At 32.7% G+C, this 72,089-nt stretch overlaps 3 protein-coding genes, 1 non-coding gene and 1 pseudogene across 4 annotated transcripts; 2 read left to right on the top strand and 3 right to left on the bottom strand.

The window, feature by feature from the left end:
• Window positions 1-5,416: 5,416 nt before the first annotated feature.
• LOC130964578 (small nucleolar RNA R71) lies at window positions 5,417-5,523 on the top strand. Its single transcript, XR_009080666.1, has one exon. It is a non-coding gene; the product is annotated as a small nucleolar RNA R71 (small nucleolar RNA).
• Window positions 5,524-18,706: 13,183 nt separating this feature from the next.
• LOC130962619 (pentatricopeptide repeat-containing protein At2g15690, mitochondrial-like) lies at window positions 18,707-19,537 on the bottom strand. Its single transcript, XM_057888806.1, has one exon. It carries the CDS (start codon window positions 19,535-19,537, stop codon window positions 18,707-18,709), a length of 831 nt encoding a protein of 276 aa, XP_057744789.1.
• Window positions 19,538-24,952: 5,415 nt separating this feature from the next.
• Window positions 24,953-25,852, top strand: LOC130962618 (RING-H2 finger protein ATL51-like). The gene has a single exon (XM_057888805.1). The coding sequence runs from the start codon at window positions 24,953-24,955 to the stop codon at window positions 25,850-25,852; it is 900 nt and encodes a 299-aa protein (XP_057744788.1).
• Window positions 25,853-41,291: 15,439 nt separating this feature from the next.
• LOC130962617 (uncharacterized) lies at window positions 41,292-41,980 on the bottom strand. Its single transcript, XM_057888804.1, has 2 exons — window positions 41,873-41,980; window positions 41,292-41,813 (listed from the first exon to the last, which is right to left on the bottom strand). Exons 1-2 carry the CDS (start codon window positions 41,978-41,980, stop codon window positions 41,292-41,294), a joined length of 630 nt encoding a protein of 209 aa, XP_057744787.1.
• A 4,617-nt stretch (window positions 41,981-46,597) lies between these two features.
• Window positions 46,598-58,676, bottom strand: LOC130962616 (myosin-9-like; annotated as a pseudogene).
• Between the last annotated feature and the right edge of the window lie 13,413 nt (window positions 58,677-72,089).

The raw sequence follows: 72,089 nt of genomic DNA, 5'->3' as shown, positions 1-72,089 counted from the left end.
CGAACAATATGCCGCTGTTTAGATACCAAAATGCTTTGCAACCTTTTGACCACACTAATTACCACTTTACTTTGTGAACACCTATCTTGATTTGTGCCCTATTTTGGTACCTCAAGTTTTTGTAAAGCCTTGAGATCATGTGACCTTGTGCATTGAGCCTATCTTGTAACATTTGCTTTGCAATCACACTGCTACCTTTGTATTTTTATGCATACGACCATTCAAGTACTTGAAAACCGTATATATGTTTATATTTTGAGATATTTTTGCTTCTTCCTTAAATGTGTCTAAGGGTGAACTGATATGAAATTTTATTCGTTTTGTAACAATTTTCGAGGGCGAAAATTTTTATAAGGTGGGTAGAATGTAAGACCCAGAACCTTTGAAAAATCTTTTTATGATCAAGTCTCAAATCATATGGTTATTTATAGCCTTAATTTCAAAAGTTATTTTATTAAAGATAATTAAGGCATGTTTTGATTTATTGAATTTGAGATGAGTTATGATTGTTATCCAATTTTACAATTATTAGATTATTTTCTATAATTGAATTATAAAGTTGATAGTTATGAAAAAATAAAGATTTTATATGATTTGGATTAGATAAGTAATATTTTAAATATTACTATTGCTATTTTGGAAAAATGAAGAAATTAAGTATATTATTTCTAATTATTTGATTTGGGCATTTTTATTGAAAATAATTTGTAAAATTGATGAGCAAATAGTATTTTCTATATACAATTAGTGTTGGATTTAATTTGGGTTTTAATTACTATATTATTCCCAGTTTTATGTGAAATTACTAAAATGCCCCTAACCCTAGTTTTCAGAAAAAGAAAACCCTAGCCCCCCAAAGGCCCAAACCCATACAGCCGCAGCTGCTGCCCCTCTTCCTTACCCCCATCATCACTCACCCACAAGCAAACCTAACACAGACACAAGTGAAACCCATAGCAGCGCCAAAATCAAAGAAGGAAAGGGAGAAGAGGGCTGACGAGAAGGGAGAAAAAGGGGACAGAGGCCGCTGCCCAATCCGCGCCGCCGTTGCCCTCGTCGTGCCGTGCCGCAGGTGTCACGTCGCCGTGCTCCCAGTGTCACGTCGCCGTGCTCCCGCCACAGTCCGACGCGTCTTGCCTGCGCCATCACTCGCGCCCATCGCCGTCGCAGGAGGAGCTAGCGTCGCTGTCGAACGGTGCTGAGCCACCGGAGCCGTCACCTTGCCGTCGTGCCTTGTACTTATTGCCGCGCGAACAGAGGAGAGTGAGGGACCTAGAGAGAAGAGGCGAAGAACAGAGCCATCACGGGGGCCCTGGCCGCTGCTGCCAGAGGCGTGGAGAAAATGAGAGCAGTTGCACATCCAGCTGCGTCGCCACCACGCCTTGCCTCACCGCCATTGATCTCTCCGCAGTCCACTTCTGCCGGAGCTCATGCCATCACCGATCGAGCACCACGAAGAACAGAGGGTGCGCTCGATGAGTGAGAAGGGATGGAGGCTGGGTTTTTGTCGCTGTACTACTCCATTTCTACCTCTACCATGCCCTATTGAGGTTGTCGGAGCCTCTGCCATCATCGGGGTGGCTGTTTAGTTGATGCTGATGCCTGGGTCGCTGCGGTACGAGCTGCCGTCAATGGAGCTGCTCTTTGCAGTGGTTTCGGTGAGTTTCGACACTGAGGTAAGGGTTTTAATTGAGATTTCTCTTCTTTTGAGTTTCGGAAAGATTGTTGATACTGCAAAATTGTACAGTTTCTATTATCAAAAATTTGGGCCGCCGTTATTGCTCGGAATTTAACGGAGCCGCTGCCGGGTTGATATGGAGCTACGGCCATTTTGTTTTGTTAATTCAGTGAGTATTCCGATTTTTGAAATCCCTGCGTTAGTGTTTTATTCCGTGTAATAAAGTGTTTATGATGTTGACGGTTCTAGGGGTTAGAATCCGAGTTTACTTGTGGTGTTGAGGCTGTTTCTTCTATTGAGGAAAACATACGTAGTCGGGATTTTGATTGTTGATTTCGGGTTGAAGCGGAAAGGACTTTGTGACGTGTTTGGGTTATGGAATTTGCGTTTTGAGGTAGGGGCACTTTCCAAAAACTATGTTTTATGTATTGGAATTATTACATATGGATACTGATGTGAGATATTGTGTATTTGGTGATTGTATCTGCCTTATGTATTATTTGATTGACTCGAATGATTATGGATGTTGGTTTGGCTGAATTGTTGTGTGGTTTTGTGAAACAGAATGCTTTTCAAGTTGATTCTTTAAATATTTGAAATATGAGTTTAATCCGTTGAGGATTGGTTTGAATTGAGTCAATTATTTTGATAATGTGAAAGATAGAATACTCTTGAAATTCAGCCTGGGTTGCTTTAATTAATTTGGTTTTGATAAATGATTTATTGCTGAACCGATTCTTTTAAACTTTGGAAATAAGTTAAATCGGTTGATATTGAGTTGATTTTGAAATGGTTTCCTTGAGATATGCCACTGAGGCGACTGTTGGTTTTAGCTTGCTTTTGAATTGATTTCTGGTTTTGAGCTGTTGAAAAGGAATGAAAAACGGTTTAGTTGGGACCCGAACCGGGTGGCAAAAGTCCAAGTTTTAGGGGAGGTGCTGCCGAAATTTCTATAAAATCCGAGTCTTTATTGAATGTTGTATGGAAAAATGACGGGTTAAAGACTTATACTATTTTATTTGAATTATCAAGAAAAAGATGATTCATGCTTTTGAAATGAATTATTAAAGAGGAAATTGTGATTTAGTCTTGCTTCTTAAGAAAGGCATTGTCTCTCTTTCAGGAGATAGTTACTTAGATGAAACTTATGTTTTTAAGCTGTTTTTAATGTGACAAGGGCAATGCCTTTGAATTTGACTTGAGGGTTTCAATTAGAGGAGTTTTAATGACTTTGAAAGAACTTGAATGTCTCTTGACATGTTTCATTTTGAAATGTTTTGAGAAAAGTTTTAAGTACTCTTTGAATTCTGAATTATTGCAAGACTAAAACAATTTTGAACAGTTGAAACATTCTAGAATTTATCATGGGGGTTGAAGTTGGTTTTTGCCTAAGTAGAGTAAACAGATTTGAAAGAAGTGAATGATTACGTGTCTCGGTTTGGCTTAGATCCTATTTTATTACTCAAAATGGAAAGCCAAGGTTTTAATGATTTTAAATGAATTTGGCAAACTGAGTTTTATTATTCTCCCCTAAAGACTTGGGACTCTGCCGAGAAGCTTTTGTTATAAAATCCCATTGTTGGATGGGTGGTTTTGAATACTTTGAAATAAATCCTTAACTTGCCATGGTTTTGGAAGTTTTGGAAAGAGAATGCCGAGAGTGTCTTTGTTTTAAAAAGGGAACTCACTTTGAGTAAATTTGGCTTATGAGCCTAAGATGATTTGAGAAATGAGATCTTTAAAGCCAAGGCTGAAAAGAGTTGAAATTTGATTTCAAAGTGAAATGGCTTGAGAAAAGTGATTTATTGCTTAAATGCCGGTTTTATGAATTTGATGAGGTTGAATGGGGAAGTGCTATTTTGTTATGGGCCGGAATGGCTGTGTATGATTATGTATATTGGCTGGTTTTGGATTGAACTGTGAGCTGGAATGACTGTGTGATATTGATTTATGGCTGATTGCCGAATGAGTTATGGGCCGTATGGCTGATTATGAATTATGATTTTAAGCCGAAGGACTGTATTTATTGATAAATTGGCTGGTTCTGGATTGAACCGTGAGCCGGATGGCTGAGATGAATGTTGTATGTGAATATGCTTGTGTTTTCTCTCTGGTTGTAAGGGTGACAGGGCACCGATACCCTCTAATGGTGACAGGGCGCAGATACCCTCTAATGGCGACAGGGCGCAGATACCCTCTAATGATAATAATGCACAACAGAGAGACTGTGCCTGGGTTAGCTACCGGACACATCGGGTTGGCTTGATAACCGACAGATGATATCATCAGCCACTAGGATAGGCATGCATCATATGCATCTATATGACATTGTTTGGGTGTGCATATTGTACTTGGTTTGCCTTTGTGATTAACTACTAATTGTTCTACTCGCTGTAACTGCTTGTTTGTGCTTGAACTTCCTATCTGTGTTTGCATCTGGGACTCTGTTGGATTGTGGTGATTGGTTTATGGTTGGATTGTTTGGGCCTAGAGCCGTGGTTGGAATGAGATGAACCGATGGTTGATTTCGGTTTTGTATTTCTGGTTTGGAATAAAATATGAAAGGCTATTTTGGTTCAGTTTAGATAAACCTTTTTGAAAGGCTTCTGATGTTTTGAAAATCGAACGGTTCCTCTTTCAGAAAAGATTTCTGACTTTACTTTTATTGTAAACCGTTGTTTTTGAAAAGAGGCATAAGACGGTTATTAATCACTGGTACGGTTTATCTTCACGTATCATATTACAGTAATTCCCAAAAACCTTCTATTGAGAACCCTTTCGAGGATGATGTTCTCACCCCCTTACATTTTTCCCCTTTCAGGATATGGGCGCAGAAGTCACGAAGGGTTTATTTAGTTGTTGTTGAAATGCTCTGTATGCTTTAGATTATTATTTATTGTACCCTCGCCTTTATCTTGAGATATTCTGTAAGAGGGATATGAATTGTATTGGATAATGCTTGTAATATATATATATATATATATATATATATATATATATATATATATATATACATATATGGATGTACTCTTTATGAGTTTTTGTAAGTTGTATGGTATCTATGAATGTATGTTATCAGATCTAAGTATTTTTGGGAGTGGCTTTGCTGTTTAAAGTTTTTAAACAGGCTCATATTTTAATATTAAATAGTATAAGTGTCGCCGTAATGTCCGAGCTATCAGAGTTGCACAGCCGGAAGCGTGAGCTTTGGTAGTTAGGGTGTTACACTCTCTCCACCCAAAATTTGGGTTATTTCTCCACCCCTGATTGTAGGTCTTAGAATAAGGATCATTATTGGGATTTTTAAGAGCACTCCCCATGTAATTGACCTGTTCAGAAGAAGATTAAGCATAATCATAATTTTCATTTTGCATAAAATTACCTGTCATGTCATAAGGGACCTCTTGATGTGCATTCTGAGTGTTGACAGCTGAAACTTGCATTCCACTCAATTATTGAGTAATTAGATTTATTTGCTGAGACAACAACTTGTTCTGAGCAAGAAGGGCATCAAGAGCTTCCACTTCCAAAACACCTTTCCTCTGAGGAGCTTCAGAGTTAACAGGATTCCTGTTAGATGAATATAAATATTGATTGCTAGCAACTAATTCAATAAGCTCAATAGTCTCCTCTGGTGTCTTCTTCATGTGCAATGAACCACCTGCAAAATTATCCAAACACATCTTGGACATTTCACCCAAGCCTTCATAAAAGATATCCAACTGAGTCCATTTAGAGAACATGTCTGGAGGGCATTGCCTAGTTAGTAGTTTGTACCTCTCCCAAGCTTCATAGAGGGTCTCACCATCCTTCTATCTAAAGGTCTGAACCTCCACCCTAAGCTTAGTCAGCTTCTTTGGTGGGAAAAAATTAGTAAAAAACCTAGTAACAACCTTGTCCCAAGTATCCAGACTCTCCTTGGGTTGAGAATCTAGCCACAGCTTTGTTCTATCCCTCAGAGCAAATGGGAAGAGCATGAGTTTGTACACCTCAGGGTTCACTCCATTTGTCTTCACAGTATCACAAATCTGCAGAAAATTAGAAATAAATTGATTTGGGTCTTCTTGGGAAAGGCCATGATAATGATAGTTTTGTTGCACCAGAGTGACCAGTTGTGGCTTCAACTCAAAGTTGTTTGCAGCTATAGGAGGCACCACAATGCTTTTTCCATAAAAATCTGCAGTAGGAGCAGTGTAAGAGCCAAGCACTATCCTAAGTTTCTCATTCCCATTCGGATTTGCCATATTGGCATTAGCAGCATTATTATGATACATAGTGAACTCTGCAGCCTTATAAAGTCTTGCTTGTTGCAAACGCCACTAAAAGTCCTTTCAGGTTCAGGATCAAAATCTAACAGAAGTTTCTTGTCCCTGTTCCTACTCATAAACAGACAAAAAATAAGAAAAGATGGAACTCTCTACGTCAGAGTGCAGAGAATTCCCAGTGAGATAACCTGTGTAAAGAGATAAAATAAAAATACTAATTAAATAAAATAAAAAGAAAATTCAAAAATGATAACTGAAATTAGACAAAAAAAAAATTTGAAAATTAACAGGGAAAATAAACACGAAAGTTAAAATAAAATTAACTAGGTAACACCAAACTTAATTTCAGAAATTAAGGAAAAATATTAGTGCTATTATTTTTTTCGAAAATACTAAAGCAAGATTTAAAAAGAAAATTAAAACTAAAATGCCTAATCTAAGCAATCAAACAACTAATAGTTGTTAATCACTATCAATCCACGACAACGGTGCCAAAAACTTTGTGCGGAATTTAAAACCCACACACTATCCGTCAAGTGTACCGGGTCATACCAATTAATATCTCAGGTGAGTGAGGGTCGATCCCACGAGGATTGATGCATCAAGAAACAATGATTGAGTGGTTTACTTAGTTAGACAAGCAGAAAAGAGTATTTTGAGAATCAATTGCATCAAACAGTAATTTCATATTATCAGAAAGCAAGCAATAAATTGATGTAAATAATATGAGAGAAACAGTTAAGTCTTCAGAGTTATCTATTTTTCGAATTGACTTTTCTTACTAACTATTTTAATCATGCAAGATTTAATTAATGGCAAACTATATGTGACTAAACCCTAATTCCTTAGACCTTTTTAATCTCCTCTAAAATTCATCAACCGCCAATTCCTTGGTCACTTAATTCCAATTAGAGGGTGAAGTTCAATTCTAGTTTATATGCCATAGAAATCCTAATTACCCAAATATAAGAGGATTATATGTCACGTATCCCGTTAAGTCTAGATAATTAGAAATTTAGGAGAATATGTTTTCAAGCTGTTGTTCAAGTAAAGAGCTTTTCCAAGTTATACAAGAACTCAATTAGAACCAAGGTCATACTTTCGTTTTACCCAGATTCATAAAATAAAGAATGAAAACAATTCTTGAATTATAAATCAGTACATGAATTAAAATAGAAAATTAATAATATCAATCCATACAATAGACAGAGCTCCTAACCTTAACAGTGGAGGTTTAGTTGCTCATGGTTCAAAGAGAAAAACTAGGGTTCGTAAAAACTGTAAATTGCGGAATGAGGTCGAAGAAAGGAGAGATTTTAATCCTAATAAATATAAAATATATTTTGTAAAACTAAATAATATCTTTTCCTAATTTTAATAATAAAAGTTAAATAAAAAATTAATTTAATTAATCAAGTGCAGGGCTTGAGGAACGTGGGGACCATTGGACTCATTAAGGTCCACGCTGAACTTGGAAATTCTCATGTTCAGCGTGGATGGGGCAGTGTATTTCGTTGGAATTCCTTGAATCCACGCTGAACTTGGAGATCCTCAAGTTCAGCGTGGAGGAGGCCGAATCAAATGGAAGAAAAGGGTATACTATTATATATCATTGAAAAGCTCTGAAAGTTAGCTTTCTAATGTCACTAGAATCACATCAATTGGACCTTTGTAGCTCAAGTTATTTTTGTTTGAGTGCAAGGTGGTCGGGGTTGACAGCATCATTCGCTTTTTCCTTTTCTGCTACAAAACTCCTTCAAATCTATCCGAGTGCTATCTAAAATAAACAGAAATTGCACACAACTCAAAGTAGCATTCATAGTGGCTAAAATATATTATATCTTGATTAAACTTAGCAATTCAAGTGCAAATTTACTAGGAAAAGACAGAGAAAATGCTCACGCATCACCTACCACACAGAGCTTTATGCTTAAGTTGTAAAATAGAGGTTGTGTGGTATTACAACCTCTAAAATAAAATATATATACGTATAGTAGTCGAAAGATTGTAGTATGCTAGGAGCCTTGAAGAATAGGTAAAATAAAATCGTAAAATTAAAAGCGCAACGCTTAGGATAAAAGGATTATTTGCACACGAAGAAAACTAAGGTTCATAAATATATTTATACAGAAACAATATTAGAGGGTCAAAAGTACAAAATAACAAGCTCCTAACTCAGGCTGCGAAGCTAAGGCTGGCCGGAAAATATTTACAAACATATATATATCAAACCCATAACACAGAGTACATACATAAAATCCTAGTTCTCCGCACACCTCTAAGAGGTACAAAAGTAAAATAAGTTGTTGGGAGAATCCTATCCATATAGTCATATACAAATAGTACACAAAATAAAGTCCCAAAGATCCACTTCGCTGCAGAACTCCAGACGCCTAGCGAGGTGCCTCTCAACCTGCATTTGAAAAACACAAATATCCGCATGGAATGAGAACCGGGTGTTCTCGGCATGGTAATGGTGCCACGTACATAAGATATAAGGTCTTAGAAAAGCCAGATGCAATCCTAGAACTCTGACACTCAAATTATAAAGCTTAAAGAACTAAAACAGAAACCATAAAGTAAGGTGGTTTTCTAAGGGTTTCTATCTCAACTAAAACTTAAACCTAACCTTCAATCCTCCTCCTTTCCTCAAATCCTCCAACACCAGAGAACCGCACAAACAACCAAGCAGGCAATAACAAACACAGGTAGAATATAAGTACTACAGGTAGCAAATATAACAATTAACATGGTAAGTTCACTTAGGCATTCCTAAATAATGCACAAACAAGCAATTCAAACAATATGCATATGATGCATGCCTGTCCTATGGCTGATGAGTCTCATCTTTCGGTTATCAAGCCAACCCGACAAGTCCGGCTGCTAAACCCTGGACTGTCCCTCGATGCGCATCCCTAAGAGTCTATGCATAGCTTTTTGTCATTCATATATATAAATTTTGCTCATTGGGGGATATCCTTCCTGGGAATTTATACGTGCCCAATCACCCTTACGTCGTAGGGTCAACAGAGTATCGAGTCTCAACTTGGAACACGTGGTGGCAAGCCAAAGTACTTTACCTAGGGACACTCATATCTCAGATAACATAAGTGCATAAGCCTCATTTCATTCTTATTCATTCATAATCGTTTCATAATCATTCATTATAGCCATAACATTACTTATATATCGTATATTTGCACCTTTACACATAATCCATCATAACCCATAGCAAGTGGGGCAAACCACAACCTTGCATTTACCCGAGGAGTCTCTATATACTAACCAAACTGGAGCAAGTGGTGCGAAACCACAATCCTTGCGTCCACCCAGGAGGTACGTTCTCATATGCCCAGGAAGAATAAATGAGGGGATCCTAACCTCCCACCATCTCGCTGGGGGTGATTTTACAATACTGGGAGGAACAAGGAAGGGGATCCTCACCTTCCACCATCTCTTGGGGTCGCACTTTCAAGAAAGAGTGTTCAGATGCAATGTTTATTCCTTTATTTAGCCAGTTTCATAATTTAAATAGTATATATATATATATATGCACCCTATCTCCTCATACCTAATTTGTCACTTCTCAATCTTTCTTCATCTCCAAGTTATCACCTATTCTTAGCTTCATCTCATTACTAGGGATCCTACTAAGATCTAGGGTTAAAAAAATGAAAATAGAAGTTTATAGGTTTGAAATTAAGCTTTAAAACACAAAATTTATATTTGCTGAAACAGGGGTCACGCTATGCGTGGGAGTGCAATTTGCCCATTATGCATGTGCATTACCTCGTCCGCGTACGCATGCATTGCAGATTAGTAAAAAATGGTTAAGTCTGCAGAATTTCAATTTTACATACCTAACTTTTGACGCACATAACTTTCTCGTTTTAAAACATTTTTTATCCGTTCTTCGAACGGCGTTGTAAGACCCAAAATTTTTTAGAAAAATCTTATTATGAGCTAAATTCAATTTATTTATTCATTAAATACTTTTATCTCAGAACTTATTTTATTAAAGATAATTAAAGCAAATTTTGGTAAATTGAGTTTAAACTATATTTTATAAAAATGTGATTAATATGCTTATTTTATAATTTAAATTAGAAATAATTAATTCAACTTAGCAATATGTTGATAAATAATGTTCTTAAATATTTTTAAAAGAGTATATTTGGTTTTAAAATTACTCTACCCTCCAGTTTTATCAAAATATCTATTCATATCTATCCATATTCTTTTATAAAATCCTAATTTCTAACCCTAAATCCCAAAATCCCCACATTCACTCAGAAACCCTAATTTCCCCAATTCACAAACCCTAACCCCTTACCTCCCCCCTTTCTCCCAAAACGCAGACACACACACAGAGGAGAGGAGAGCTTCTGAGAGAGCTGAGAGGAAGAAGAGAGAGCTCAGAACTGGAGGGGAAGGAGCCACACTCTACGCCATCCAGTTGCGCTGCCACCGCACCACCGTCGCGCCCAGGTCGCTGCCATCCTCCACGTCGTTGCTGCCACTGTTCGCAGAGAGGAGAGAAGTCGTGCGTTGAGAGCCATCGCGTCTTGCCACCAGGGGTTCCATCGCAGCCAACCCATCGCGGGTGGCGTCGCCGCCGTCAGAAATAGAACCACGAAGAGGAGAGGAAGAATGATGTTAGGAGGAAACTGAGCTGCAAGCCGCTGACCGAGAAGAAGCTTTGTCTTCGTCACCGCGTTGGAGTCGTCGCCGCCAATGCCGCGCACCGCCGTCAGCGCTGCCGTTGAAGGGAGCTCGCTGTCACAGTTCAATCACCATCGAGCTTGAAGGGAAGAACCACTAATATTACCCGACATCAACTTCCCCTGCATTCCCAATTCCATTCTTGAAACTGTAACACTCTTGCTTGTGCTCTGCTTCCCAATTTTATTTCTCTAGATTTTTATTCTGAATAAAATAGTGTATGTTCCTGTTTAGTACTGCCGTCACTGCCGCCTAGGTTCCTGTGGTCCAAGCCGCCATTGATGGAGAAGACGCCACTAGGGAGAAGAAACCTCTATTTCGCGCCAGTCACGACGAAGCCGCCACGGGTGTTGCTGTCTCGCTACCACCGAAGGTCCATTGCCGCCGATCCATACCACTGTTGATGATGGTAAGCCAAATCGTTGTCCTTAATGCCAGAGAAGACCACTGGAGTTGCTGTTCTGGCTCTGCTCTATTCTTTTATTTGATTCTATTCCATTTACAAACTTCTTTTGTCATTGCCATGCTTGTTAACGATTTAATTTAGTATGTTCCTTGTCCTGAATTTTCTAGAGTTGTGTTTGCTCTTGCTTCCTATTTGATTCGAATTCTTTGTCATGTTGCAGCCATCATCGCTGTCTTAGGAAATTGAGACTGTTGCTACTCCGGTTAATGCTTCTATTGCAGTTCGATTGATGTCGTTGCTGCTATCTTGAGTTCGTTATTAATGCATCATTGAGGTAGGGGTTTGTTTTAATAAGAAAATGCTTTGGGCTTTGAATACCTGACAAGTTCAGTAGATTAATGCAATTGGTTAAATTTCTGTGATATGAATAATTTTCTATTGAGATTGATATGTTGTGTTTATTATTGAATTGGTTGATTCCTGAATTTCTGGTAAAATTGATTGAATGCGTTGATTTTGCATTTTTTATAGAAATTGATAGTAAATGGTTTTGAATAACGGATTTGGAATTATTAAATTGAAAGGTTGGTTTTGGTTGTGTTGAGGATTGAAAAGAGGGGACTCGTGATGGGTGGCAAACTCCAATTTTTAGCGGAGGTGCTGCCAAAATTTTTGTAAGAATTTGGAGTTGATTTGGTTATGATTTCAAAAACAATGTTTTAAAGCTAGGATTTCAAGGAGAATAGAATTTTTATGATTTAGTTGCTTTATGATTTTAACTTAATTGATTTTTAATAATATCAAAAAGAGATTTTTGTTAACTCGTAAAGACTTTAAAATAGTAATTTAAGTATAAATTCAAGGGTTCGGGAATAGGAAAGTGTATTTAAGGTTTTTAATGAAATTGAACATAAGAGTTAAGGGGAAGAAGGTTATTTTAAGGAATATGATGAAAACTGTGTTGTATCGATTTAGAGATAAGTTTAGTGAATTATTTGGAGATTATATTTAAAATTGAGATGTGATTTAGTGACAATTGGTTTTGGTTGAGGTCTGATGATGATTTTGAGGTTGAGGGAGGATAACAATTAAGTATAATTGAGGTATGGTGATCATTCTGGTTAACTATAGTGTTGTGGGGTGATGATTGTGATTGATGACAATGGTTATGTTATTGATGACAAGATTTGTAATGAATGAGACATGATTAAGAATGATGCAGATGTCGATGAATGATGATTGAACTATTCATATGGCTTATTTATTTAAATTATCTGAGATACGAGTTTCCCTGGGTAAAGAGTTGTGGCTTGTCACCACGTGTTCTAGGTTGAGACTCGATACTCTGTTGACCCTGCGACATAAGGGTGACCGAGCACTTATAAATTATATATATATATATATATATATATATATATATATATATATATATGAGAAAAAGCTATGCATAGACTCATGGGGATGCGCGTCGGAGGACAGTCCAATGGTTTAGCAAATCGGACTTGTCGAGTTGGCTTGATAATCGACAGATGAGACTCATCAACCATAGGACAGGCATGCATCATTTGCATTTGTGTGTATTGTTTGGGTGTGAATCTTATTTGTGGGTTTGCCTAATTGAATAATTGCATATATCTGCTAATTGACCTAACTCTATTTGTACTCTCTAATTGTATATGCCTTGCTTTGTCTTGTCTGTGTTTGACAACTGAGAGGTCTCTCATGCTGGCGGCGGTGACGCTGAGGGTTGTACTTGATGTTGATGATGAGAAGTTTGTTGAAAGCTGAGTTTAACACTAAATCGTTGAGTTATATGCTGATAGACTGTGGTAATGGAAAGAGATAGGATAAACGGAGTGTTGGATAAAAGCTTGAGAATGTATGTTGTAGTTATACCCGGTTTCAGATTTGAATGGAGTAGGTTATCAGGTAGGAAGCCCTTTTGACACGCTTGTGATCCTTTTCAATTTTAAACTATTCGCCGTACTATTTGTGAACTAAAGAAGTTTTCTTACGGCTTTTCAAAGTAATACTTTCCATAAAGCATTTTTAAAAAGGTTATTTCAAGGATAAACTACTTTTAAAATGAAACTAATTCTATTTGCAAGTATTTCTTTATTTTGATAGTATTCCCGTCCCTACTGAGAATGTGTGGTTTGTTCTCACCCCAATATCTTCCACCCTTTCAGTGACACAGGTTCGAAGACTCAATTTGAAGCTGCGGGCGATTATTGACTTTACTTAAGAGTTAAGTAACTTTCATAGAGTTCCCTCGCTTATTGCTTAAAATTCTTATTTTATATAGAGGGATAGGTGTTGTATCTGAGCTTTGTTTTGATTTACTTGTATAAGATTTATTATTATTAGTAATTATGTGATTATTATTACTTGGTAATGTGTGATATATGATTTTTAATGAGTTGAACCCAATTTTCTGGCATTTTATCCTAAGATCGAAACGCAATATTGAACTAAAGGCTCAATATTAAATGGTAAATAAGGAAAATAGGTTAGTAACGCCTTACTTTTGGTACGATCATGACGTATTGGAAGTTGGGTCGTTACAGCGTAAACTTTACGGACCCAATTTTTTTATGAAATAAGTTTGAAATAATTTGGGAGTCTGGAAGCCAAGTTATGGCTCACCAAAGTTTGACCAAAAATCAAATTTCCACAAAAACTCTCAACCTCTATTTTCAACAAAAAATCAAACTCAAACCTCAACATCCTATATGTATAATTAGCACTACAACACACCATAACACATCAACATAATACTACACCATTTTATCAATCTCCATACCTCACTTTCACAAAACTACCAGACATAAACTTCACAATTATACCAATAACGTTCAACATACCATCATATATACACACTCATTATTACCAACTTATCAATCATCATCAAACCATCATTTATCATTCTATTTCCATCAAAATCAACAAACACCAACAAATGCTCAATGCACATCAACAAATATCATCAAAGGTACTAAACAATTAACATACTCATGCATTCATTCATATCCTATGGTCATCTAGCCTAAGTTTTCACAAGACATTATATATTAAATACGAGAAACCAAAATCATACCTTATCCGATTTCCTTGTATAACCCAAGACAACCCACTTAGGCGAAATTGCAAGCCTTCAACACCAAAATTCCTTAACCAAGATCCAAACCAAGCTTCCAATTTACATATGTACACACCTAATACATAATATATATATATATATATATATATATATATATATATATATATATATATATATATATATATATATATATATATATATATATATATACCCAAAATTCAATACCCAACACACATTCAATCAAGGAATTATCTCGGTTCTAGGATTCTCACCTTACTCAAGTACTAATGAAGAAAGATTAAGCATTTTCCTCAAACTAATTCGAACCTAAGCACTGAAATTTAACAATTTTCAACATCTTTGCTCATAAATTTTGAAATTGAGAATGAGGAAAATGAGAAAGAAAACACGAATTTCTTACTTTACAATGTACTGGCCTTTGTAGAGCTCGAAGCCGCGGTCGCGTGGCCACAAACGGTGCGGCGATTGAAACTCGGAGCGAGAAGTTATGGAGGATTGAATCGGATTCAAGGGTTTGAGCTCTTCTCCCTTGCTCTCCCTCCCAGGAACGTGTTTCCTTGGTTTTGGGATGAAATAAGCTGAAGCTCTTTGAGTTAATGGAGTGTGGGTTGGGCTTGGGCCCATTTTGGGGCCGGTTCGACTGGTCCGGCCTATTTGGTCCAATCTTTGACCAAATTTTTTAAAATTAATATCAAAATTCTTGTTTTAATTAGCTCTATCTTATTAAACTATAAAATTAGAATTCCTAATTTCTTTTATTAAAATTTAATTTATTGACTAATTATTTGCTAATTTTACAGGGTTTACACCCATGAACTGTAGGGTCACTGTTTCCCTTTGTGCCTATATTATGGTATCAAGCTTTGCAACGATTGCCAGTAGTCACGAACTGGTTTTATTCTTATCTACATCGACACATATGCACGAACAGTACACAAAAGAAAACTATATCTGAGATTGGTTCTTAAGTAATGTCGAGTTGTAGGGTGTATACTCACACATGAGCTCATGACTTGCATAAAATAACTCATGTATCATACTTGTTTGTAGCATAATCTATGTGGTTTTATATTATGCTTGAATTTTCTATTATGTGCTATGTAATTTGTTTGTATTATGATTTGTGACTTGTCTATCATTTTCTGTTATTACTGATTGATTGATACGAGGCTAATCCTAAATAATAACATGAAAAAAAAATTGAAAGAAAATATAAGAAACTACAAGGGCTAGAGAAAAAGAGGAATTAAGGTTGAATTAACTGAAAGAAATTAAAATGTCACAAAGTGAAAGTGAGCAACAATTACGTCTATGCTAAAGCTATACCCTAGAATCGATGAATTATTCCTTTTTCTCGTTGATGATATTCTGCTGGGAATCGTAAGTTCTCACTCTCTTCCCTTCACATTTTCTACAGACGGAGTGAACGACAATGCTCGTTAAAGAACTGATGGTGCTGACCTTTTTGTTACGTCCCATACTTTGAAGAGTATTTTTATTTCAAGTCGCCTAATATGATGCAAAGTTATGAAGAGTGTTTACAATTTGTTCTCTTAGTATTTTTATAAGGGTTAGATTTTTGTTGGTCTGGACTCCAAACAAGAACTTTTTTAAATGGACCAAGACTCAGGGTGTCATGTGTAAATTAAATATGAGTTTGTATATATATAGAGAGAGACTTTTTGTCTTATAATTTATTGTGCATGTTGATATCTTTGGTAAAGCGTCTTAAAAAAATTATCGCGATAATATATTTATGCTTTAACAATAATTCATGCTCATATATTAATTAATAGTTATAGTTTAAAGGAAATAAATTAGTAACGCTTAACTTCTAATATGATAATAATATACTGATGTGCTAGAAATGGAATCATTACACATAGCTACAGACTTATTCATTAAGATTTGAGAGCATTTGCCCCTCTTGAGTTTCTAAGGATAAAAAAATATGTATATACATAATATCTTTATTATATATTGTAATGTGTATTTGTCCTCATATTTAAGAAAATTTTATTTATGCATTAAAAAATTTTATATTATTAAATATTAATACAATAATAAAAAACAAACATACAAATAAAATAATAATAATTCTTGCCACACTAGCCAATTAATTAAGTACGCAAAACTAGGCTTAACTTTTCAAATATAAAAGATATTATTCAATAGTTCTCTTAAAATTGATATATATATATATATATATATATATATATATATATATTATTTATTTATTTTTATTTTATTTAATTTAGTTTTAGTGTTACATATAATGATTATTTTCGTTGAAAAAACCTCTACCCTTCATAAATTTTTTTATAGAGTATCAACTGCTCTACAATTAAATGACAAAAATTTATTGAAGGATTAATTTACAAAAAGAAAGACATTTGATTATTTAGACTTAAATATAAAAAAATTGTGATTATTATTTGATTTAAATTTTTTTATTTTTTCACTATTATATTTTTTTATCTTTCTCATAATTATATATGGAGAAGTTTTTTATTTATATTATATGAAAATAATCAATAAAATATAATCTGATAAATACGAAATATTTCACAAGGCACTATAATATTAAACATATTGAACGCAACATTGTCAGAATATTGAAATAAGAAAAAATATTTTTTTAATTAATATGCTTTTTGATATGTTAATTAAATTTATTAGAATTTTATTAATATAATTAATTTTAGATACTAAATTTATTTATATTTAATTTTTTTTATATTTGTGTATTAATTTTGTTCCTACTAATAAAATTTTTTGATTTTGTTACTAATTATACAGTTTACAGTATTTATTGTTGACTAGTTCTTAAAATGCGAATTTATAGTCCAATAATGCAATAATTGACACCAAACCAGTGCAGGAATATAATTTGGTATGTAATTAGTCTTTTGAATACCTAACTCTCTCCTAACTCATCAACTTTCTTAATCGAGCACTCCTTTTAATATCAAAGATTTAACAAATTCTTGTACATATTATATTAAGGATCCCACATACAATATTTTTGTGAAAGATCGAAAATATACATATACAAATAATTACGCACTATGTATAATATCAAAATATATAAAAAAAATGATAATAAATACTTACTTTAAATTCAGTATATCACAAGTTTTGCATTTGAACACTAACATGCTCTCATATAGGTCAACATTCTAATAAATATTTATTTTTAATGGTAGTTGTTACATAACGAACAGTAATATATAGATTAAACATATAAGTAGGTCAAATAATGAGTAATAACATGTATTTACAATAAAAGCAATAAAGACACGTAGTTAAAAACTAAAATGAGTGTTGTACTTACTTATTTTCAAAAGACACTATTTTTAAGAGAAATTTGAATCTTCTAAAATTTAAATTTCACTTTAAAGAGTAAAGTGTGATTTTCTACCCTCGAATAATTTCTCTTTTATATTTATTCTTGGTCCCACCTATAAAATAATTTGAATTTCAGTAAAGTGTGATTTCTCATCATTTATTTCATAGGTGGGACTAAGAATAAATATAAAAGAAAAATTATTTAAAGGTAGAAGATCACACTTTACTCTCTAAAATAAAATTCAAACTTTAGAGGATCCAAATCCTTTCAAGAAGCCTTCTCAAATAACAAGTTCACCTATTTCTTGATTAAGAGATTTACCTTCTTGATCATTTTTATCTAATGAATAAGCATGATGTAATTTTTGTTCAAAATTAGGAACATTATCAAATGATCGAAGTTGGATAGATAAATGCTATAGTAATTCAACTGGTGATGGTGATGGTGATGATAACGTGTATGATGAGCATGGAATAATTGCATTCTCTTCAAGTTTTGTGGTGGCGGTGAAAATAAGGCATGTAATATTGAAGGGTTTTTAGATACATGTGAAAGAACAGAAACTTGTGGTTTTGTAGGTTTAGTACGAAAGCAATGTTTTGTATGCACTAATTACGTTTTTTTTTTAACAAGCACTAATCATATTTTTATTAATATATTTTCGCACTTTAACTGACAAGTGCTTTTTAATTTTGTTAGAACCTAACATTTAAAATAACATAAGGATTCATAAGATTTGTAACATATTGCATTTAATTTCATTAACATATACATTAGGTGAAATATTTAAAATAAGAAAAGAATAAATGACCATTTGTACCCATGAGAGATGAAAACGCTGATATTTGTACCTATGAAAGCTCGAAACTAATCTTGTACCTATGATAGATGCTGTCCGTGTGACAAAAGTGCCCTGCCTTGGATCTGATCTTGGTTCGTGGGTTTCCGAACCTACGTGGCACTCCCAAACCCCCCAATCTGAGCCAACCATTCACCATCATCGTCTTCATCTTCTTCACCATCATCCCCATCCATCACTGTCTCTTCTCAGCCACCATAACCTCCATCACCATCACCTCAGCACCGCCACAGCCACCTCCCTTCACCACAACCTCCGGCGACAACCCACACCGCCGCGCCCCTTTTTCTTCTTCTTCCCCTCTTCTCACCTCCGCTGAGCCCCGAAACCACAGCGCCAGCTCCTCCTCTGGCCACTCAAACCCTTCAATTTCTCATCAACCTCTTTATACAGAACGGCACACCGATTCTCGGCCACTCTATTCTTCTCCTCTAGCATGTTAATTGCAGACTGTTTCTTCCTTGGAGGTGTTGGAAGCTTATCAGCAATGGCCTTTGAAGGATTTAGACATGCCAACAACTCCTCCGCACGATCCTGAAGATCCATATCTCCATGAATCCTAGCAAAATTTTGAAGAGCCTCCCAAATGTCATCTTCAGGCTGAAATGGCTTACTCTCAATGAACTCCTCAGCTTCATTCAACTGATCGGCATTATCCAAAATGTTAATGACCTCCATGCAATGCTCCATGGTGGGAACAATTCCATACTCCTTCGTTGATTCAAAGTGCAATAATCCTTCTTCTACAGCTTCTTTTCTTGCACACGCAGCCAAAACCAATGCAAAAGTTTCACTCTCAGGCCGTATCCCTGCCTCCTTCATCTCCTGAAAAACCAACAAAGCATCATCACCAGCTCCATTTTCAGTGTATCCAATGATCATCAAGTGCCAAGAACTCATGTTTCTCTCTGGCATTCGATCAAACAACTTGCGTGCAATATTCATGTTACCACATTTTTCATACATTCCAATCAACCTATTGTTCAATTCAACCTCCCCTCGAAACCTCGATCTTCTCAAGAACTCATGAACCCTTTTTCCATACTCAAGCGACCTCGTATCCTCGCACAAATTCAACATGGCGAGAAAAACACCATAATCAGCAACAGAACCTACGTTTTCTCCTGTGTCTTCCATCCCCTGCGTTTTTTTCTGAGTTCTGTTTCTTTGCTTTTAGTTCATTTTGCTTAATTTGATTAGTTAGAAATGCATGTTAGTGGATTTAGGTTTGTTTTGATTCATGCTGGTGTTTGAAAATTTTGCTGTTTTGATGGAGAGGAAGAGCTGGCGCTGTGGTTTCTGGGCTCAGCGGAGGTGAGAAGAGGGGAAGAAGAAGAGAAAGGGGCGCGGCGGTGTGGGTTGTTGCCGGAGGTTGTGGTGAAGGGAGGTGGTTGTGGTGGTGCTGAGGTGATGGTGATGGAGGTTATGGAGGTTATGGTGATGGTGATGGTGAAGAAGATGAAGATGATGATGGTGAATGGTTGGCTTAGATTGGGGGTGGAGGGGTTTGGGAGTGCCACGTAGGTTCGGAAACCCACGAACCAAGCTCAGAGGGCACTTTTGTCACACGGACAACATCTATCATGGGTATAAGATTAGTTTCGAACTTTTATGGGTACAAATGTCATTTCTCATGGGTATAAATGGTCATTTATTCATAAGAAAAAGTATGAAAAAACAATGTCATGTATGAACAATGTGAATAATGGTTTAAATTTGAAGAGTAAATTATAATTAAAATTCAGATTTTTTTAATTAATTATCTAATTAAAAATTTTAAAATTTAAAAAATTAAAATTTGCAGTTAAACCTATTTTCACAGTTACTCCTAATAATATCATCGTTTCTTCACAGTCTCTGGTATCTCCTCTTACCACCGCAGTCTCACTTGACCTGTGAAACGACGGCCCCGTTCGAAAGTTTCAACGCCGTCATTTTCTCCTACCAATGCCGCTGTGGTCTGCCGCACACATCTCTGCCACCTCAAATTGTCCCTCTTGATCCTCTGTATCTCGACGATCTCCGATCCCCTTCTTTCCGGCGCGTCTCCTCCGGCACCGTTGCAACTCCCCAGTAGACCATGCACACGCCGTCCTGGGCTCCTCAACAACAACAACCTCCCTTTTTTCAGGCCTCGGCAGAACTACAGCCAGTGTCTTCAACAACAATGGAAATAATGGTAGCAATAATAGAGTTGGTTTCTCGATAGGAAATGACAATCAGCTCCCTGAAGGAATGACATTGGAGAAGCTGATGTTTGGGACAATGACAATATTCGATGATGAATTAACCGAGGGGGAAGAGTTGGGATCAGGTTTAGTGGGGAAAGCACAGGGATTCTATGTGGCAAGTTCATTTGATGGGACCAGCCAGCTGGTAATGGCTTTCACTGCAAAGTTTGGGATGGTCATTTATTTGTATTCGTTCATCTCCTTCTTCTTCTATTTCAATTGTATAGTTATTTTATTATGTAAATGGATGATTATTTTAATTTTTATGTGGATGATTATTTTAATTGAATTGAATTTAGTTATATATAATTAAAATTTGTTGGATGTTCAATTTATTAATATGTGGATGATTATTTTTATCTTTAGATTGATGGTTATTTTTACTAGAAGTGAGTGAACCAAACAGCCACGGACGACAATAAAGTAAAATGATTATTGATGAAGTAAGAAAGAAGAGGGTATTAAAATAACATACTTTTGTAAATTAGGATTTGAAATAGTTATTTTTTTAAAATAACTACATAAATTTTTTTTAATTTAAATAATTTATAGAGTATTTTTTATTTTTACATATATTGAGTTAAATCTGCAGCCTATTATTTACATTGTTTAAATTTTTTATTATCTCTCTAATAAAATGGTTAAAATAATAACCATTTGAAATAGTATTTAACGGCCGAAATAATCAATTGGAATGTAAAATAAACTACTACTGTGTTTTAGTACTAATATATGCACGAGCATTTTGAATCATCGATAGCAAGTTTTATAGATAATACTATATGGACACATATAATAAAACTACAACTCACACCTTAACTTAATTATGAGTGAGGTTTTATAAAACTAACAGATTAACTCTTTTTTTTAAATAATATATATGTTAATATAATAATTTTTTGTTACTTATTCCAACCATATCCTCATCGAACCTTACATCACAATCTATAAAGTACGGATATTTTTTTGATTTATCGTGTATTCAAACATATTTTAGATACGATATATGTCTATATTCATCTAACATACGTGTTTTCTGTATCTAACTGTATCTTAATAAAAAGATAAAAAAAAATTTTCGAACACATTTAAACACATCTAAATACCATTATGTGTCAGCGTGTTTAATATTATTTTTAACATGTATTATTGAAATAAGTTTAGAAATAGTATATATTATTAATTATTAAAACAAAATATATTTTAAATACTTTATATAATTAAAAAAGATATTAAAAATAATTAAAAAGTTCATTTATATATTAATAAAATACTAAAATATTATTACAATTTATCTAAAAAATATTTTATATATATATATATATATATATCGTATCTCCATATCTTATAAAAATTTTAAATTTATGTATTTACATGTTCCGTGTCTATATCAATGTCTATACATTACAACACATACTCCAAATACATTTATACCAAAAGAAAGAAATTTTCAGAGAAATTTTGGTTCACCCATCCATGCACATCCATTTGATCCATGCGACTTATCACAAATATTAAAAAAAAAAGAAGCATGTAAACACTTATTGTAGTGCATATGTTTCACTAAATAGCATGGCATACAAGTCAATCCTATGCTAATAAATTAGTCATAACACCAACAAAGTATTAATAAACCAAAAGTAAAGCTTAGATCATAAATTTGAAAAGCATCGTACATATAAATAAGTTTAGATAGGTTTATAAGTATCTCTTTTTCTCTTAACTTATAAAAAAGATAGTATTAATATTTGGTATAATTTTTAAAATAAAATTATAATTTTTTAAAAAATTATTTAAGTATTTATAAAAAAATTTAAAAAAATATATTTTTTTATAATAATTTTTTTATTATTTTTTTTAAATAAGTACTTTTAAGATTAAAAAATTAAATACAAAATAATTTATTTATAAGTTATTTTTAATATAAATATTTATTATTTATCCAAATTGAACCATAGTGCATATGTTTCAGTGAATAGCATGGCATACCCAAAAAGTTAATCATATGCTAATAAATTAGTCATAACACCAACAAAGTATTAATTTTAACGTTCCTAAAAGCATCATATGGATAGTGCACATGTTTCACTAAATTGCATAGCATATCCAAAAAATCAATCTTATATATGCTAATAAATTAGTCATAACACCAACAAAGTATTAAATCGGAAGCAAAATATTGACCATTAAAAAAAAGGTTCTGTAATAAAAAATAGCCAAAATAAAATTAGACTACTACATCATATGTAATTATACTCTCTGATATATATTAGTGTCTTGTTTTTGAAAAGATATAACTTAAAGTATGAGTTTGTTTGGGTGAACTTTTAAGAAAATATCTTTTTTTGAGTTATATTTTTTCAAAAGATCTTATAAAAAAGTAAAAATAATTTTATGTTTAAATATCTCGTATAAAAATTTTTTTTATTTATCAATTATGTTTGAGTATAATAATATAAAAGTACTTTTTTGTTTATTTATTACATAAAAAATATTTTTTTTTAAAGAAAAAAAATGAAAATTACAGTTTCTCAAAAAAGATTTTTTTTTATTTTTCTAGTGCTTTTATTTTTACTACTAGAAATTTACCAAACACGCTAAAAAATAAAAAAAATCTTTTTTCATTAAAAAATTTTTTTTAACAAAATAATGACGTTCAAACAAGCACTAACTGTAATTAATTATTATATTTAGTTGGTGCTAGTTAGTTAACAAAAATTGTCTTTGGGTGTAGTGTGATACGTACTCAGCCTCCTAATATCTTGTGATATCTACTCAGCTTTCTATATAAAACTAGAATTTGCCTCTAGTAGAACTCTTGAATTCTAAAATACAATGTACTATTTCTCTATTTTTTTGTTACTGCTGCATAATTTTTTCATTACTTATAAGAATCCTTTAGTTTTAAGGAAGGTATTCGTTAATGTTATATTTTAAAAAGTAAATTATGACATACATCAAATATTGATAAAGAGTAATTTAAACCAAAGAAAATCAACAAAAATTAAAAATATAACTGGCCATAAAAATAAAGAACATAAATCTTGTAAATACTCATCTCATCTTGATAATTGAGTATGAGGAGATTATGCCATTTGAGCTATTACTCATTGGCACATTCTAAGTTTATCTTATTATGAAAGGAATATCTTTTTGTATACAAAAAAAAATAGGCAATATCTTTTTGCAAATACTATATTTTTATCTATGATTATTTTTTGTTTTCGTAATCCTAAAACTATGATTGATGTTTACCTGTAACCCTTCATTGACGAGCTAAGGTTACAAATTTTTTTTCCTTCTTATTCTCTTTAACTCAATAAATTTCCCTGGCAATAAAAATTCATTCCTTCTCTGTTCTATTAATTTTCACCTTTCTATTTGGTGCTTTCATTGACATGACAGTAACAGATAACACTCATTTAACAGAACTAGCATAGACCCTCTAGATGCTTTGCGTGATTGCTTCATACTTTTTCCCTTTATTCAAAATCCATTGTAGTTCATTTGATATCTTCACTCTTCAGAGGCAAAATATTATTTCAACGATTGAAACTACCATACCTAAGTCTCATTATCAAGAATATGACTAAATTGGATGACCAATGAATATAATGAGTAACGACAAATAAAAGATTGAAATCTGAACTTATTAATTCGTAGAAGATATTTTAACAAAAAATAAGAGATTAAATATTTATTATTTTACTAATTACACAATCATCGTTAATATATTAATTAGTAAAATATATTTATTTTTGCTTCTGAAACCATGATAAATTAGGTAACTATACTAATGAGATTTATTAGTTCTAATAATTTTTTTTCTGCTGTCTCCTTTGTATGTAAAGAGATAAAGTAAAACTAACCTAGCCTTTCTAACCATTATCTCACATAGAAGCACTTTTTTATTAGAATAATGTTTTATAAATTATAATTAATATAATTTATTATTTTTTATCAATATTTAGTGAATAAAAATTATTTTTATATTAAATTCTAAAAATGATTGTCGAATCGGCTTTCAAGAGTTTACATTAATTGTGATGGTCACGTGATTCAACTTGAATGAAGCAGTCAACCTACAGAACCGATCTTAATGGTATACTGCAACAGAATTCTTTTTTACGAAAAAGAAAGGGTAAAAAAATCTCAAGAAATCAGTTCAAAACAGAATAATACCAAGTCTTCACAACATTCTATTCTATGCGAATATTTCTTTCTTATTTAACCATAAACGGTAAACCCTCGACAAATTGATCCACACATGCATACACCGACCCAACAAGGGACATCTTGAATCAAAGCACATGATATCAAAATGAGCAACACCGGGAACGAAGGTACACCTATTGTAGATACCTACGTCACCCCTCTTGTTCTCTCCGGCATCGGCGTAATAGCCATGGTTCTTATTATTACAACCTTCTTCTTCATCTTTTGGTGGCAATACCTTAGGCCGCATCGGGATCAAACCATTAACAACACAGCTTCTGGAAGTCCTGTAAAGAACAATGGAGTCGACGAGGATATCCTCAAAAGGATCCCTCTTATTACCTACAACAAACAGTGGCAAATAGAACCCGAATGTTCTATTTGCCTCGGCGAGTTGAAGGACGGGGAGGTGCTAAGGTTGTTACCCGCTTGCAACCATGCTTTTCACGTTCCATGCATTGACGAATGGTTCAAGGAGCACACCAATTGTCCCAACTGTCGCTCGCTCATCACCTGCGAAGGTGATAAGCCAGCAGACGTATTATATTCTCAGGAAATCAGTGACGACCATTGGATAAGGGTGGTCACGCATGGTTATGATGACGATCATAATAACAATGATAATAGAGACACCGACAATGGTGACGATGATGTTAGTAAATCTTCCAATTCAACAAACTCGAGATTAGAACGACTTAAACACCCTAGTTCCGTACCATTATGTGACATGAAGAACAAGCAATGTTCCTTTGGGAGGAAGTTGAAGAGGTCCTTCTCTATGGATCAATCATATCTATGCGTTGCTGTTACCATACAACAAAGAGATCATAGTGTTCATCATCAAGAACGAGAGGCTTCTGCCTCTTCTTCTTCATCGAGTAATAGTAAAGGTATTATGATGATGAACCACTATAAATCAAGATCATTATCAATGAAGCATATTGATCAAATGTCTAGGGTGCTCGTAAGACCCCCCTCGCAATTTCGGAATGGTAGCTTTGGGTGATTCAATAATATCATTCTTCCCTATTGAGATAAAATTAAACAAGTGCTAACAAACTTATCAATTATAACAGAGTAACGTAAACAAAACAAAAATCAAAACTCATATAATATAATAATACAATAACCTGGTTAATTATCAAGGGGTATAAGTACTGAGGATGAATGGACTGACTTTAGTCTTGTTTAATTTCAGTATGTTCTTTGCTTTGTTACTCTGTGGCTACATCAGTGTGATAGTTTGAGAGAGCCTTAGGTTCAAATAATTATGTTGAGGACAATATTCTGTTTTGTAGGTTGTTCGTCTATGGTAAATAGACATTGCACTTTGTGGTAGTAGTAGTCTCTATCTATGAATTTGAAATCCAGCAATAATTTTCCTTTTCTTCAAAGACAAAAATTAGAATAGTGATGACATATCATCTTATTTAAAATATTAAATATGAAAAAATAGGTCTCTACAAAAAAATCTGAAATTTACCATGCTTGAAAAGAGTGCCAAAAAGTGAAAAAAATATAGTCATAGCTTCTGGCCATGCTTTTTTAGTGCTTTTGCAGGGGTAACATGTGCAACCTTGGCTGTTGCTCTATCGGCCCGTTTTTATTGAGATATGATCACGCTTACTTTGTTGCCATCGTGTTACCTATTGCCATTGAAATATGTATAACTCTATAACTATGTTTCTAAGCGTGTTCTTCTGTGAATATACAGCCATACTTTTCTAAAATGTATCTAGATGTAAACTATGGTCATACTTTTTAAATTGTGTGTCTAGATGTGAACTTATTACCACAATTTTAAAGTTGTGACTCTATCGTTATTAAATTAAAAAAAATCCTGATATATATATTTTTTCATGTACTCTAATGCGCTCAAAAAACCATAAAAAATCTGGATAATAACTGCATCAAAAATAATAAATTATTGCATCTTTAAGACTCACTATAAAGGGTAAGGAATCACTTGTTACTTTTAAAACCATCTGAAAATTGTTCATTTAGCCGCTAATAAGATATTTGTTTAATATCTTTGGGCAATGGATCTCCAATGCACAGGTATACAGCTTCTTCCGTTATATGCTGAGAAACCAAATGCATTGATTGCAAATATTTAAAAGCAATAGAAACTGTCATATAGGATCCATTGACCTAATGGAAAAATAAAATAACTTCATGTTCTAATAATTGATAATACAATTCACAAGGATAAGAATTGCAATATGGTAGTTGTTCCAACTAGAACTAGAGTAATTTGAGTCGTGAGGTCCAAACACCTTTATGTGAAAGATCTGACATTTTTTCCTGCAGGAATGAAGCCATTCGAGTTTTTCGTGAGGAGATGGGGGTGGTATCTGCAAGGGATTTTGATACTTAAGTTATCAAGGGTTTTAGGCAGATTTTTAATATATTAGGGTGTCAAAATATTTTATAAGTGTAGACGTAGGGTCAATAACCACCTTTTGAATAGTCGCACTTTTGGTAATGGGTTGGTTACTCCCTTTTAGTAGGAATGTTATTGAGATTTTCTTTCTAGATGAATAGGAGATATTATAGGAGTTATGAAGATGGCCTAGAGAATGGGGGCTTGAATCTATGACCTCCTTTTTAAACTTCTTTTGTGTTTGCTTCTGACTAGAATAGGAACTTAGTTGCTGTTAAGTCTGTTAAGTTGAGATTTTAAGAGACAATTTTATTTTGTCTCTTCATGATGCGATCAGGAACAAAGAAACTTTTAGCTTTTGGATAGCTGTGACTTCTGAGAAATAGACAATGCAGGAGTCATTTTTATTTTGTCTCATATCGAAGTAAAATAGAAGAAGAATAGAGAAGAGAGAATCACACAGTCATGTATCCTGGTTCAACTATCATATGCAATGTGACCTACATCTAGTCTCCCCCACAACAGTGGTAAAATTTTCACTATCTTTCAAAATGATTACAAATACCAATTTTCCTAAGATTCAACCCAATCCTATCTGGGACAAACCCAACTTCTACCCAAACTAGATTTGGCTAGGTTCAATCTCTAGACTTTCAACCACTAAGTGCTCACCTAACTTAGTAAGAAAATTCCCTCAGGATCATGTGTACAAAACAAAAAAAATATACAAAAGAATTTGACATAATTTTCTGGCTTTTTCTAATAACTCTCTTTGCCTTTTTCTCTCAATGGATTTTACTGATTCTTCACTTAATGCCTTTTTTCCATTGAAAAGAAACAAAGAAAGATGAACACTGAAGAATAGAAAATTTAATGTAAACTCATGAAGGAGAAGAAGGGATAGCTTGGAAGCTATGAATATCCAAACTTGTGTGCTCACTCCTTACTTCAATTCTTAGTCATTTATCCTTTTGATAGAGGAGTAAAGCTTCTAAAACTTGAACTTGGTTTGAACAGTTTTGACTTTTTCTTTCCCAAATTTTGGCTCCAAGTTTTATTCTTGACTATTGATTTGTAGCAGAGTTTCATAAACTCAATTTTCTTCAAGTTTTTCATTCGTTGCATGTAGGAAGAAAGCATCTTCAACAAGCAATAATAAAGCACAAAGAAAGAAATGATTTTCTGATTCACCTTCGAATTTGATCTTTACTTTTGTGCCTAGCCTTTGACTTTCTTCTTCTTTTTTTTGTTTCTTGATTTTTGTAATCAATTTTTTTCTTTGATTTAAGCCCTAATCAGAGTTTTCTTTTCTTGATCAATTTTATAACTAATTCACGTGGGTTAGAGAAGAGAGGAGAGTATGAGTTCGGTTACTTTGCTTTGGTTCAGAGGAGAATGAGTTGCTTATCTTCATCTTGGATAGTGATTTGCAACTTTTTCTTAGGCTATCAATGAATGGAATGAGCTAAATGCTTTTGGTCAAGAGCCTGATCCATCATTGGGCCTTGCTTGCTGTTCTTTCATTTGAATTTGGCCTACACACTAGCCAAACAAGTTATTCACATAACTTTGAGCTTTTGGTCCAATGTTATAATGTTTTATCATCATCAAATTATTGTTATTATTTCTTCAAACTCAACAAGTTATTTACTTATTTAGATAAGTAGGGCTAGGCTATTGTCGTCGTGTCCAACCTCTATGAGGTCGGGTAGGTGTCGATGTGGATAATATCTGTTGATTGGGCTTTATTCATTTTGGACTTGGCTAAGTTATGGGACAAGGTATGAACAGTACCCCTACTTGAGACCGAGCTTCACTAGGTCAGACTCAAGCATTTCTAAGTCAATCTTTTTGAAGTGGCAGCTTCATGTTGCTTTTTTGTAGGTATAATCTTTTATGTCTTGTTCAGTAGTTCTTAGCATGTCATCTAAAGTATGTTCCGACTTAACCTAGATAGATGCTACTGTTCTTTTTGTTGTTCCCATAGTTAACAACGAGTATGTAGAAAAATTTTGTTTATAGCATAGAGTTTGTAGAACCCAAGAGGATCAGGGGAAGTATATGCTACTAGTGGCTCCTGACCCTGAGGATAGAATTTGTTTTCCCCGACTTAATAACTTGGAAAGTCATTTTCTTTTCATGTATGACTGTTTGTTTACTAGGCTGGAGGTATCCCTTCCTTTTACTAATTTTGAAACCGAGATTCATCGTATCGGTAAAGTGGCTTCTTGATAGAGGCTAAATATCGGTTTAGAATTTTCACAAAAGAATCACGTTGCAAGTATAATTTCAAACCTACAAATGACCCTAATCAAATTTTAAAAGGTTGTCACAATACAAATCAAAATAACCAGAAGTAGAATCTCAGGTCTTTCTTCCTAGAAATTACAATCGAGTGCTCAATTATTGGCTATGGAAAATATCAGGGGGTTTGGATTGCAATTAACAAGAATTTAAATGACAAAAAAAATTAGAGAATCAAGTAATAACTAAATATCAAAACAATTAAACTAAGACAATTAAGGAAATTAGCTAAGAATGATCTTGGCAAGGGTTGATGGTTAAGGATCAATATCCTTGCCACTAACCACGATATGATAATTATAAAGAGCAATCCCACTTCATCATCCCCAACATAGGAGGACAGTCAAATGGGTTTAATTAATCCTAATCCATAAATACTAATCAACTTACTAATTGAATTAGCAAAAGATTAGCGTCAATGGAAACAAGATTAATTAAAATTTTCAAATTATTAATCAATTTGGACATTAGTGACTCAAGGTTATCTAAATTACCAACCCAAGCCAAAAATACAAAATTCTACTCTAAAACTAAAAGAGGCATTTTATCAAACACTTAGAGGATATATAAACAAAACATTATAAATTGCATAAATTATAAAAGCTATAACTACCAAACTCAAGAAAATAATGAAGATAACTCAAGTAGGAATCAATAACATGAAAAAACATCAAAATTGCATTAATAAAAAACCAAAATTCACAAGAATTCATGAAACTAAAATAGCATAAAACAAGAAACTAACAATAAAAGCTAAGTGAACTAAGAGGGTAGAACAAGAAAATATAAAGAAAATTATACTAAAACAAGATTAAAATCTAAATCTAAAGAAAAATTAAACTAAGAAACCCCAAATTCTAGAGAGAAATTGGAGCTTTTATCTCTAGAATTGTTCTAAAACATAATGAAAACCTCTACTATGACTACTTGGTTCATTCTCCTTCAATATTTGATTCAATAGGATCAGAAATGAGTTGGATTGAGTCTAAAAGGCTCTAGAAATTGCCCTTCACGTGTTTCTTTAATGAAGCACATTTTTGGTGTCCCACATACGCGAGATTTGGCTGCATAAGCGGACGGCTTAACTCAATCTTCACTATAGACATATATGCATATCATTTTGAAGTCTTGGATGTTAGTTTTCTAATGCCACTGAAACTGCCTCATTCGGAACTCTATAGCCTAAGTTATGATCACTTTAGTACGAAGAGGTCAGGATTGACAACTCTATAAATCCTTCACTTCTTCATGAATTCTCCAATTTTGCATGCTTTTTCTTCATCCTTCCAAGTCATCCTTGCCTTCTAAAACTTAAATCACTTAAACAAACACATCAATGCATCAAATGGAATAAAGATGAATTAAATTCGACAATTTAAAGACATAAAAAGCATGTTTTTCACAATCAAGTACAATTAGGAGAAATTTACAAAAGCATGCATTTTCCATGAATAAATGCAAGATAAGTTGATAAATTTCACTATTTTCTAACCAAAATTCATCGTAAAATATTGGTTTATCAACCTCTCCATACTTAAACAAAGGCATGTCCTCATGCTATACATCAAGAAAGACATGAGAAAGGGGTATCAACACTTATTATATGCAATCTATCTAAATGCATTTTACCTACTCTATCCTACGTAAACTCACTTAGTTAAAAATAAATCAAAATCCAAGAGAGTATTGATAAGCAAGAAGGGAAAAAATAATAATGATAGTCAAATCAACTCCGCAATTGATTCAAGTCTTAAAAAGTTTAATGAACTTGCAAGATAAAGTTTCAAAAGCAAAGGGAACATAGAATTGAGCAATCGAATCCTCACCGGATGTGTATACGCTCTAGTCGCTCAAGTGCATAGGGTTGATTCACTCAATTCTCTTCTAACCTTGCTTTCTAAGCTTGTTTTTCTTCTAACAATCAACAATTATTCAATGCATGCACACAAATATCATGAGTACTTTTCAAGGATTGTAATGGGATTAGGGTAAAGGTGAGGATGTATAGTTTCACATAATTAGACAGTTTCACACCCAATCAAACCACCATGGCTAGTTTTCTAACTTCTTGTGATCACAATGGGCTAATTTTTTAAGGGAGATCCATTCATGGCTTTGGAATTAAAGCTAGCCAATGTTGAGTGTTTTATACAAACTCTGCAGTTAGACATAAAACCAGATGCAATTGCCTTGATTACTGTCCTTCATGGAGTAAATAACCCTTCTTATTTTGCTATTGGGTGTGCTTTCCATGGTTATACTTTGAAAAGTGAGCTGACCACTGATGTGTGAGCATCTTTCCTATCTTTTCCTAGTGAATTTGCATCTAATTTGTTGAGTTTAATAAAGAATTAATTATCTTTTAGCCAATATGGATGCTACTTTGAGTCTTTTGCAATTTTGTTTATTTTAGGTAGCATTCAGCTGGATTTGATAGAGTTTCTGCAGCACAAGAATCAAAAGAGATGGCAGCGAAGAGCGACGCGTATGCGTGACTGACGCGTACGCGTGATTTGGAGCTTTCCACGGTGACGCGTGTGCGTGACTGACGCGTACGCGTGATTTGAAGAATTGCACAGTGACGCGTGCGCGTGACTTGCGAAAAAGACCATCGACGCGTACGTGTGACTGACGCATACGCGTGACATGCGCCACGTGCAGAAAATGCAGAAAAATGCTATGAGCGATTTCTGGGCTGCTTTTGACCCATTTTTCAGCCCAGAAAGTATAGATTAGAGGCTGCAGAGTGAAGGAATCAAGTGGTCCCCATCCATCAATTGAAGACTTGCTAATTACTATAATTAATTCTGATTTAAATTCAAATTTGAATTTGAAAATAGGAAAAGATATTATCTTAATTTTAAATATTAGATTTTTAAATTAATTAGGATTAGTTATAAAAAGGAGAAACTTTTCTTCTTTAAGGAAGGCCATCAGATTGGAACTCTGTACATTTTACCAGAATCCTTATTTTCTTCTCTGAACCATGAGCAACTAATCCTCCATTGTTAAGGTTAGGAGCTCTGTCTAATTGTATGGATTGATTTTATTGTTTTTTCTATTTTAATTCATGTGTGGATTTATAATTTAAGAATTGTTTTCGCTCTTTATCTTATGAATTTGGGTGGAACGGAAGTATGACCCTCTTTCTATTTGAGTTCTTGTAAAACTTGGAAAAGCTCTTTACTTGAACAATAGCTTGAAAACATATTCTCCTAAATTTTAATTATTTGGATTTAACAGGATACGTGACATATAATCCTCATATTTTTGGGTAATTAGAATTTTTGTGGCATATAAATTGGAATTTGAACTTCACCCTCTAATTGGAATTAATTGACCAAGGCATTGGCAGTCGATGAATTTTAGAGGAGACTAGAAAGGTCTAATGAATTAAAGTCTAGTCACATATAGTTTGCCATAAATTAAATCCTACATGATTAAAATAGTTAGTAAGAAAAGTTGATCCGGAAAAATAGATAACTCTGAAGCCTTAATTGTTTCTCCAATATTTTATTTTCAATTTATTTACTTGCGTGCCTGCCTTCTGATATTTTCAAATTTAAACCTTTTGAATATCTCAAAACCCTTTTCTGCTTGCCTAACTAAGCCAATCAATCAATCATTGTTGCTTGATCCATCAATCTTCGTGGGATCGATCCTTACTCATGTAAGGTATTACTTGGTACGACCCGGTGCACTTGCCAGTTAGTCCGTGGTTGTAAAAACACCGCACCAACCACTGGCTCTTTAGTTACAAATAGCCTGATAAGCCTGTATTCTAGATTTGATGAGATAGAAGTTGCGTTGTCATTGTTTACTGATATGAGTAAAAAATCACTGATCACTTGGATTTCTGTGATATCCGGCTGTGTGCAGGCCGAAAAATCAAGTGAGGCCATGCTGTTGTTCTGCAAAATGAGCGCATGTCGACAAAAATTGGATGCAATTTTTTTTAAGTAAAAGAGCTCAACACAACAAGGTGGAGCAACAAAGTACAAAAAACAAAGACCTCAACCCATAGTCATCTCCGGCACTATCATCAACAACTATTGGATTCAACACCATTCCACTCTGTGTAACTCATAAACAACATTTCAATAACATCCGCTACTCCTTCTTCTTGACTCCTGAATAATCTGTTCTTCCTTTCTATCCATGTATTCCAGATAACTGAAAAAAACAATTAACCACCTTTTTCTTTCTTTCTTTCTTGTAGGCACTCCTGACCAACTCTCAAAATGCTATTTAATTGACCCTGAAAATTTCCATAATCTGTCATAGGCAATCAACCATGCACACCATACTTGCCAAGTAAACTCACAACCAATAAACAAGTGGTAAACAGTTTCAACATCCTCTTTACATAACATACATATATTATCATGCAAATCGATAACGCCTAACCTACATAATCTCTCCTTAGTATTAACCCTACCAACTAATACAAACTAAGTAAATAACTCAACCCGTGGTGGTACTAAACTCCTCCAAATAGAACTAGTGAAATTGTAGCTAGTAATATCATCTGAGAGAGTCGCCCCCTTCTAAACTTGTACAAAGGAGTTAGTAGAATAAACGCATGATTTATCAAATTTTCATACAAGACAGTCCTCTCTCTTAGTCGATAATTTGATTGATTCTAGAACTCCATGAAGTTGGTTAACAAGTTTCAACTCCCATTGGAATAGTTCTCTCCTCTACTGAAAATTCCATATCCACTCTAACTCATCCCAAAATCCACAATCTCTTATAACAGATCTGTTTTGGTTTGAGACTGAAAAAAGCCTTGAAAAGGAGTCTTTCAAAACACTACCTGGTAACCAATTATCCTCTCAGAACCGGATACTTCTACCATTCTCCACCTCCAAAGACAGTCCGTGAATCATTTTGTCTCTCACCTCCTGCTCCTTAATCTGTAACTGACACATATCCTTTCATGGATCTCCTCTTATAGGTAGATTCTGATGAGAAATCAAAACACTAGGATTTAAGCTAATGCAAGAACAAACAATCTTCTTTCGTAATGGACAATCTTCCTTTGAGGACCGCCACCACCACTTGAATAGAAGAGTAGTATTCTGAAGCACTGCATCCCCCACTCCCAACCCTCCTAACCTTTTTGAAGCTTGCACTATATCCCACTTTACTAAGGGGATCCCATGCTTTCCATCCTCATTCCTCCACAAGAACTTCCTTTGCAGAGATATTAACTTCTCTACCATTGCTCTTGGCATTTTGTGCAAGCTTAGATAGTATACTGGCAAACTATTAAGCACTGATTTAATAAGAACCAGCTTACTCACTTTATTGAAGGTTTTCGCTTTCCATAAACTTAGCTTCTCTTCCACTTTATCTATTATCTGCTTCCATATGTTGACAAGTCACGAATTTGCTCCCAGTGAAATTCCAAGATATTTAACCGGCAAAGATACTTCCTTACACCCCAGCAAACTACACATCCTCTGCGTCTACTCTTGCTCACAATTAACTAAAATCAAGCTGGATTTATCAAAATTGATTCTCAGTCCAGACATCATCTCAAAACAACGCAAAAATCTCTTGTAATTTCTGATAGTTTCCTCATCCTATGGACAAAAAAGGATGGTGTCATTCGCAAACTATAAGTGAGACAATTTAATATTATCCCTTCCAACCAATAGTGGAGAAATCATGTTATTCCTCACTGCCTTACCTACCATCCAATGAAGCACATCAACAACCAGAACAAAGAGAAATAGAGAAAGAGGATCACATTGCCTTAAGCTAGTTTACTATCTAGGTGCTGCTAGCTCGGGAATCTTCGAATTGGTAAGAGATTGCATGGCTATGTCTTTTGAAACGATGTGGAGTCGGAAGAGTTTGCAAGGAACTGCTTTGATAGATATGTATACTAAGTGTGGAAGATTAGATTGCGCTGAAAAGGTATTTCATAGCATAAATGAACCATGTTTGGCAACATGAAACTCTATCATATCAAATTATAGTTATATGGACTCAAATATAACACAATCACTAACTTAGTTTCAACAAACCATCAAAAGTTTTTTCAAAAACACTCACTCTGCGAGATGAAAACACTACGAGAAGAAGAAGAACATGGAGGTGCTAGCGAACGAGGGATGGCATGCCTGCCGCATGGAGAACGCATGTCCAACCCCAAGCATCTCGCGATCCACGAGCGTCGCAGGGCACGAGTTGTTGATCGAGGATGCATGGTTGTTCACCGTCATCTCACAGTTGGCATGAATCCAGAGTCAATTTCACATAGAGTGTGAGAAGCACAATATTCTTACACGCGTTCATTCCACTTCTGTTCCACTCACATGCACAGCTCCAACATTATTCCAATATAAAAAATAATTTTTGGTGCTATTAGTGAAATTCAACCTTGAAAAGTGTTTTTAACCTAAATGAGAGTAAATACGAAGAGAAATTAGAATTTTAAAAAAAATTAAAGTGTTTTTGTAACTATAAAAAATATTTACTTAATTCAATCTTTTTTTTCAAGTCACTGAAAATTGAACCTTCAATAATATTTATAATAATAATAATAATAAGTTTTTTTAAATAAAAATAGATTTTTTTAATTTTTTTAATTATTTTTTCAATTATAATCTTTTATTATTTAATATTTTTTATAATTCTTTTAATTCTACTTAAAAGATATATATATATATATATATATATATATATATATATATATATAATATATATATATATATATATAGTTAGATATCATATTTTACAAAATAATTATAAAAAACAAATCGAGAGAATAGGAATGAATTCATTCCCTTTCAAATACATACAACACAATTATCATTACAAAAATAGTAGGCTCATTGTTAAATAGCACAAAAAACAAAACAACAACAACAACAACAAAGTCTTGTCCCACTAGATGGGGTGGACTACATGAATCAAATGACGTTATTGGACTCTATCATGTATCATATCTATAAAGAGACCGTTTACATGTAGATCTCATTTAAGCACCTCATGGATAGTCTTTTTAGGTCTTTCTCTACCTTTCACCCCTTGTCCATCTTCCATCTCATCCTCCCTTCTGACTGGGTGTTCTGTCGATCTTCTTTTCACATGTCCGAACCATCTGAACCGCAATTCTACCATCTTTTCTACAATAGATGCTACTCCAGCCGTCTCTTATATCTTCATTCCTTAGCCTATCTAATCGCATATGACCACTCATCCATCTCAACATCTTCATCTCTGCTATACTTAGCTTATGTTTGTGCTCCCCTTTAGTTGCACAACACTCTGTACCATAAAGCATAGTCGGTTTAATAGTAGTGCGATAGAATTTACCTTTAAATTTTAAAGGCATACATTTGGAGGAAAATTTCCTTTCCATTCCCATTTGTTGACTTCACAGAACGCGTTAAGCGAAGAAAAAGAGATGCAATTATAATGAGAACATAAGAAGCAAAGCAACAAAGTAAGTAGGTACAGAACCAAACTAGCGAAGCTTTTGTCTCTAGATTTGCCTACAGGTACTTCACTATCTCTCTAAGGTACTTTTCAACCTTTTCTACATGTAAATTAAACGATTATTTGATAATATGTATCTGTATATTTTTCCATTATTTCTATCACTGATTTTACAAAACAGAAATTGTTTAAGATATAGGTCAATTTTACGCTGTCTTTCATTTAGTATCTAATTTTTATCTAAATTATCTTTGTAGTAATTTTAAAATATTTAAAAAAATTTTAATTTTTATACTTTTATATTGAAAATTAATTATTTAACTTATTTTAATAATTAGATAATATCTTTTAAACACTATAACAAACAGCTAAGATATATTATATTTATGACAGTGTGAGAGTCCCAATACATCATAATAGAAATAATCTATCACTAATAAGAGCCGTATTATCATTCATCGTGATATAAATCCAAGTAATATTCTTTTGGATAACAATATGATGCTCAAACTTTCAAATTTTGAACTTTCCTTGCCAGAACCACTCTCTACCTGCAAGCCAAAACCAATTATAGATGTTGTTTGGGGTAATTTAATTTATCTTTTTTACATTATTATTATTATTATTATTATTATTATTATTATTATTTTGATGATGATGTATCAAATTTTTATTCCAAATGTTTTGAAGTAAGTATTAATATAATTTTTAATGTTTTTTTTCATTTTTTTTAAGAAACTATTATAAAAGTAACTAAATATTATCGCCACTGTTAATTCGGTAAAAAATAACAAATAGAAAATATAATACAAATTAAAATAACTTAAATCTTATATAATATAAAAACATAAATGAGCGGTGGTGAGTGAAAAAAAAAACATAATATCCTCAATTTTTTTATGACTTATTTTTTTAATTCATCAGCACAAGTCATATGAAAGAATAGGTTTTTAAAACATTTATAACACAAATAATCAAATAGAACAAAAAAATTTTAAAAGTAATATCTATATATTTAGAGTAAATACTCTTTTCGTCTCCTGTGCTTTTTTAAATTTGACTACACGCCCCCTAACGTTTATAAAATATCAGATCGGCTCCTATCCATATACTCTGTGATACCAATAAGCCCTTCCGTTGATTTCTCTATTCATAGTCGTCGGAAAACGTTGAGGTGTAACGTGCAGTCCGTGACATGGTCTTGGCACATCATACGTGGAATGGTATGTGTTCATTAGGACCATTAAGCCCCTATACAGTCAGCAAAGCGACGTCGTTTTGGCCCGAAGCCTTTTTGCGTGTTATTGTGCAATCTCATTCTCCCTCTTTTCTGAACCCTAACACTAGGGGCTCAAGCATGAGTGATCCAGAGTTATCTTCAACCTCTCACACACGTCGTGTCTAGAGGAAGACTATGGTGGGTTCGAGTAGCAATGCAAGTGAGGGGAAGAAGGCCAAGTTCCAGCACCCTAAATGCAAGTGTGGAACGTATGCAATCATGCAAGAATCTGGGACATCGAAGAATCCAGACAGAATCTTCCTCAGTTGTTCCTACTATCGCGTAAGTGTGCCTCCTCTTCCATTTATGTAATCAACTTCTTCTATGGTTTAAAAAGTTGTATTCACTATAATGGCAATTGTAGACGGAGCAACGTCACTGCAACTATTTTGCTTGGCTGGACAAACTGATTTCTAAATGTTTTGGGCATGAAGATGACAATGATGTTGAAGGAAGAATGATGATGCTGGAGAATATATTGGAGCAATTAGAATATAAGATTGAGCATGAATATGAAGGAAAATAAAAAATGTAGTAACCACTATGGTGTATTTGTTATGCTGGCAATGTTAATTTTGTTAACAGCAATTGTGTTTGTAGTGTTTTAGGGTATACTGTGTTGCTGTAAGTGATGCATTGACAAGGTTAAGAGATGGGTTAATTTGCTCTGTAATTGCAAGTTCTATATGAATTGAACGTGAATTTTTTGTATAAGAATGTTAAGTCTGAAACCATGATAAGTCTGCACAATGTTGTATAAGCTAAAAACATAATATTTATATTCATACTGCTAAGCACAAAGGCTTGATTTAGTTTGTTGATATATCAGCCAAAAACATCAGCACATGTCTGAATTCACAAAAATAAAAACATGTTCCAGTAGTCTTAAGTCTATTACATATTATAACTTGACAACCAAAAAACTTGACACCAAAATATTCATAACTATGACTACGAGTATGTCATTTATTAATTCTTGGTGGCCTAAACCCATATGTTTGCTTGAATCTGTAGGGTGCATTTAGGCCTAGTGTGGGATAAACGTGAAGGGAGGTGTGGCAGTCCCTGAGCTAGTTGCTCCTTCAGTTGAAAGTTGCTGCTGAGTTGGTGGTTGTGTGGTTGGGGCTGTTGCCTGCTGTAGAGGGGGCTGAAGTATTGGGGCTGTGGCCTGGTGCATAGGTTGCTGAGCTGTTGGGGTAGTGGCTTGCTATTGAGGGTGGTGAAGTGTAAGTGCTGGTGGCCTAGTTATTGCTTGCTTGGGTCTGAAATTTGGCCCCTGGTTGAGTGCCCAGTGTTGAAGTTCACACCCAAAACCACATGAAAACAACAAAATTCAGGGTCTATGCTCTTGGGCTAAAATATGTTATAGTTGCTGGACATGAATCTGTAAAATAAAATTACCTCTGTTGGTGGTGGGGTAGACTATGAAGATTGGATCTCAACTCTTGCCTCTTCTTTGACTAAAATTGGGGTGGATCTCTTTGGAACCTTTTTCTTTTGCTTTTTTGCTTTAGCTTGTGAAAGACACAAGAGAAGCAAAGTTGTTCAGCCAAATCGAAAAAAAATAACCTAAGTAACTATAGGATGTAAGACAGTGGGCTACCACCGGATCAAGTGGTGTGGCAATAACATTTTGGGAGATATTTGGTTGAACTCCTTCCCCGGTCTGTGCAAATGAAAAATAACATCTAAGCTACTTTCATGCAATCTGGTGGTATAACTATTCTGCTCAATTAATGGAAATAACAATAACTACAATATAACAAAAATATGTAGAACTCCTTAATCTGTGCTTGCTACTGATCTACAAGTGTCTATGATGATTGGTTTCTATTTTGCTGTGGTTTTGCCTTCTTTCGCTTTGGCTGCCAATTTGGATTTGCAGGTGCGCCTTTGCAAGTCCTATGGTAGTGTCCCTTTTGCCCACATTTACTGCATGTTACTTGGAATGACTTCCTCACCTTGTGACCTTGTGGCGGCATTTGAGACTCAGCCACCACATCAACAACCCTTTTTTTTGTTGGTCTCTTAGGAGGTCTCTTAATTATTGGTGCCTCTGGATGCAGCCTGTTGGTTTCCTCCCAAAATTCCTCAGAGTTCACTGACTTTATGGAGTCCCCATAAGTAGCCCTTGCGGCTTCCATTGTAATCCATTTGTGTGCAAAATCCTCTATCCTCAGTTATTATTTCCTTAACCTTGATATAGCAGCTATTGCATGTTTGCATGGCAACCCTGGTAGGATAGATACATGAATCAACATTTACTGAATTCACATAACTACATTTCCGGACATTGCAAGCACGTGTTTGTCACAGCCACTCTTGTTTGGTATCTCTGGACTTCAAATAATACCCTGGCTTCATCTCCAGCCCACTCTGTCGTCCATTTGTTGCTCTCAGGGATGATGTACTCATCCAGTCTTAATTGTTGAACTAGAGCCAATTTACCCTTGCACTTGCTTAACCTATGCTTGTGCCCTGCCATCTTTCGCATAATGTAGCTTCGAAGCTCCTCGCACATAGTTAAAATTGGTTTGTCCCTGTACTCTACGATATTGGCATTCCAAACTTCGCACATGTTGTTGGTTATATTGTCACACTTGGGGCTATGGCTAAAGTAAGCCTTGGTCCATGCACCAGGATCAAATTTTCGTAGATACTCCCAAGCATCCTTATTCACCTTCTTCACAAGCTCTATTGAGTCCTTGAATTCTCTCATTGTTGTGCTTTTAGCAGCCTTCCAAACTAGTCCTTTTGTGTGCTTGTCCTTGAAGTGTTTGATGAAGTATTTTCATATGTGTAGGACACAATTTCTATGATGGGCTTGTGGCATTTCCTCATGCAAAGCCTTAGCCAGCCCCTACAATAACAAGTCAACCGCAAATTGAATTAACAAGTCAAAACAACACACAAATCATAACACAAAAACAAATGAATGCATGTTACCTTCTACTGATCGAACATGAAGTTCCACCCATTAGCAACCACTGGACCAAGATCATCGTGCAGGATTGAAAGAAACCATTTTCAGGAATCAGTGTTCTCAGCTCCAACTATAGCAAATGCTATTACAAAGAAACTGTTATTGGCATCCTGCCTCACAGCCGACAAAAGATGACCACCGAAGTACCCTTTTAGGAAGCATCCATCCAATTCGATCAGAGTACAGCCAGCCTTGAAGCCCTTCTTGCAAGCATCCAGGAAAATGTACAACCTATTGAACAGTGGACGACCCTCTGGTTGAGGAGTTACGTCAGTCATCCCAGTGGAACCTGGATTGCTTCTGTGAATTTCATTTAGGTAGTAATAGAGCTTTCCATATTGTTCTCGCTCCTTTCCAATTGTTTGCTCTCTAGCAGCTTTTAAAGCTCTGTAAATCATCATGTAATGTATATGGACATTATAGTCTTGTTTCATGTGATCGAGTGCCTCTTTGGGAGTCATTAGAGGTTGAGCTAGCAACCTTTTCACCAATTTACTTGTTGCCCAAGCTCTATTAGCCATGTTACTGCTCAAATTCTTGTCATAGTTGTGCTCTCCAATGAATGTCTTGATTTGGAAACACAGACTCTGACTATTATGAGAACAAAACACCAACCATGAACAACCCTCTTCAGCACACCTGCTCTAATTCTCTTCGACTCATTCTTCAAATACATCAGCTCTTTACCCTCATAGACAAAGTAGTCCTTAAGTGCTTGCTTGAACATTGCCATGGTCTCAAATTATTGTCCTACCTGAAACTGAACCTCACTATACTCGGCATCCTCACTAAAGTCAGGATATCTTGCCTTATGCTCCTCATCTGAACTGGATATTGGAGAGTTAAATGTCTCAGACTCATATTGATATGGCTTATCCAGGTCTGAGTCCAATTCCTCACCCACTGGATCTGAATTGGCCTTATCCCTTGCCTCATTAGTTGGGTCAACCTCACCTGGCCCATTACCTTGTTGTCCACTAGGCCCACTGTTTAGCACATTGTCTCCTTCTTGTTGGGATAGAACATGTTTTCTTTTTCTTCGAACATACCTTTTTGCCTTCTTCTTCTTAGTCCTAGGAGACATGTCCTTATCATCACCTCTACCAGGTGGCACGTTCTTCTTCTGCTTAGGTGTTTGTTGTCTAACACAACTCTTCTTCTTAGTACACTTTTGTCCAGCATCCATTGCCTCTTTCATCCTCACACTAGGCTGCTTCTTCCTCACACTATTCCTCTTTACATTAACTTCCTCATCACTACTACTTTTATTAGATTCGAATATAGGTGGGTGGTTGTAAGGTTCGTCTTCAGTGGTCTCATATCCATCATCGGAAGAAGAAGAATCAACATCAAAAACATCTGGCCCATATACTGGTTGACTAACATCATGCTCAAAATAAATAACCAGCAAATCTGACTCCACATTCTCCATCTTTTTATCACACATTTCATTGATCTCCTTATCTCCCTTGAGAATATGTAACCCAGACTCTAAATCAGGGGCACTGCCATCATACCAATACATCTGTTTGTAGCTTGTATACCCTAAACCCTTGAATATTTTCTCCAAATCCTTGAAATTAACATAATCTATGTCTAATGGAGGAAATGTCTCAATACTTCTGTCGTGGTAGTATAATACACCATCTTCATCCCGTTCAAACCAACCCCCATGGTCAAAAAGAGGAACTATTTCATACAACATCTATTAGAACAACAATGTGCAATAATTAGAACTTAATTAACTACTTCCATCATATTTCAATCGTTAACACAATAATTTTTAGAACATGCATAGGATGATCACTAAGCGAAATCATCATTAACAAAAATCACATTCAGCAAAAAAAATTTGGAGTAACACCAACTAATGAAGCTGCAAGATCAGATAGCGACATTAACTTTAGTAGCGCCGTCAGTTCCTCCGTCTGCAACACCGTCACCACCTCCCCGTTAGAAGTCTCTGTCAGCTTGCATTGGAGGGAAACATTTCATTTTCTCAGGTTTTCTTCGTAATTTTGAGTAGAGAACAAGGGTGATGTATGGTTGCTGAAGTGTGCACAAGGGGGAGAATGGAATTTCACCCTAAACATGCAAAAAGGATTCCAAGCAAAACGATGTCATTTTGCTGACTGTACAGAGGCTTAATGGTCCCAATGAACATATACCATTCCACGTATGATGTGCCAAGACCATGTCACAGATTGCACGTTACACCTCAGCATTTTTCGACGACTATGAACGAAGAAACCAACGGAAAGGCTTATTGATATCACGGAATATATGGATAGGGGCCGATCTGATATTTTATAAACGTTAAGGGGCGTGTAGTCAAATTTTAAAAAGGACAGGGATTAAAAAGGGTATTTACTCATATATTTATATCTATTTATATATCAACTTTTTGATACATTGAATTTAAGTCATGTTTCTTTCTCTAATGATGTCATATCATTAGTTTTGATTATTTGACAAAACTTAAAAATTAACTAATGAATCTTTTAGTAAAATATTTAAAAAATAAAATAAAACTAAAGTTGTAACTCCTATAATTAATTAAATTATTATACATTATTATTCAATAAAAATATAAAATATTAATTAAATATAATAAATATCTACATTAAAAATGTCATAATAATAATATTATCATGATAAATTTTAAGTTATAAAATATTCAAATTCTATATTATTTAATCTACTTATATATCATATGTAAGACTCTTATCACTATTATTTTATTTCACAAATTCATAGTTCATCAATAAAAAATATTTACACTAACGAATGAAGAGGAGACTATATACTTAGAAATGATTCTATTAGATGATTATGTAATATTTTTATTATATTTTTAAAGCAAATTTACAGAAAAAAAACTCTTATTACTTTTATTATTTATACTTTTTTATTATTTTATAATATTTTTCATATAATTATATTTTAAAATTCTTATCATTATACTTATTTTAATATACTATTGGTTGTTGCATCTGTAATAACTAAACAAATTAAATATTAATAATTTTGTTTACTAATTTTTAACTATGATTTATTAACATTATAAGGAATATCTCTTCATATAATTGGAAAAAAAATATGAAAAAAAATTAATGTTACCAATTTTGTTTACTAATTTTTAACTATGATTTATTAACACCACAAAGAACACCTCTTTATATAATTGTAAGAAAAAATATAATGAACAAATTCAAACATTTAATTTTGTTATAAAAAAAAGTCTATACTATAAAATTTTAAAAACAAAAAATGTAAATAATTTGTATAGACCAATTAAAGGTACAATAAAATTATATCTTTTACCCACAATAGTTGGGAATGAAATCAAATAATCAATTTTGATCATTTTATTTTTAACATTATTTTGAATTTATATCACTTGAGACGTTACTCATAGAGTGGGTTAAAAAAGTATTACATGTATTTTTGTTTTATGCTATTTAAATTATTCTTATTAAAAATAACTTATTCAAAACATATACATATATATATATATATATATATATATATATATACAAAATAAATCATCTAAAATTTTTTTATTATAGATGTTATTAAAAAAGTTGTATGTGCTAGAAGAAGAAAAATAAGTAAATATAAAAAAAATTTCACAAAAAATAAAATTTTTATGCAATAACATAAAAAATTATTATATATTCAAATTATAAAAAATTTTATCAAATTATACTTATCATAGAAAATTTGATCAATAAATTATTAACTCAATAATTATTATAAATCCAAAATTAAATTAAAAGTTTTAGATCAAAAGACTACCACAAACTTTTGTGCTATTTGAAAGAGAAACAAAAAAAAACTATTTGGTACAATTGCCTTAAATCTAATGACACTGAAGTAATAATTGAAAAATTTATACGAGTTCACACTTATATTTGAAATTAAAATAATAATTTTAACTTTAAAGAAGGCTCTCAACAATACACATTTATCCCAACAAAAGATATAAAACTCAATCCCTATTATAACAAATAAAACAATACTACAAAAATTTTAATTATTCAAAATATCATTTATATTGCTCATTTATATTCTTTATTGATTATAAGAACCAAGTTCACTAACACTAATATATAGCAATCAAGAAATTAAGGAGAAATAAATAAATCTAAAATACATCTTTAGATAAAGAACATACATATAAGGATAGAATAAAAAAAAATAAAAAAAATATACAAATAAACAGTTCAAAAAAGAATATGTATGTCTTTACAAAAACGTATAACAAGAAAAAAATAACTTCAACAACAATCAAAAACAAAAGAGAAAGACACACACTAAAATAAATACAAAAATAAAAATAACAAATAAAAATTAGTTATTTTTCAAACTGGAAGGATTTTGAATTAGATAAGTTCAAATAAAATAAAGAGTTTGAAAGTTGTATTTAATTTTTTTTTATTTTTCTTAATTTTAATTATTATTATATATATTATCTATTTAATATATTTATTTCATTTAATTTTATTAAATATACTGATAATTTAATATATTAAATATTATATATTCATAAAAAATAATATTTTTATTTTAATAATTCTAATATTATATTTTATTAATATGTTATAATATATATTTTATATGTACAAAAATATACCATAAAAATTTTGACAATAAATAATGATTGTATAAATTTTAAAGAACAAAATGTTTGTTATTGTTCAATTTTAATATCAAATTTTTTTTATTACGAAATATTTTAAATAAAAAATACATCAAATTTAATATTAATTTGTATATATTTTAATTTATTTTTAAATAATATAAAACTTATTAAAATATACTATATACTTTCATTAATTTATCACTTTGCTTATCATTCAGGTCTCACTCTAGTCGGTAACAATTTTAAACTCAATGCTGGTAGGCAGTAGCCTCTGCCATGTAAGCAACATAAATTCATAGAAAATCATTATAAACCAGAATACAGCCTTAGATATCTCCCTTTTTTTTTTTTTTTTGACTTAGATATCTCCTAATTTGTTAGTAGTATATGTAAAGAATACAACACGCATAAATCTTATATATATAATTTCACTTTATTCTTAATTGCATCCTATAATTTTTAAAAGATTTTTACCGAGATATAAACAATTTTAATCAAGTCGTTAATTTCATCGACCAATATCAAAAAACGTTAAATGAAATGAAATACTTTACGAATATTCTTTAACTGACTACTCCTGTACTAACACATACTAATTGATGTTTGGAATATGAATTATAATAATATATACAAAATTGTTACTCTAATATTCTATTTGTTTCACATTAAATAAGAGTCAAAAGGGTGAAACACTAATCAACGAGCTCTTACGCTACCTTCTTCTCTACCTGAGTGATCTACATGATGCTAATATAAACTGTGTATCTACAAATTGATGTGTGGGATATGTTACATATGGAGTAAACATCCATAACCAATGGAGTGAACATGCCTAAACAATGGTAATGGTATTCCCCCACATGCTATCTCTTCTTTTCCAGGCTTTTTCACTGTCTTAACACCTTGTTTCTACATATAAAGAGATGAGAGGAAATGAAAATTTAAGCCATATTGAAGAAATACAATTGTTACTAGCTAGAAGTAATCATCAAATGAACCCTCCCTTTCACTTTCAGATCCTGAAAATGCAGCAATAAGGAAAAGAAAAAATATGTTACAGTTAGACACTATTATCCTTGACTTTCATTTGTAAATAACAGATGGATAATGATAAAATTTATAACAAGTACATCCAATGTAAACCGTTTATAGTAATAATCATTACCAACATGTTAGATAGTAAAGGCTTTTAGGAGTAGCTAATGTCTCTTGTATATAAAGAAAGGTATGATGATCAAATAAATAACTAGTTCATAACATACCTCTATGGGCCCTCTCTTATTATTCTACACTCTTAATCTAGATTCTAAGGACGATGGTGACAAATGTTTCATAGTTTATAAGATCTGCCACCATTTCCATTCAAATTGCACTCCAGTAACTCCATTCAAAATGTCTATAATAGAATAACTGGTGAATTTTGTTGCTCAAGGAAGTCTGGTTTAGCCAATTACCTCTGATGGCCACATCACGGTTTAAAACAGTCCCTAATCCTTAAAACGCACAGTTTCAACGATTCGATATTGTAGTTTAGTAGTTTGACGTGATTTAAAGTGAGGCAGATTACTCAATGTTCTATTGTCGTTCTTCACATGGTATTTATTTGGTGATATATGTTATATGTGAATGCTGTTGTCAGTAGTGGTGATGATAAATAAGCCTAAGCAGAATTTTCTATCATTTCCAAACCAAGGTCCAAGGATTTAGGGTGTCTCAAATATTTTTGGGCAATTGAAGTAGATTAATTATATTCGTGTATTAAAGTGAATGGTTTATCATATTGATCTGTTGACACTTAGATTTGGACATCAATTTGTTAGTCGCACAGGGATAGGTAGAGCTCATAATTCGTAACCAATCATGAGAGATATCAGAGGTTGTTGGAAAATTGAACTACCTTACCATCACTTGGCCTGTCATATCCTTTGCAATTAGTGTAGTTAGCCAACTCCTACAGCCTGGTTAATTGCTAGTGTTTGGTTCCTATCCTGGGACAGAAAAGATGGAGACAATGTGACGATGAGACGCGTTTCATGTGTATCTTCTTTTTAGAAGTACATAAATTGTCTTAAATATTGTCCCTGTAACTTGCCTTTGTATCTCTCGATTTTGGAATTATAGAAATTATACTAAAAATTCTCTTAAAAATAGGACAGTTTTAAGGTCTTTATTCTTTCCCATGTAAGGTTGCAATCCAAATCCTGTGATACATCAAAAGAACTCCTATGTGAAGACAGGGTAACTCTCAAGAGTTGGATTTATAATAGACAGATGATAGGGGACAACTTGATATATTGGAAAAGTAACAAAAGTGATATTCTGATTAGAACAAGTGCAGAAGCATAATACATAAGGCGATATTCTAGAAAAGTGTGAACTCATGGCTTAACTGTGAACCATAGGGAGAAACTAAATCCTATTAATTAGTCCAGTGCCTTGAGATATTCAATAGTACACCCCAGGTTGAAAAGGGTACCTCTACTCTTAATTTGAAAATTCCATTTTTGATAGCCTAATGCAGCAAGTGAAATGCTAACATAACTAGGACATTGACATTTGTGAAGAAAGTTAAGAAGTTCTAGCTCATGTAAAAGAGCAAAGACTCTATGTCGGTATGCAGATTTTGCAATGCGATAGTGGTTGGAAAGGAATTCTCAGATTTTTAATAGTTTATTTTCAAATGTGAATTTCCATTTAGATTAGGATTATTGTTTTGATTTCTGTTTGGTGATCAGCACATGGTCTATTTAATAGGCTTTCTTGAAGTGATATTCAAAGGGATTGCCATACCTTATTGCATAGCTAAAGTTTTTATGTCAACTATATACTTTTCTTTTTGCACATGTCCTAATTATACCTTTTGTATTTGTGCAAGGGTGGCTTATCCTTTTTATATTCAGTATTATCTTCTATTCTAATAATAAACTTTATCTTTCTATGAAAACAAGGTGGAGAAAGTTAGACTGACCTGACCCATCCTCTCCAGTGACATCCTGAACAACAAGTGGATAATGGCCTGGCTTAGAGGAAGCATCTGAATTTGGACCAGAGGCAGGAAATGTGAAATCAGAGTCTGTAGATGAAGTATCGGAGTTACTGGAAGCAACATCAACTCTAGCAATAGGTCGAAAAGTTGAACTCAATCTTGATGAAGTACTTAAAATCATCTTCAAATCGGCAACTTGACTTGACATGGAAGATATCATCCTGATACACACTAAATCAGATCTAGCATTAATTAAATAGTATTCAGTTTTGAAACTCAAAACTCAAGCAATTTTAATATCCATATAAGGCAGACAATGTAAGCAATATTTACAATAGTCAATGCCATCTTCAATGGGGGTTATATTCTTCAAACCATAATGGCCCTATTGGTCTACAGTAAATTAAGAGTTTCCATTATCCTTTTTCCTTCTTTGGTTTATTGAGAATTTTCCTCTAAACATAATGAAATATGCAAGTTTTAGTGGAAGGTAACCCCATTTTTATGGAAGCAAATCCTTTAAAAGTAAAATGATATCATTTCCTCATAATGTAAGACTAACTGAAAATCTTCCTTCAAACGACATGTCCTTAGAAATAAAGTTGCTCACATATTTATTGATCGATTGATATGGTGAAGGACTACAACAGCAGCCTCTGGAGATGATAAAGGACTAACGGCATTTTCATCTCTCAAGCTTCAGTTTGCCCCATGTTTGCTTATGAAGATACTTTTGAGTATATCAATTTGGACAATAACTATTAGTAATTTAATTCAAGAGCATCAAAACTCTAATTAATTATTCCTTAGTTCAACCTAAAAACTCTGATCCTGGTATCACAGCTTTGCGTATCTTATTCAAGATGACAGAACTGTTTGATCGTAAATATTTCAAAGATCACAACAAGCCATCAGTGAATTACTGGATTAAATAAAATCAGTGATGGAAAAAAGTATCATGAATCAATATTGAACTCTAAACAACCAAGTCATCATAAAGCTGGGTTGTTCCCTTTCGGAACTCATGTTTGGTTTTCTATGACTGCTTACACAAGTTCTATACACAGTTGAAAGATACCACCACAGTCAAGTAAAAGTACGTAAAATATAGAGAAGAGATGGGGAAGGGGGAAGAGGAAGGGGGGAGGGAGAAAATATAATAGCAGGACTCATGAATCCTCCAGGTAATAATATTAATATTACCTGTTCAATGACTCTTGAAGTTGATAAACTCTTTTTTCAGTTTCTGCTAACTTTTTCCGTAACTCTTCACTTGATCCTTGAGCTTCTACATATTTCCTTTCGCATTCGTCTGCTCTTACTTTTTCTGCCTGCAACATGACCTGTGAAAAGTGATATCACATAAAAAATTGTGAATTTTAAAATCATAATAGTATGCCTAGAAAGGTTATGTGCACAGAAATTGTTCAACATGCAAAACAAAGGCACTAATTTTTTAAATAAATACCATATGATTCTTTAAATAATGCATTGATGAACACAATTCATCCTTGTCTTATATCACATATTCTGTTAATATATACTGCAGACATACAAATTACCTTGTCAATGGGTTATCAGTCATGCTTCTATCTGCATTTCTAGGTTGTTTGCACATATTTCATCCTTGACTTACCATAATCTTTATTTAACATCAAACTAACTAATTATCAATATCATCTTGCGTCTAAAAAGAAAGTAACAGAAAAAACAATACTTTTGCTCGCTTATTTCTTCATAGTTTATACAGTTAATTTGTGGTATAATTCAACAAAAAATAAACTGGAACTCTATTATATATCTATTTAACACATATTTTAGAAAATGTGAAGATAAAACGGTATAGAACCAAAGTTTCTTTATGTTTCAAGGCTTAGAAAATAACAGTTATACTACTCATTTTACCTTTAACTTTTTTATTTCTTCAGTAAGAACTTCAACCGTTTCACTTCCTTGTAAAGGACAAGGACTATGGGATTCCCTAATAGCTTCAGTTCTTTCAACATGTTCGGAAGTAATTGTGAGTTCTTCTTGGACAGCATTTAACATTTCTTCTTCGATAGTACATGAGGGTTCTTCTTGGCTAGCATTTGAGGGTTCCTCTTGGAAAGTACTTGAGTGTTCTTCTTGGACAACATTTGAAACTGCTTCAACTGAAATAGTTTTGTTATCCACTAAATTCCCCAAACCCTGGCATTCCATGATAGCAAACCATTTGTTAAGTCAACAACAAGGACTTCAATAGAATCATGCAGACAGAGGGTTCTTCAGTTTTTTGCTATTGTCATTATCATTAGTGCCTTTTCCTATAATCACTATACAAATAGTAGATGAAAAATGATGAAGAGGCACATATGTAGATCTAAGGTGTAATAGTAAATTGTGACACATCAACATATTGTGTCTTGTTTCAACAGTGGGAGCAAATTGAAATAACTTGACATAAATAGACTGAATTGATTAAAAGAAAAAGCCAAGGGACCAAATAAAAAAATAGGTAAGAGACAAAAATTGTATTTTGAAGTTTTCCTTACCCAGTGTAAGACTTGGTAGTACATCTAAAAGCTTTAAGCTATTAGGACTAGGCTCCGAAATAGTTTTGAACAGAACAACTATATATTCCCATACTGTAAAGATTCTATATATTATTACGTTTGCTAATTGCTACTAATATCTATAACTACAACGAATATTACAAAGAAAAAGGAAACATTTGAGAATTTTAACAACACAACAAAAAATTTATATATACAAACCTTGTCTTCGTCTTTCTCCACGGAATCATTGACACTTTGTGAAATGATTGCTGATTTCTTAAGGGTTTTATATTCCAAGAGAGCTCTATGCCGGCGATAATATGACTGCATTTTTTACATTCCTCAAGTATCAGGCAATAGAAAAGGTATTTAAAAAGAATGTGTGTGTGTGTGTGTGTATGTGGGTGTTAACATTACTACAACAACTCTAACCTGAATAGTGATTGATGCAGAATTTTTCTTCGTATTTCTTAATTTATTTAATTTATCCTTAGCATCCATTGCTCGAAAGGCTGCCTGCAAATATATAGCTGCAACCTTTATCTTGCTGTATTTTTTTCTGGAAAGTTTTCCACGTGTGTGCTTTTGAATTCTGACTGCAGCCTTGCTCCTCCTCAGGTGATAAAATTTTCTCCGAGCCAGTTCACCTAAGAGTCACAACAGTTTAGCACCTAACAAAAATTCATTGCATAAATGATTGTAGAAGTTTGCATAATAGAACATGTTGTTCTTGACGGTAACAAAGAAACTACACATAAAAAATTTATAAGGACCAAACTCTATAAAAATGTTTCAAAATATGTGTATTCATCTAGTGGCAGATAGTATAAGTACCACGCAGATATTTGTGAGATTAAGTGTAATGCTAAATGCTGATTGTTCACTCTGAATTTTGTTATGTTCAGATAGCTCTATGTAGGACATGCTGGGTGGGGAAAGAAAGGTGATCATAGAAAAATAGTACGATAGTCTCAAGGATGAAACATTTCTGTTTTTCAGCAATAAGAAACATTAGGACATTGAAAAGGATATAGGATTTCATTGCCAGTGTTTCTCCCACAATTTTAAGGGTTAGACCACAAGACAATGCATTGTTATTCTCTTGCGTTTTGGCGACGTTTGTCATGAACGATGTCCTTTAAACCTTAAATAAAGATATATGAATGATTTTTATATCCTAATTCACTCCAATATTCAAGAACTCCTTTAAGCTTGAAGTGTGAATAACTCATAGACACATCCTAGCATGGGGCAACAAGGATCAAAATCTTGCCTTTTGGTTATAAAAGTTCTAATACCATGTGAGAAATCATTTCTCCTAAAAGCTAAAGTGGTTAGATAGATAATCACAAATGGTTTTTATAGATGCTATATTTGACAGACCTCTACAAATAGATTGCATAAAGATAGAGGACTTGAACAATGCAACATATTCTTTCCGTCTAGGATAACGTCTAGTGTGCTTCTGGATAACTGTTGCAGAACCGTAAAGTAAACGTGCTCTCAGAGCATCTAACTCAGCCATCTGACCAGCTCTCAAGAATATTTGTGTTTGCCCTATCTACAAAATTAGCAAGATCACATGAAGTTCAGTTGAGTGTAAAAGAGCATCTTGAAATGAAGAATTTCAGGGTTGACATGCGTATCAATATATGCACCTGTCAACAACAGTACACATGTTTCATTCCATGCCCCAAATCAAATGGACATTTATATGAAAAAGATTCTAGAAATAATACTGTAAAGGGGATCCTCTAAATGTCTGTGATTTGATATGAAATGATATTTAATTTAATGATTTTTTAAGGATAGCGCACAAAAATAAGACTTAATAGAGTTATAGTTTTACCTGATATCCTGTCAGACCAGCCTTCTCCAATATCGTTTTACATGCTTCCTTTTCATCGATGCTGCATAAATGCAGGCAGACTCACTAAGTAACTATCAAAGTAAAATAATAAATAATAAAAAAATATTTGACACCACCACTATTGAGTAAAAAGAACATAACCAAAAATTGATGTTAAGTTTCACTCACTTTCCACGAAGAACCTCTGGAGCAAGAATGCCTAATCGAGTTAGAAATTCCTGAAAAGTCCTGTGGGTTGGGAATCCAGCAATCTTAATTCTTACTGCTTCAAGAACACCCTACAATATCAGCGATGGTGCAAAGTCTACAAATGTTAGTTGGGTAGGAATATTAAAACTTGTTCTAAGTAGCACCCTTGAAGCAAATATTGTACAATTTAATTCCTTAACCTACTTACGCCAGAGCGCAATTGTTGGATGACGTTCATATTATCAAATATGGCAGGTTGTAAAACAGTGTTTGGCTTCACACATCTAATATAGTGAGGCTCTGTGAGATTGAGTGTGTCCATCAATTGTTGTAATTGTAGCTGCACAAATCGGTAAAAACAACATTGATCATTCAATTATGTCGCTGCTTATGAGATATCACGTTGAGAGAAGGCAAAAGTCATATTAGACATACCTTAAAACGAGAACCAATAGAAGAAAACTTAGCAGATTTTGATGTCTCCTCAGTAAGTGGAGGAAAAAGTCGTGTTACAAATGAACATCTCGAAGTACTTAGCATGTCTTGATGTTCAGGAACAACGTAGTCCTTGTTTTTGTCAAGAAACTGCTCAGACTGATATTGGACCTGAAAAGAAGTGCACAAATAAATAAGAACCATTAGTAGAAAAGTAGAAACCAAGAAGGCAATAATGAGAAACTCAAACCCACCTCGCCTGCATAATGTACAACAGTGAAGTCTGACCGTGCCAGTTTTGGCTTTATAAAGCGTTTGTGATCTTTGAATGTCTGATAAAGCTTTGTTGCAAATGTCTCATGGGTCGACTTGGGAAACATACTGCAAGTAAACAATTATTGAAGGATATAATGCATCGCACAGTCATGTAACTTAATCTAGTACTTTGTAGGCTCTAAATAAAATGGCTATTTCTTGCAATTGCAACCATGAAACTCCGGAACATTAAACAATTATGAATAATAAATAATTAACACACACACACAGAGAGAGAGAGAGAGAGAGAGAGAGAGAGAAGAAACTTTTTCATACCAAGCTTCATCAAGAAGAGCAATGATTCCACCTGGTTTCTGCATCAAAAGGATTGCTTTAGATAATGAGGGCATAACATTTTGAAGGCAAATTCAGAGGAGACATCTTGGAAATTCTTTGTAATCATTGCAAAGATGTCTACATATTGTAAACAAATTAGTATCTAAGTTGCATTTTTGAATATTACAAAGTAAATCAAATACAAACTACATAAGCAGTTTGCAAACATACATGTTATATATATAACATTAGATGTTGCTCTATCAGATTGAAATCTAGCTATAAATATTGCAAAATGAAGCATAGCCATAAAGTATGTATAAACCTTTTCAATTAGATCAAGTACATCTTGATTATCCACAAATTCTAAGTAGCTCCAGTCAATTCCTTCTTTTGTATATCTCTCTTGTTCCATCTTAAACACATGCTGCAGGACATTATCCATGTTGGAATGCATGTTATGAGAAAAAGTGATAGTTGAAGTTGTCAAATATCTAAAAACTAACCTCATACCTGGTTGAAATGTTGCTGCAGCTTTTCATTTGTGAAATTAATACAAAACTGCTCAAAACTGTAAAGAGGTAATTAGATATCAACTCAGATTTATCCTACTCTCAAGAGGAACAATGATGTGTGTATGTGTGCGCGTGCACGCGCATGTGTTTGAGTGAATAATATGATTATGTTCACCTGTTATTCTTAAAGCTTTCAAAGCCATATATGTCAAGCACACCAATGAGACATTTTGACTCTGGGTCTTGCCCAATTGAGACATTGATTTTTTGGACTAACCTGCACATAACAATAGAACAGATAAAAAATTATTCAGATTCAAATAACATAAGTGCAATAAACATAGGATAGGACACATTTTTCATATTTTAAATTCACAATTTTACACTTGACATTAACATAGTACCAGTCAAATAAACGAGAATATAGTGTTTTGGCTAAACCATCCCTGCTAACCGTTGCACCAAGAGGATCAAGACTTCTTTAATAACTTCCTCTGGGGTAATCATCACACGCTTACAAAGTGCATCTTCCAAAGCACTAGGATCACACCTGAATAAGAAATAATTTAATAGATATGTAATATTAACAAAAAGAAAGCTATTGCAAATGATAACAACAGAAATTTGGTCACACATGAGAAGTTCTGCTGTTATTTGGAGATGCAACTTGGACTCTTCATTTTCTAGAACCGATGAATCAGTTTCTTCCTCTGATTTTGCGAAGTTAATGTTTCCAAGATGAAGAATAGCAGCTATAACTCTGAAGATTGCTTCCTAAGAGGAAGGAGAAAATTATTCATTACCATTTTACTTGAAAGATTTGCTACCATGGGCAGATAGCAGAAATATTAGCATAACTAAAGGAAGGTCATAATCATACCTGCTCTTCTTGATTTATTCCCACAACTTCCATGGCTCTCTTGGTGCTAAGATACTCTTGAGCTGCATTAATACCAACTAATTCATAGCAATTGGATTGATTAAGGTAGTGAAATGATTTAGGGTCTCCCAACTTATATTTCTCTTTGTCCTAAAAACCAAAAAGCATTAACAATTAAGAATGCCAACAAGAAAATTATATAAGACATGACAAATAATAAATAGAAAACTAAGCTTTGATATGCCTACCTCAGGAGGTGAAGCACAAAGCAGGTAAAAACAGTGATAATTACGCTCAGGATCCGAGATTTGGCATACACGTGATCTCTCTAGTAGATAAGTTCTAATGGCTGCACCGGATATTCGTCCATGCTTATCAAATTGAATCTCAACAAATTTTCCAAAACGGCTGCAGGAAAATAAAGCAAACAAAAGTAGGTATGCAGTAGCTGCTTGCTATTGAAATCATTGATTCAAAAACGAGAAAGAAGTAGCTAGCATCATGTAAGCAGCATGGAAATGCGAGTGCTCAAGAAAACACTGTACATATAGGATATATTTAGCACATACACTATGGAATGTATTAAAAGCCAAACATAATAGAACATAACCAGGAAGTTCTTACCTAGAATTGGAATTTTTTACTGTCTTTGCATTACCAAATGCTTCAAGAACTGGGTTTGACTGCATTATTACAATTTAAAAACATTAGTGGAGCGGTGAGTTTTCACATTCACAACTACACATCACTTAAAAGAGAAACTAATTAAAGTATCAAACGAGGAGTGATCAAAACCAGAACTAATTCAAAAAAGAAACAAAATTGCTACATCAATAACTTCATAGTAAGTACATTGCAAAAACAACCAGTACCTTATCTTATGCGGTAACTAAAATAAATACATTGCAAAATGGTTTGAAATAGGCCAGATCTATTACAGATTGAACTAGTAGCTATTCTCGTTAATTCTAAGTACCTCCACACTGGAATCCATTTCAGTCAATAATGCAAGAAATATATTTAATCTTCATTTTGCATTTCTTGAACAATACAAAGTAACTTAAGTTTTAGAAATCTCAAAGTTCCTATTTGGCCAAGTGAAAGAACTGGCAACATAATGATTCTTAGTATGTGCGGTAACGAAACACGTAGAAGCAGTAACTACCACAATCCAAGTTTGATCTTCTTACTTCTAGAACTTGTTTTTCAACAGTTCGCCCTTCAGAAGCATTATGACCACCCAAATATGCCAGGTACTGCATAATCATTTTGGTCGTTTCTGTCTTACCAGCACCACTCTCACCACTAACCAGAATAGAGTTGTTCTTCTCCTCATTAATCATTGCTCTGTTTAGGAAAATGATGAGTATGAATACCGGATATGGAAGAAAACATGACTGTAAAATCAGTGCAAATTACAACTCACCTATATGCTGCTTCAGCAATAGCAAAAACATGTGGGCTTAAATCTCCAACTGCTGCTCCCTTGTAACGTTTCATGACGTTGACATCATACAGGTCTTCAATATTTTTGAAGGGATTGATGGCAATAAGAATATTTCCGGTATAAGTCTGCCATGATGTCAAACTGTTAAAAGAGATCTCATAGCTGCAATACTAAGTCCATATCTTGCACAAAATTAAAATCTTACATATATTTCATTGATGTCATATCTATTTTTCAGATTATACAACACTCCCGGCTCATGCAAATATGCAAGCTTGGTCATGTCATCAACACCATTAGCTGGAGCATCTTCATCCTTGGGGTGTAACTTTGACAAACTAGAACCAACCTAAGGAACATGAAAAAAAAACAAAGATGAAATATTCAAATTACATTACCATACATGTCTGAAGCAACCATCATATTAATGTCTTCCGTGAAATAATATAAAATTTACCTTATTCCCATCGCTAAGTTGAATCTCAGCTTCCTTTCCCTTGATACTTAGTACTTGTCCATCAATCCAAACTAATTCCGGATCTGGAACCCAAACATGAGAACCCACAACAATGTTTTCTGCAACCCCCTGTAAGAAAGTTCAATCTTCATGAAACTAAGGGCACATTGGCTATATCAAACCGTTCATGCTTAGAAGGGTAAATGAATTTTGTGATTTTGTTTCATTTCCCTCCTTTTTCCCTCAAAGACCATTTTTTTAATTTCATTCAACGAACTAAAGATTATAATATCTTGTAATTAATATAAAATATAAAATTTCAAACTACCACTAATTTACTTTGTAACCTGTAAACAATATCAATAAGTTTCTACACAGGATCAACGTTTGTTTGTTCCTATATTTCATCTACAAGAAAATTTTGTTCGAATTATTTTGTTCAGAGTAAATCCACAATGTAGTATTCCCAACCATGAGGAATTTGTCATTTTCCGTTATTTTCTCACTTAGTGAGTTGTATTGAACTCTTTCAGCAAGAAAACTAAACACTGAAAGTGAGGAAATAAAAATAAAAATGAAAATGAAAATAAATGAATGAATGAATGTATAGATAAGATTACCATATTGTGAGAGCGGGAACAGGGAGGATCCGGCAAGAATAAGAATAGTTCATAAGAAATCGAAACATGTTACGTGAATAATCGGCATGGAATGGAGGCGAGAGAAGATTGACGCCGCGATGAAATTGAAACGGCGGTAACGAACGGTGATTGGAGAGAGAGAGAGAGAGAGAGAGAGAGAGTTGTGGTGTAGTGTGTGATGAGGTGTGTGAGGGAAATGAGAAGGAAGTGCCATTGTTGTCCTGCAAAATCGCCATTTTTGTGGTTCTTAATTTCTTGTTCTCAAATCACTCTTTCTTTTTCATACTCACGCATCGTCTTCGCGGGTTCTCTTTGAATATTAATAAATAAATAAATAATAAATATTTTGATACATAATTTTGATTTATTGAATTATTGTCTTTACTTTTTTAATTAGTGATTTAAATATTAGTTATTTACTATGAAGTACGGACACTTCGCTAAATTGTCATGTTCTTGTGTCGGACACATTTCAGATACGACACTTACCGACACTCATCCGACACGCGTGTCTATTATGTCCAAAACGTGTTTTAATATAAAATAAAAAATTCTTTACCGGACACGCTTGGACACACCTAAATATCATCACGTGTCCAGTCTTATTCTTAACATATATTCTTGAAATAAATTTAGATATAGTATATATTATTATTTATTAAAACAAAAAATATTTTAAATACTTGATATAATTAAAATAAGATATTAAAAATAATTAAAAAATTAATTTATATTTTAATATCAATAAAATATCAAAATATCATTACGCTTTATCTAAAAAATACTTTATATTTTATATGTGTATGTCCCCGTGACTTATAAGATTTTAAGATTCGCGTGTCGGCGTGTCCTGTGTCCGTGTCAGTGTCCGTGCATCATAGGTTATTTACTTATTCTAATTAATGACTATATCACGTATACACCAAAATCGTCCATCAAAATTAGTAATCAGTATAAAATATCTGTTCTATTACCCATCTAAGTATTTTTGCCAACCAAATCCAACTAAGTTAGCCCAAACTCAACAAAAATCACTTTCATTACACGCAACATGTACACATGCGCTTCACAAACACAAACATATCCTTCTTCGTTTTCGCGTTCCTTTTTCTTCGCATTCTTCCTCCCTCTTCTTCGAATTCCACCTTCTTTTTCATCGCATTCCTTCTTATTCTTCGCGTATTTTTTCTCCATTGTCATTCTTTTATTGCTACTATATATTGTTGCTGTGTTTTTTCTTTTCTTCCTTTTCTTTCTATTAATTTTGCAGCATTGATTTTTGTTTATTTCTCTTAAGAGAATGAAACAAAAAGAATTATAAAAAAATGAAATAAGAACAATAAGAAGAAGATGATGAACAAAAAGCAGCAAAATAATAAGAGAAGGAAGAGGAAGAGTTTTGAATTATGCAGAACTTATTAGAATAAAAATATAACAAAATTTTTTAATAAATACACATAAATTTCTTAGTTTTTACACCGAAATTTTGTCACAAAAACACAAAAATGTCTTCCTTAATGCTATACTTTTTCTTCTTCCTTTTTTTTCCTTATTTATTTCTTTCTTTTGGTTGACTGAATGTAGGTTCATCCTCTTCCTAGTAATTTTACAGCATTATGTATTTTTTCTTCTTCTTTGTTTGATTTTTTTGTTTTATTCTTGTATGTTAAGAGAGTAAAATAAGAAAAAACTTAAAAAGGTAAAATAAGAAGGAAAAAATGAATAAAAAAAATAAAAAAAGAAAAAGATCAGAAGGAGGAAGAATTTTGAATTATGGAGAACTTATCTGAATAAAAATATACTAAAATTTCTTAACAAATACACATAAATTTCTTAGTTTTTACACTGAAACTTTGCTATAAAAGTACAAAAATGTCTTCTTTAATGCTGCATTTTTTCTTTTTTTTATTTCTTTCTTTCTTTTAGTTGAATGAATGTAGGTTCATCTTCTTCCTAGTAATTTTGTAGCATTATGTGTTTCTTCTTCTTCTTTGTTTGATTTTTTTTATTCTTGTTAATAGAGTAAAATAAGAAAAAACTTAAGAAGGTAAAATAAGAAAGAAAAGATAAATAAGAAAAAAAGAAGATAGTGAAGAAGAAGCGGAAAATAAGGAGGATAAAGGGTTTCGAATTATGCAAAACTTATTAGAATAAAAATATATCGAAATTTCTTAACAAATACACATAAATTTTTTAGTTTTACATTGAAACTTTGTTGCAAAAGTACAAAAATATCTTCTTTAATGCTATATTTTTTCTTCTTTTTTTCTTTATTTCTTTTAGTTGAATGAGTATAGGTTCATTATTTTTATTCTTGTTAAAAGAGTAAAACAAGAAAAAAACTTAAGAAGGTAAAATAAAAAGAAAAAGAATAATAAAAAATGAAGATGATGATGAAAAGAAGAAGAAGAAACAGCATAAAGATAAGAAGGAGGAAGAGGAAGAGGAAGAATTTTGAATTATACAGTACTTATCATAATAAAAATACACCGAAATTTATTAACAAATATACATAAATTTCTTAGATTTTATACCAAAATTTTGCTACAAAAGCACAAAAAGTATTTTTTTTTTCAATGCTGCATTTTTTGCAAGACCTAGAATCATTTATCATGGCCTAACGCAAGTAGTTATTGGAATAATTAACACTTTAGTACTGCGATATCTCATGAATAGCAAGTTAATGTGCAAGAATAATCGGATAAATTGTGTGCTTTTTGGTCATGTTTATAGATAATATTTTCCTTCACCTTGAAAAAGGAAGGGTTGGACCCCTCATCGTTGGGTTGAGTTTTGAATTATATATAATATATCAGAATGAAAATACACCAAAATTTCTTAACAAATACACATAAATTTCTTAGTTTTTACACCGAAATTACTTAATGAATGTGATACACAAACTCAATTCGAAAACAAGCATACAAACAAGACTGAATCATGAAAAAAATACATCCAAATTAATTTTGGATCAAACAACGTCATTAATATAACAAAAATTCAATGATAATGATAATAATAACGATGATAATGACAAAGAAGATGACGATGGCGATAATGATGATGACGATGACAATATGATGATGATGATGATGATGATGATGACGACGATGATGATGATGATGATGAAGGAGGAGGAGGAGAAACGAATGAAGAAAGGGAAGAGGAAGAGAAAGAGGAAAAGGTAGTGACGATGGTGGTGACGATGATAACGAAAGAAAAAAAAGAAGAGAAGAAAAAATAGAAACTAAGATGTTAGTAAGAAGAAGAGAAAGAGAAAGAAGAGGATGAGGAAGAGAAGGAGGAGCAGGAGAAGGAGAAGGAGAAGGAAATAGAGAACATTACAAGAAATTACCAAAATAGCGACCGATTTTAGCGACCGAAAAAAGTGGTTGCTAATAGCGAGTGATTTAGCTATTGATATAGGATTTCTAGGACTAGAAAAAAAATCGGTCGCTAAAATTATATTTAGCGACCGATTTTAGTGACCAAAGAAATCGATCACTAATAGCGACCGATAAATTTGTTATATGAATAACACAAAGTTGGTTGCTAAAATGGTCACTATTTTTTAAATTAGCGACTGAATTAGTAACCGAATTGAGGAAGTAACCCTTGGGATTGTTGGTTACAAAATCGGTCACTATCTTTTTATTTAGCGACCGATTTTACAACCAATGATAAGGAATAGGATTACCCCATTGATCATTATGGAAACTGTTTTCATGGTTTGTTATTTCTGTTTCAGTCTTAATTATAATCTATCTTCAATATGTGATTTGCTTTTATTCATTGTTTGCTCTTATTATTTCAGAGGATTTATGGTGAGGAATAGAAGAAGTGTACAGTAACAAAATAGACCTGACATTGAAGCAACTGTCACATTGTGGTGATGAGAAAGAAGAAGAAAGGAGGAGGAAGCTGAAAAGGTGAGCATCAGTAATCAAAGATAAGCAGCATCACATATATATAGTATACATAAATATAAATTTGTTGTATTTGTGTGAATTTGTTTCTGCCTTCATTTTTTTTCAATATATATATGTAGTAGACATAAATATAAATTTATTTGCATTAGAATCCATTTTCCAGTTCATTTTTATACGATTTCACTTTTGCCTTCATTTTGATTTTCAATAATTGTTGGCATTTGATCCTAATAAACAGTTATCTATTTTTTATTATTTATATATTTTGTTGAATTAGAATTATATTTAAAAATTAAGTTTCAATAGTGATATATGCAAAATTTAGTTAAAATTTGTAATTAGAAAGCAACAATAGTGACCGATTTAGCGACCAATTTTGAAATTAGCTATTAGCGACTAATTTAGCGACCGATTTAGCAACCAAAATATTGGTCTCCATTTAGCGACTGAATAACGCAACGACCGATTTAGTGACCGAAATATTGATTACTATTTAGCGACCGATCTTGTTAGCGACCGAAATTATTTAGTATTGCTCAGGTGGCGTTAGTGAAAACCGGTTGCTAAAATCGTCGCGACCAACATCAGTCACTATTTTGAATTTAGCAACTAAGGTTTTAGTGACTACTAAAATTGGTCGCTAAGCTAATAGCAACTGATTTTTAAGAAATATCAGTCACTAAATCAGTTGTTATTCTGATAATTTCTTGTAGTGGAAGGAAAATGTGCGTAATTTGAAAAGCGGTTATAACAATTTGGTTAGACTTAGTTAAATATTTTGCTTAGATAATATAGAATTTTATTCATAAAATATATGCTGTAAAAAAAATACATATACATTGAAATAAATTAAATCACATATGTATTTATATATAAATATATTGGTGGCTAATTTTAATGGTTAATTTTAACGTACAAATAAAAAATAACATTTTTGTTTAACTATTGTAGCAACAAATTCTAAAACTCATTTATATTGATATTATATAAAAATTAAATTCATTAACATATTATATCATAATTTTATTAGGAAACACATGTACCAATTCAAATAAATGTGTTTAATTTTCCTTTTTTTCGTAATTTTTTAAGAGAAGTCAAAGCTGGATTAAAAGTTTATATATTATCTGTGAAGTATGAATATTTTGTTGCCATTTTTGCGCATTAAACATATTTTTTATACGACACTCAAGGTATTTTTTGTGTTTAATTAATTATTATATGTTGTCGTTTGATCTGAACTACTTGTAGCGAGTCTTCCACTATGAGGACGATAAAAGAGGGTGGATAAAGCGGGGAATTGTACAAAGAATAGGAAGCTGCTGGAGGAATTCAAGAAATCATTTGTTCCATAAGGTTTATGACGAAGAACTAACTTTTGAAGAAAACATCAGGTGTAAGCCAGTAGGAATAGAGGCAAATCACTGGAAAAAGTTTTTTCAATATCGGTTGGACGATGACACGAAGGTAACAAATATGTAGTTGAAATGTCATTGTATGGGATTTTAAATGGTAATGAATTACTCCTAACTATACTGAATTTATTGTGATAGTGGATAAATCACTACCCAAAAGTTCATCACCTTATCATTTTGTTTTGTTTTCTGAAGTTGTACCCTCAAGGCTGATTTGGCAAATCATTAACAGTGTAGTAATTTATCCCGATAACATTTATTTTTTTCGTTTTGTGTGTAGGAGAAGTGTAGAAAAAATGCCGTTAATCGTTTAAAGCAACAATACACACACACCGAAGGTTTTAAAACGATGGCAAGAAAGAGACACGAAGAAGTAATTAATTTAACTTCAGTTTAAGAATATTGACGTGTGTCTGGTGATACAGTGTTGTCTTTAATAAAAATGTGTGTTGATGATTGTTATAGGAGCAACGACAGGGAAGGCCTATTGGGAGAGGAGAGGGATGGACCATGAGTTATAAAAAAAAGAATAGAAATTATATGAATGAAGAAGCGGGTTTGGTTGGGGGTAAATTATGTTCCTTACTTTTTCAAATTTCCCTTTGCAATTACTATCATTGAATTTAGATTAGTGTAAATCCGGACCTCACATGTTTGCAGAAAGCAATTGAACTTATTGAGAGCCAAGACCCCTCTAGCAAGAAATTTTCACAGAATGATTCCCTTGCACAAGTGCTTGGCAAGGAGCACCCAGGAAGAGTTCGTGGACTCGGTATTGGTACATGTCCGAGTCGGTGTTTTCGTAACATTCCAGAGCAGTCGGACTACGGTGTACAGATTGAGGAGTATCAGATGGAGATTGTGAAACTCAAGGCCGAGGCAGCAGAATTCAAGGTAGCAACAGCAAAGGAAAAGGCAAAGAGACAGAGAATGGAGACAGAGGCAGCTGAAGGAAGGCAAAAATACAGACAATGAAAATTTTGTTGACATACGTAATCCAGCAGTGAGTAGGTAATTTGCCACTTGAAATAGCTGCGGATTTGGATTCTTTGAGAGGTGCACCAACCTCATCCCATTCAAGATGATGTGTGGGCACTAATGATTTAACTTATCAGTGTAGGAAGCGGAATACCCTTTTATTATTTACTTTTATAATGACTTTTGAGATATTTATTTGTAGTTTTTTATTTTTTTGACTTTATTTGTAGTTTACAGTAATGGATGCACTAGATGCAAATTATCATTATAATGATTCACCTTTGCAAAATTAATTATGTTTTGTTTTGTATGTTATTTTTGGATTGGCTGTTGGTTATTTTAATAAATTAACGCAATTGAGTGGATGAACATATAAAGAATAAAAGAGTTGTTATATTTTAAAATAAATTCTGATTTTTTTAAAAAAAAAAAAAGTGTTACTCGATATTTGGCAGCGGTTTTAAATCCGCTGCTATATTCATAACAGGATTAGTAAACGTATGGCATTTTGCAGCAGTTGACAACCGCTGCAATCTTTCTTAAATCATATTTTCACGATTTAGTAGCGGATGAAACCGCTGCAAAAAATCATTTAGCAGCGGTTGTACCAGCGGTTACTAATAACCGCTGCTAAGGGTTTAGCCGCACACTATCACTACAAGAAAATGAAACATTTGTAACAAAAAATTTGTATCAAATTTAAATTATTACAAATTATGATTTTTTTGTAACAATAATTAGTTATTGTTGCAAAATAAGAATATTTTGTAACAACATGATTCTTTTTGTTATAAATTATGTTGGCTTTTGTATCGAATCGTTGTTTTGTTGCAAAATGTTATAATGTTTTGTAACAAAAGATTATATTGTTGCAAAAATTTAAAATATTTTGTAACAAAATATCTATTTGTCTCAAAAGCTCTAAATATTTTGTAACAAGAAATTAATTTGTCATAAAATACAATATTTTTGTAACAAGTTATTTATTTGTCATAAAATTCAAAGATTTTATAATTAATAAAAATTTTTGTTTCAACATATTAAAAATAAAATTTTGAATTTTTAAAAATTAACATAATGAGTTATTTATGATTTATTATATTATTTAAGATTTTATATTTAAAAAATTTATTTTACTAAAAATATTTAAGTCAAATTAATGATACTTTGAGTTTAAAAATATTTTAAAAATTAAATAATAAATCATTTATGATTTATTATATTTATTCAAAATGAATTTTTAGATATTTTTATATTAAACAGGATATTTTTTATTTATAATTTAAAATGTTAATATTTTAAAAAATATAAAAAAATTTATATAATTTAATTTAAATATTTAAAATTTTTAAATTCAATACTTTAATTTTTATAAATAAAAAAATTAATTTGATTATCTCTGATTTTATTTTAATTAATATTTATTTAAAAAAATTTATAAATTAATAACAAAATAATAGTTTAAAAATAAATAACTTAATTTTCTCTAATTCTTAAAATTAGTGTATTTATTTAAAAATACTTTGAGATTTTATAGTTAAATAATATTTTTATATAATTATTATTAAATTAAAATTAATTTTTAATTACTATACTACCCCCATTTTTATTAAAAATACTTAAATTATCTAAACATTAATCCTAATACAACTCTCTCTCACTCCACCCTCTAAACCTAGCCGCCAACCCCCCTTCCCAAAACACATTTGTCCAACGAAAAGGAAAGTAAGAGAAAGGGAAACAGAAATAGGAAAAACTGGGAAAGAGGAAGAAGAGAATGAGAGGGGAAGGAGGGGAGGACGACGTTGGCAGACATCACTGTCGCCGCACCATCGTGTCACACCCAAAGGAGAGAAGGCGTTGTCGGGCAAGTGCCAAGGAGAGAGAGAGAGAGAGAGAGAGAGAGAGAGAGAGAGAGAGAGAGAGAGAGAGAGAGAGAGAGAGAGAGAGAGAGAGCGCGTCGTGCCTGCCACGAGCCTGCTGTTAGAGGAGTCGTCGTCGCGCCCAGCCACCATCGTCGCTGTTCAAGCCGCCAGACTGCCGCATGCAAGGAGCTTCCCGTTTCGCCGTTGTCTTGCCGAGCCAGGGGAGAGACCGTCGTTGAGAGAGGAGACACCGTGATAGAAAAACCGTGCCGCGAAGGATGAGACCGTTATCGCCGAGGCTCCACTACCGCCCAACCACCGTCGCCGAAGCCGTGATGCCGCCAGCAGGGAGAAGCAGCCTTTGAGTGTGTAAACCCCGAAAACCCTTCTTTTTCCATTTTAATATCAAGTTTCTTATTAATTTTAATTTTTGGGGATGAAATTTCTTTTGTGATTTAAAGACCATAACTTTGATTTCTTCTGAACTTTTTGGCTACAAGCTCTAATTCATGCCATTCTGAAGAATGAGTTTATTACTGATGATGAATAGTGAACATTATTGAACTGTTATTATTATGAGTAATGATTTTTTTAGGTTTTTCTATTATGAGTAATTTAGATTATTTTGTTGTACAGTAATTATGGAACTGTTCTTGTTATTCACATGTTGTATTTTTTTATTTAATTATGAAATTGTTCTTGTTGTGTTTATTTAGTATTGTGTTTAGCTTGATCAGATTTGGCCTAGTGCATCTGTGCGTGTAGGAAGTGAGCCATTATCTTGTTGTCCGAGTTTTTCTTTTGTCCTAACTCTAAAGATGATCTTGAATTTCAAATTTATTATTAAGTTAGTAGATAAGTAATCAACATATATTATATATTGTTATAATTGTGAGATGATCGATTTTATTGTCATCACATGTCAAATCTGTCTTATGAAACTTTATAGTATGATTCTGTAAAAATATGAGAAGAATCAAATTATGTGGTTCATCTTATTCTTATTTCCATTCTCATTTATGTTTCTGTCAATCATCCCACTTTGGCTTCTTTGCACCAAGTGATAAAGAGCTTTTGTTTGAGGGAGGGGAATGATTTCATTATTTGTTTACCTGAAAGGACTTTGATATTGCAGACATGTTAACTTGTGTGTTTCTTAGCTTTCTTTTCCTTTATTAAGTATGCATTATGAAACTTTACATCTTGTCCCTATATTATGCTGCTTTATGATAAATAATTGTTACTGAGAATAACATATTATTTTTCTTTTGATAGTTTGTAATATTATCTTTCACATCTTGTTCCTAATTTATCTACATATTTTTAACTTTAAATAAAGTCTAGTATATATATTTTGTTTTGCATGAAAAACTCAGTACAAGAAAAAAGTTGGCTAGACTTGACATTATTTTGGAAGAGTTCTCAAATTGTATTTTGTGTGGAGAGGTCATAAAAAATGTCCACTGTCTCTTTTTTCAGATGCAAGATTTCATAAGAGTATTTTGGGAGCAGCGTTGAAGGAGAAAAATCTGGTGTGGCTATGGTTAGGGAATGCTTTGTCATGTTTTGAAACATGGCTAGAACTAAAAATGCAAAGTAAAGTAAAAGAGATATGGTGCTTTGTCTTTTATGCTATAATTTGGTGTTTTGACATGAATCTCACTTTCTTTGTATGAAACTTTGTGAGTGTAAAAGCATGAAAAGCATTATTAGAGTTTACATTATGTTATTTTGCATGTTTGATCTTGTGTTCATGGTGTCATGGAGCAGAATTTTTGTAATGTTATAATTGGGTTTATCTATTTTTTGGGGAGAAATATGTTGGACTGGGTTTCTTGAGGGATAAATTACTGCAATATGCGGTATATGGGAGTTTATAGGGAGGGGAGTTAAAGGATAGAATATAAGCTTGATACTATATTGAATTTTCTGTTGGTGCAACATAGATTGAGATTGGGGAAGTACAAGAGAGATTTGCATTCTTTGCAAAAGGAAAGAAAAAACTTGCAGGCTGTGTGGAGCCCTGAAGGCAAATTAATCACCATTCCTGTAAGTTAGTGGAAAAAACTTAGTGAAAAAATTATAATTAGTGTTATATCTTGTTTCTAACTTTTTTGTTTCGGTTTTTCTTATTTACAGGAGTGCTGAAATCGTGACCATATGCTACCTTGAGGGTTCAAGAATGTTTTGATGCATAGAGACACTAATCTATGTTAGAACTTTTATGTTTTGGTTGAACTTTTATGTTAGAACTTTTATATTTTGGTTGAACTAATCAATGTACTCACTAGCTAATGTTATTTTGTTTCAAGACAATTTTAGCTAAAAGGATCTTGTTTGACTTATGTATGTTTTTGCATATTATATACATGTAAACTTGTTTATTAAAATCGTTAATATATTAGTTAATTTAAAAAATAATTTAGTAAATTATGCATGTAATTTGTAATAAAAAAAAGTTACAAAATAATTAATTTGCTTTCGTAACTAAAGAAAAAAAATGTTACAAAATTATGTTATACTTTATAACAAAACTTTTTGATAGGAAAAAAATTGACTGTCACGAAAAATGCTTTCAAAATCAAAATTTGTTATCACTTTTGTAACGATTTCTGGTTTTTTGTATCAGAAAAAATTGTTACAAAATATGGTACTGAATTGTAATAATTCCATTTTTCGTTACAAAAATTTTTTGTAACGGGACTTAATGCAATGGACCCCTTTTTTTGTTACAAAAAACTTTTGTTTTAAAATTTTGACGTTTTGTAAAAATATTTTTTTTTACAAATAAGCATTTTTCTTGTAGTGTATCTTTCAGCGAATTTATCAACCGCTGATATTCGTTTGGCAGTGGTTAAAAACCGCTGCTAATTCTATACATAACCGCTGCTATCTGCCAGATGCGGTGTAGTGTGTCAATCCACATCACATATTATATTATTCATAATTATGTCTGAATAATCAAAGGAACAAGAAGAGCAACAAACAATACATACATAAGTATATATATATATATATAAGATTCCATTCAGTTTTATTTTAAAATTTTGTATATTTTTTCTGATGTTTTTATAAATATACTTTCTAGAATTGTTAAATAACAAAGAATCTTAAGTAAAGAAATGTTGACAAAAAGAATACAAAGAGTTATTATAGCCATACTCTTGCTAGCTAACTAGTTCAATAATTTGGCAGATGAAAAATTAAAGAACTCCGATCCATATACAAAACCACTTGCTTGAGGTTAAGGATGAATCGGGTCGGGTCCCGACCGCCTCGACGGCCCCCGAGGAAGCATCTGTAAAAGAATCCCATTGAATTCCCTCCTTGATCCTCCATCTTGTAATAATGGTCTGCATTCTGCTCCAAATTGAGAAGAAGAAGCAGCTACCATTATGATGAAGATGATCACTAGAATCATCAAAATGAACCTCCTACTAGGATTATAAGATAATAAACCCATTAAGAATATGTTGTATCTAATTAATTTAGTTTAATTGTATGAGATAATAATGCTTTTCAAGTTCCCTTAGCTATGTTAATTAGCTAGAAACTAGAAATGATAAAAATGGTGAGATTAATAATAATGTTGTATGTGTATTTATATATAGAGTGTGATAATGATATATAATTCTTTGCTGATGGGATTTTGACTTTGACCATATTTCAGTGGTTTTAAAGAAAACTCGTTTAGCTTGACTGAGTAACATGGTTGAGTTCTGAAGAAATAAAGTGATGGTTATTGACAATGACAATTACAAGTTAGAAGTTAGAACGAATCAAAATTCAAATACTGCTGCAAACTTGGTTTACACACATGAAAACGACTTGTTTAATTATGTTGTTAATTAGATGTTAGTCAACCACCAAATAATATGGATTTGTATTAATATATAGGTAGTAAAAATATTATGTATATTATATATATTTTTTTAATTAAGACTGGGTTCGAACTCGCAACCTTTAGATGAGTATGAGAAGACTATCTCATAGATGAGTATGAGAAGACTATGTCATTTGAGGTTACGTTGAACACATAAAAATTAGTGATTAAATATATATATATATATATTTATATGTGTTTTTATATAAATTATTTATTTTTAATTTTGTATATATATAGCATGGTTGATATATTGTTTAATTAGTCCTAATTAAAACAAAAAGTTTAATAAATTATTAATTATATTGATATATATGAAAATAAATATGGAGGGATAATAATATAAACCGTTTGTTAATTTCTTTTAATATACGGTTTTTTTTATTTTGGATGTGAAAATTTTTTATTAATTAATTTTTTATTAATTTAATTATATTACAAAAATTACATTTATATATAATTCGATTTAATAAGTAAAATGATCTCATCGAATCGAATATAAATAAATAAATTGTTCAAGTCAACTTTTTCATTACCTATTATTTTAACAATTATTTAAATATTTTATTTTAATTGATTTATAATAAAAATAATTTTATTCTGTCTGTGCATATTAATTAAACACTAAATATATGTAGCTTTATATTTTAAGTGTCACTTAGCTATATCTTGCGGGTCGTCATTTTAACGAAGAACATGTTATATAATTCTTTTTGGTTGAAAACCTTTTTCTTCCCTTTGAACGAGTAAACATTAACGAGTCTACATTTAATTTTTTAAGGAATAAAAAAAAAAAAGTCAAAACATGATCAATATCATGCTCCCGTATCTTAATCCCCCCGATATTGAACTACGTATACTTCTTGTATGCATTATCGTATAGCATGGCACCTGATACAGTGGGGTATATATATATTACACAAAGTTGTTCCTTTGTTTTTTTTTTTTAATTTATAGTTATAATATTTAATGGAGAGTGCTAAAAATGAAGAATTAGCTAGTGTATGTTAGCTCAATCGTAAGAAAAAAAAAATGGTCGATTACCTGACATTTTTCTTTCAGTTTAATTTTGATGTAACAGTATTCAATCATCTTTTTTATGATTATTTATGTAATCAACATAAAAGATAATTATTAAAAAAAGATTAAAATTTATTTTATTTTATATTTATTAATTATCGTGATAATTAATAAATATTAAATAAGATAAATTTTAACTGTTTTTAGTTAATTTATTTTAATTATCAAATATTTTTGTTATTTTTAATGATGTGATATTATGTAATTATTAGATATATGCATGCATGTAAAAATATTTTGTAATAACAGTACATTATTAGAATTAAATTCTTTTTCTTTATGTGAATAATAACCTTGCTCTAGAGTATGAATCTGATGAAACTATATAAATATATCTTCATTCTAGTAGTAGCTCTATGCAATTTACTTTTTAATTATTTTATTAAATTTATATTATGACTATTTTTTATCGTAATTAATTCTTTATTAAATTATCTTTTATCTACTATAAAAATATATATTATTTTAATTTATTATTTATTATTTTAGTTTTTATTAA

The sequence above is a fragment of the Arachis stenosperma genome, chromosome 2, assembly GCF_014773155.1.
Source record: "Arachis stenosperma cultivar V10309 chromosome 2, arast.V10309.gnm1.PFL2, whole genome shotgun sequence".
Classification (NCBI taxonomy): domain Eukaryota; kingdom Viridiplantae; phylum Streptophyta; class Magnoliopsida; order Fabales; family Fabaceae; genus Arachis; species Arachis stenosperma.
The sequence above is the reverse complement of the archived record's forward strand: the minus strand, read 5'-3'. Positions and strand labels throughout refer to the sequence as shown.

Excerpts from the sequence above, each read along its gene's own strand:
- LOC130962617 (XM_057888804.1), bottom strand. The coding sequence starts at position 41,980 with ATGGCAATGTTCAAGCAAGCACTTAAGGACTACTTTGTCTATGAGGGT. Across the intron at positions 41,814-41,872 it reads GAGCAGGTGTGCTGAAGAGG|ACATTCATTGGAGAGCACAA; the intron begins GTTGTTCATGGT and ends TTCCAAATCAAG.
- LOC130962619 (XM_057888806.1), bottom strand. The coding sequence starts at position 19,537 with ATGGAAGACACAGGAGAAAACGTAGGTTCTGTTGCTGATTATGGTGTT.
- LOC130962618 (XM_057888805.1), top strand. The coding sequence starts at position 24,953 with ATGAGCAACACCGGGAACGAAGGTACACCTATTGTAGATACCTACGTC.